Source organism: Mytilus trossulus, chromosome 10, assembly GCF_036588685.1.
Source record: "Mytilus trossulus isolate FHL-02 chromosome 10, PNRI_Mtr1.1.1.hap1, whole genome shotgun sequence".
NCBI classification, from domain to species: domain Eukaryota; kingdom Metazoa; phylum Mollusca; class Bivalvia; order Mytilida; family Mytilidae; genus Mytilus; species Mytilus trossulus.
The window spans coordinates 46597548-46658521 of NC_086382.1; the positions used below are offsets into that span (position 1 = coordinate 46597548).

The window sequence follows — 60974 nt, forward strand, 5'->3', positions numbered from 1 at the left end:
CCCAAACATAGGTTGCCTTAGGTGTATTTAGGTTTTTAATTCTCTATAACTACTTATCTTTTTCTGCGGTTCAATTGTTTTGATTTGAATGTCAATTTAACAATGGAACATATTTTACTGCCTCAAAACAGCATCAACTAGTATGATTCTATGAACACTTCAGCAGCAATTTAAATCATCAATTATGTAGCTAGTATCTTTTTTATAAAGTTCTTCATTTTTCTATATATTTAATCAAGGAAATTAAGATTTAATTCTTTGGTGAGACATAGTATACATCCATCATAATTCCCATAGACGTTAGACATTTGACGAAATTATGTACACACAGTTGCATTCGTTATTTTTATTTTAATGTTTTTTTAAAAGGTTAAAGACAACTAGAAGGCCTAACTTGTTGACAATGCATTTGATTTGCAAGATATCTCCAACTTCCTTGCTCTTCAGTCTTTTAATTGATTTGAGCGCTACGTATTTTCCACTGTAGACGTTACACACGTTAAACGTACCTAATATTAAGCCTTATAATTTTAATGTATATTTTTTCTCATAAAATCAAACGACCGTTTAGTAAAACCTTACTTGTCATCTCCATAAGTAAAATAAACAGTACAACATCATTTCGGTCAAAAGAAATTTAGGGTAATATATATGAGCTTCTAATATTTCGTTTCCTTGAAGTAGAAGTTATGATACGACCAAAAATTATGAAAAGAGTGTTTATTACATGTAATAAGTAAAAATTAAGATTTATTTTCAAAATATTGGTAAAAGAAAAAAAACGTTATGTTTAGTTAAAAATGTCAAAGGACAAGTACACCCCCATCCCAACACAAACATCAAATAGATTGATAATGCAAACATAAGTTAAAATTAACAAAATAATTGTTCAAATCAATGACAGGTTTAGACGGAAAGAGTGTTTGGCGTACCAAAGTATGACCCTGGTATCAACGATGAGGGCTTTTTGTATTGGACCCTTTCATTTTGGCTATAATCAATATTTCTGTCTGAACAGTGAGAACATAATACACTATAAGTTTGTTTCCTCCTAAAACTCAGGGAAAGCGGTTTTACCAGTAGCCAGTACTCCGGTACTGGCATGAAAATACGGATTTTTTCAGTTATTAAAATTTGCTGTTACATAATGTTAAAAATGATTATAAATTAAAGAATATATCTCCCTCATGCAAAGCTCTGATTCCTTTTACGGATTTGGCTATACTTTTTGGATTATAGCTCTTCATCTTTTATATAAGCTTTGGATTTCAAATATTTTGGCCACGAGCATCATTGAAGAGACATGTATTGTCGAAATGCGCATCTGGTGCAGGAAAATTGGTACCGTTGAATGTTATTACTAACGGGTGTTTTATTTAAAGCAACGGATACAATTGAGACTTGTTTTGAAATGAGAAGACATTTGACAATTTAAAGATTTGAATATTTTTAATAAACTTGATTACCTTACAATGTGAATTTCACGCTAAACTGTCATAATCAGTATCTAAATAAAAGGCATCAGTGGTTTACCGATTATCAAATGTCAGAAATCCATCAATACAATAAGAAATTAAGTTGAAACAACAAGAAATGAGCTCCTAAATTAAAAAAACAACCCGTTTTCTTCTGTTTTTACGGCACGTTCATAATTAATTGACCTGCACCATTCTGTGCCTATTTTCTAATCTGTCAAAGACCATAACTACTACTGGACGGCAAACGTGGTGATCATCAAATTGAAATTGACCTCAATATTGTCACCAGTAACAACATACTTATCTGTTTTTATCTGTATATCAAGGACTATAAAATCCTGAACGATAATAGTGAAAATTGTCAATATTGTTGATAGAGTGTTGCTGCTCACAAGGTAGCTATCAAACCAAGAGTTCCAAAATGGTGAAGTTGAAATCATCCCTTCGTAAATTTTACGGACGCCATCACGAGTTGGTTGACCGTTATGGAATAACCGTTTCACAGATGATATCAGATATGTTTCTAACGTCGTAAGTTAAATTCCCTTCCCTTTTCATGAATGTGACCAACCGAATTAAGACTATTTACCGGGTTTCGGAGCACCTGAGATCACCCCAAGTTTTTGGCTGGGTTCGTGTTGCCCATTCTTGAGTTTTCTATGTTGTTTCTTGTGTACTATTATTTGTCTGTCTTTTTCATTTTAAGCCATGGGTCTTAGGAGTTTGATTATTCCTCTGATATCTTTTGACCCTCTTTGATCTTGAACGTCATTTTGTAAGCAATAAATTCATAATGAAATTTGAAAAGCTTCGATTAAACAGATTATATGTCGTCAATGTGTTTGTATTGGCTTTCATTTTTTTGTGGTTTGCTTTGTATATGCGACTTTTTGTATTTCTTTTGTTCTTATTACGTGACTCTGTAATTTAAAAGATACCGTCAGTATTATATTGGTCTATTATGTGTCATTATGATATATTTCTATTATGAATTACTATATACGTTGATCCACAAACGCCAAAATCATTCAATCGCGTACTGGTATTTACTATTTTTGGATTCTCATAAATTCTACCTATAACTTTTGGATTAGGTTGAATATCGGTCTATTTCTGTAATTTATTCTTACATACTTTTGACTTTTTAACCCTGTATGCTTACATTACCTATGTAAATTTCAAAACTGTTTGTATGCACATTGAACGACAAATTTATGTGACGTATAAAATTTTCTGACGTCAGACACTCAAATCAATTAATGTGTTCGTAGGTAGAAGATGTTTTTGAGTTCGGTTAAGTTAAATTGTCCCCTTTTAAAATTGTTATACGATGATGACTGATGAACCATATTTTGACTATTTTATTAACTGTGACTGTTTATTTAACGCATCATGTAAATATAACGGAATTTGATGAGACTGTTATTAAAGTGAGAGGGTTAGCGCTATAGAACCAGGTTTAATCCACCATTTTCTACATTTGAAAATGCCTGTACCATGTCAGGAATATGACAGTTCTTGTCCATTCGTTTTTGATGCGTTTTGTTATTTGATTTTGCCATGTATAATGGACTTTCCTAATTGATATTCCTCTGAGTTCAGTATTTTTGTGATTTTACTTTTTACTGCCTAGAAACGACGTAAAGGGCAACTTTCATTATGATACGGCGTAAATTACCTATCAATATTCATGTTCATTCGTGTTGAAGACTGTACTTCGACATATGATGATTTACTTTTACAAATTGTGACTTGGATGAGAAAGATGTGTCATTGGCACTCATACCACATCTTCTTATATCTATTTATTAAAGCTAAGTGGCACAGAAAAGTCAGAAGCTTGAAATCAAAACAAAATCTGCTACATTTCATAATACTTTTTATTCAATGGTCATAGATGTTTAAATACATATTTCTATAAAACATAATCATTCTTTATTTGTTACACGTCCATATACAAGTTCAATATTGTAATGCTGATAATTCACGGTATAAGTACTTAATAATTGTATTTTAAATGTTATTTATAAAATGACATAGTTAATTTTTCCAATATTGAATTTTTAAGACTTATTAACTTTATCTTTCAATTTATGGAAATACATAGCAATTTTTCAAAACTCCTTTTTGAAATACATTTGTGATAGCTTTACAAATGATGCATTATGGGTAAATATACTGTTGTGTTTGTTCCTTCCTCTACGGTCCACTTAAGAATGAAACTATTTCATTCCAGTAAAACATTCAGTACTTTCATTTTCCGCTCTGCAATTCATTTATTCACCTCTACAGTTTTCCTGTAAAATTAAACTGCATGATCTACATGACGGCAAAAAAAATCGTCAGTTAAATGAAAACAAATAACCAATAGTATTACTTATAATATAAGGCAACACAGATAGACGAAAGGAAGATCTGTTATAAGCGTCACTGATTGGGTCTTATGTAGACGAAACGCGCGTCTGGCGTATTAAACCATAAGCCTAGTAAACACAATTAACACAATTTAACACTTAAATAACAAAATCTTGGAAGAACCAAGGTGAGCTCTGAAGTTCTGGAAGTGTAAAAAGTTCCTACTTTACTCTAGCATGTCTAGTAACAACCGCCATGATCTTCGTGACATCTGGTTTATACTCAAATATTCGTAATAAATGATATAAAAGTTAAATTGACCCTACAATATATGAAATGCATTTGTCGTCATTCAATACACATACATTCCGAAATGAACAATTTAATGAAGATACTGCGTCTCAAATTTTTTAATGAGTTGACATAACTTTATATTATAGACCGCCGTGTCGATTATAAAAAATGGAATACAGCATTAAACTAATTCGGCATGCGTTGATAATAAGTTGAAATCAATATGAGTTGATTTCTAGATATTGTAAGAAATGTTTTAAACATTTGCTTGCTATAAGGAGTTTAATGCAATTGGGGTAAATTTTACCACTTTAAATACAAGACGTATACGTGCATAACACAATTCATTTTGTTTTATCAAAGCAACTTAGTTGTATATTGAACGCCTTCAATGAGATCGAACTCAAAATAACTGACAAGTCTGCACGTCATGACACAATTTTCGGTATAGCAAAACGCTCACCAAAAACATACAATTAAAAAAAAGGTATAACTTCACAGTGTAGATACTATTCTGTACGCTATCCGGAAGTCGCGAATTTCGAAGCGATGATTTTCAACTGGCTATAACAGGACGGTTTTGCCTACGGTGACTTTTCTCATCATTTGTTTACTCCTATATCTATAAAGTGCTTTGAACATCTTCAAGGTATGTATGTATAGCATCATAAATATGAGTAAAAAAAAACATGCATTAGAATATAAAATATACGTGTGCATCACACCAACTTGATAGAAAAAAAGTGAAATCGAGGGATAATTTTGCTCTCGTAGTACAAAGCAAATAATCTTTCATTTCAAATATTTGCATCAGTTTACAGTTAAATATATACTGTTTCAATATTCTTTTCGTTTTTAAGTAAAATACTCGTATTTCCCATAAAAAAATATGTTTTCCTTGAGGATCCAAAAATAAATTACTGTACGATTTGTCTAGAACTGACTGTATTCTAGAAGCGATTTCAGATTTTTTGACTGTATGACCAGTCGCGATTTTGGGAAGAAGAAAAAACCCGGCAATTTGAAGGTATATACGTCTCTATGTGATATTATGAACTGTCCAGGGAACAAAAACGTCTTATTTCTTTCATCAGACAATACAAATATATTTCTGATGATTTTTGTAGACGGCAAAATAATTGTTTTTTTTTGTTCCGTCAGTCTTATTTAAAATCAATTGCCTGAAAAACAATACCTGATTCGCGTGTGGACTTTGTAATAGTGTATCGTTGCAGTTATCTGTTTAGCTATTACATTTTAAAGACTATTTACACCGTCCGCCGTTGACCAATTGATGATAACATAAATTAAGCTTGTGTCTTTTAAAATTACAAAAAATGGATAAAAAAAGCTTTGCGTAGGCGGATAATTCATGTGATATAATTTGGGTAAGTTTACAGAAATCATTACCTATATCAATAACGAATGAATTTAAAATGAAAAGGATTTTATCAGTTTACTTAAAGCGATTTCTGGGTTAATCCATATATGACATTGTACTGATTGCATTTGTTAATTGCGTGGCAGCTTGTGAAAATGATAATAATTTGGTTATGTACTTTCACCCTTTTTTACAGGATTTTCCACAGAAAAATCGATTGGTAGGTTGAAGGTTGGTGCGTCCATTAAAACGTTTAAACCCGCTGCACTAAAATTTTAAGATAAATTGGGACTTGAATTGAGAGTTGTCTCATGGGCACTCATACCACATCTTCTTATTTATATTATTTTGGTGATGTTAGAATGCTGCCAAACATTGTCCATGTCCTTTACTCATGAACCGTTCAATTAAAGTTTTTTAAATTTTAATTTGTCGTTACTGATGCCAAAATTCAAGGTCAAGTTTGATATTGACGAATTTTACTGTTTCTGATCATGAGGTACATGTATGCTTCTTGAAAAATAGGGATTGCTGTCTTCTGAAAGGCTCTTGTTTTGATTTTCCTTGGGAGTCGGCTATGTTTTTTATCTTCATTTTTTATTTACATCTGCCCCATTATAGAAACATTCGGGCTAAAAGTTGGTATTAGTCGACCCTGAGGAAAACTTTGGGATGGGGTGAAAGGGAGGCACATCATTAATATCTAGTACACTTACTTTGTTATTTGAAAATTGTTTATAAAATGTACATGTTAAATTCAAATCAATATAAACGCTGTAATGCATTCAAGTAAACGAAAGATATATTTCTTTTTCAGGATAATCCAATGACAGAGTTTTGCTGTTTTTATTGCACAAATGTACGGTCAAAGGATTTTGCAGAAGTTGTAGATCATTGCATAATTCGTCATGATTCGGAAGAATTACAGTTGAAAGTTGCAACACGTGTTTCTCCATCTATTACAAATGTCCGAACAAAAAACTTCAAACTGATACCTGCTGAAATTAAGAAGGACAATAAAATCATAATTCCACAATGTGAATCATGCACACTTAATGTAAATAGTAAAAAGGGTAATAGTTATATCAGTGATGGATCAAAAAAAGGGGATCCGGCGGTTTGAAACTCTTTTTTAACTATCAATGCATTTGTATGGGAACATATATTTGGAATGCCTTTTCTCTTGGATTGGACCCCTCTCCATTTAAAAATGGTTTGAACCCCCAATGTATATTAAGTGGTTTATGAGGAGATGCGCTTACAAAACCGGCGAAACATATTGTAAACGAACGAACGGAAAGACAGACTTCATTATCACTATAAACCCCCGCTTTATAAAGTGGTGCACAATTGAGTGTCAAAGAGACAGCTTTACATCCAAAACAAAATGAAGGAACTTTGATCAATTATAGGCTACAGTACGGCCTCGCATGTGTGTAAATACATCCGTGTGTTTGTACAATTTAAAGTATAACGGAGGACATTTCTGAAACTTATATATACAACAAACCTTCCTCTTATTTTAGCAACATTTAAACATCCTTATACTTAATGTAGTAAGTCCAGTACACACTATCAAGCTAAAACATGTTTCATAAGTTTTCAGGATGTGAATTTATTGAAATATATTTGTGTTATTTAGAAAAAATGCCACCTTCTAATGTATCGTAAATAACTTTGAAATCAACACTAGAATACAGTGAAACAAAGACTGATCATACAGTTTCAAAATATACAAGCGCGACTGATCTTACAGAGAGAAATTCAAACAAGTGTAATTTTCTTATTTCTGGCTTCAAAGATCTTGTTGAAACTTTTACCATCACTTGAAATATACTTTATTTAGTTAATTAATTAAGTCTGGTTTTTACGTTAATTTGTACACTAAGAGGGTAAAAAGATTGTTTTTAGGTTCACCGACTGATTTTCCTTAGTGATGCACTTGAAAATCTCTTGATTAAGGCAAAAATATGAATTATAAATGTGCTGAATTTAATTCTAAACCATTAGAGAATATCGATTTCAGCTGAATTAATCATTAAGCAATGTACAGATGATCAACTTACCGTTAAATTCAGTATATCCATCAAATTTAAAATGTGATCTAAAAAGTTCTCGCAACGAAAATCGCGACTTCCGGATAGCGTACAGAATAGTATCTACACTGTGAACTTATCATATCGACTTTGGTCTTCAAGCTGTTTTAATTCGAGCACCACAGATAAGCCTTACATATATGTAGACCAAACACGCGTCTGGTGGGAAAAAATGACTGGTATATAAAATGTGTTAAACAATTGATTTGAATACACTGAGAATACCATTAAAATGCATCGTCTACTACACTGTATATGTATTGAGCAAACAATAGATAAAAGTGTCTCTGTAGTTCATCAATGTTTTTCGTTTTCTCCATTTTAAAGATCAGGTTACATTTTTTTTGTGCTAAAAAAAAGTTGACAATGACGCTAAATACTCCATTAGTCGGATGATTTGAGTTCTTCGTATCAGAAGTAAACAAATTGTATCCTGAGGTTAGAATACAAAGTGCATGTTTTATTTCAAACATAAAACAAATGGAACACATTGTTTTTTACTCAGTAATTTGGCGTTAACAGTGACTTTTCGTGCAAAAAATTCTAGACATTACTGTCTTTTAACCTCTAGTTTTGTTGTTGTTGTTTTTGTGTTCATATGTTACTCATCATTACATTTTATTCATGGTGTAAACAAATTACTCAAATAACCAAGTAATACAAGTAGAAATATAAAACTGTAAGGCTTTCCAAACAATAAGTTGATAGCTTTGATAAAAAAAAGTGTCTTATGTCCAATATACTGACAATTTAATAAACAAAATCTTTAATTGATTTTACCTGTTCACATAGTTACTTCCCATTCGTAATATACTAATTTTTTCTGTACCCGGGGAACAAACTGTCATGTCTATTCCTTTCTCTGCAACTTTTCTAAAAAAAAAAAAAATATATATATAATCAAGATCTAGACGAAGAGATATGATAATTCATTTGAATAACCTTTCAGCCGATTTAACATCAAAACATTGAAAAATTTAGTACCCAGTATAACTACAAGCACAGAGATATTTTGTGTACATATTTCCAAGATATATATTGCTTACAAATTCTGGATAGTGCTCATCAAATTGCTTAAACATTTACTTGTTTTTTTAACTGAAGGACACCCAGAAAACAACAGGCTGCTTATTTAAAAACTAAAACTTGTAGCTGAATCGATAAGATTCAAAGAAGGTATAGATGATATATATGGAAATGAGTTGGCATTCTGATCAACGACACAAAAGCACCAAAAAACGTAGAACGTGATCAATGTAGATACAATATTGAACATATTAACTAAAATCCTTACCCTACAATGTAATTATATGTCACACAGAGCTAGAAAGTTGTGGTGTATAGATATAGAAAGATGTGGTATGAGTGCCAATGAGACAACTCTCCATCCAAATAACAATTTATAAAAGTAAATCATTATAGGTCAAGGTACGGCCTTCAACACGAGTGTATTCATTTTGTTTTTGTTATCGGTTTTGAAAGGCGACTGACTTATATGGTAACCGCGCCTCAAATTCATATAACATAGATATTATGTATGTTCACTCATTCTTTAATATATTTTGAGCTTAACCTTCCCCGTAATAATCGTTTCAAAAACACGTATCGCAATAAGACAGATCCTCATAATGTTTATAAAAAAAGTACAAATCAAAGACATTTGAATGATTAATCATTATGAATAAAAATTCTTAATGAACTACATGTAATTTTGCACACTTGCAATGTTACCAGGTTATATTGTGAGAACGGGTTGAAAATTGATTCGTCATACATTTTCAGTCATTTACAGCACCAATATTATAAATGATATATACTACCTCTTTTCAGGATCTGTTACATCTTCCATTGTCTGAGGTAGGGGCTTCCCTGAAGTTTCTGGCAACAATAAGGCTAAAGCACCAGAGAATATAGCTTATCCATCAAAGAGAATTAAAGGTAGTGGTCCCCAAAATCTGTTAAGTTCTAGTATTTGTGGTGCTAACATTCCACCTATCCTGGCACACATGGAAGACACTCCCATACCAATGTTTCTAAATTTGCAATAATAAATTACAGTGTTTAAATGTTATGAAAGGTATATGTTTAAGATAATAAGATTTCATACATATGATATGTGTCTTTGTTGTGCTTATGTCTTTATGGGTATGGATATCTGAATCGTTTGTAACAGTTGTTTATTGGTGTTTGGTTTTGTATTTCGTCTCTTTTTTTAAACTACTTGTGGTTGGTGCGGTAAATTGTTACTGCCCTATATTTTTGGTTATTCATCATCATTCATGTAATCCATTTTACACATTATTCAATCATATGTTAACAGACATCTATAATTGTCTGAGCCTCTTATGATTCAGCGGTTTAAGGCAAGGGCATTTAACCAAATTTTTTTTCATTTGAAACAATGGATGTTTAACCCCTGATTATTTGATTACTATTTGTGTAACATTCAATGAATAAATATTGTATGCATAGGACTTTTTTCACAAAAAACTTATGTCTATAATTGATATACATTATCGTGGTCTATTTGTATTTATTTTATAGGTTACTAGTTGTTTTCCTACAGAAAACCGTCTCAGCTATCTTAACAATTTGATAAAGAAGACTATTGGTCTGACCATAAACAAGGTTTTATTGAAACCAATGATTTTCTTCGTTTCCTCAACCTTTTGTCAGACAGTACAGGTTTCCCTAATACTTTTTTTAAATGACGTGAACAAAAAACCAACACTTTATAAAGAGAGCGCATGAATCAGGACCCATAAATGTTTAAGAAAGCTATACGTTCAAAAGGAACCTGCAATTAATAGCTCAATCAATTTAAGGTAAATCGGTATGGTGAAGTTCAAACCTTAGTTTTGTAAAAATGTATAGAAATGTTTAATATAAATTACGTCAGTTCCTGTATATAAAATTTCGGCTTGTCAACATGTACAACAGTTTGCATCAACATTCAGCAAAGTCAAGTGGTGAGTTAATTGGGTGATACTGAATAAAAAAAATTACCACAAGAAAAGGGTGTGATGAATTTAAAAAAAATCTTAAAAAATACAATCAGCATTACACCGGACGATAACCAGGTTGTAATTAACGTCATGTCTATGCCTAGTGACAGTCTTTCAGCAACAAAATTGATAATAATTTCTGTGGGAGTGTATTTGTCTGCGTTATGACGTCAACGCTTACAACAGAGATCAGCAATTTGTCAATCATAATATAAATATTATAACAAGATTAAGTAGGTTTATTAAATAGTCCGTTTCTATGTATGTTGCCGTAAGTTTTTCTAGCAGTTCAGTATTTCTGTTGTTCCCAGGTTTCCCTCAGGCTCTCAAAGTTGATGTGTTTCCCGATCGGCTTTGATTTGTGGCCCGGATTGTTTCAGTTAACTCGAATTATGACTATTTAACAGCTGTATATTGCTGATGACTTTATTTATTTAAAAACATATGGTCGGGAAATTTTCACTGACTATGATTAAGTTTGTATGTCGTGTAGGGTCATAAAAAGTAAAATCACAAAAATACTGAACTCCGAGGAAAATTCAAAAAGGAAAGTCCCCAATCAAATGGCAAAATCAAAAGTTCAAACACATCAAACGAATGGATAACAACTGTCATATTCCTGACTTGGTACAGGCATTTTCGTATGTAGAAAATGGTGGATTGAACCTGGTTTTATAGCTAGCGAAACCTCTCACTTGTATGAAAGTTGCATTAAATTCCATTATATTGTCAAAGGTGCGTGAACAAAACAAACAGACACAATAGGTAAAAATGTCAAAAATAGGGGTACAGCAGTCAACATTGTGTTATCATCTTATTCACTATAAAAACAACAAATGTAACGAAGAAGCACAAACAGGCATACAACAACTTTAACATCCTCATTTTGCTTATATTATAAGATTTTATTTATCTATGTAAAATCCACCCACAAAGGACGGAAGGTTTTAAGTACTGGTGTGAAATTGCGCGTTTGAAATTCGCACAGGTAAACATAAAATAATTTTGTCGTTCAAAGTATGACGGGATACATAAATACAGAGTCACATAAAATAGATACAACAAAAAACAGACTTAACAGTAAAAGTAATAATTATAAATAAAATAATTGTGTGGTTCAAAGTATGACGGGATACATAAGTACAGAGTCACGTCAAATGTATATCACAAAAAACAGACTTAACAGTAAAAGTAATATTAATAAATAAAATAATTTTGTCATTCAAAGTATGACAAGATACATAAGTACAGAGTCACGTCAAATATATATCACAAAAAACAGACTTAACAGTAAAAGTAATAATAATAAATAAAATAATTGTGTGGTTCAAAGTATGACGGGATACATAAGTACAGAGTCACATCAAATGTATATCACAAAAAACAGACTTAACAGTAAAAGTAATAATAATAAATAAAATAATTGTGTGGTTCAAAGTATGACGGGATACATAAGTACAGAGTCACGTCAAATGTATATCACAAAAAAACAGACTTAACAGTAAAAGTAATATTAATAAATAAAATAATTTTGTCGTTCAAAGTATGATGGGATACATAAGCACCTATGATGACTGTAGGCAATCAATCAAAAGTCTCTCCTGTATAGCTGTGCTATGTGGTATGCACTCTTATCGGCTAATACAAAAAGGAGCTCACCAACTTTTATCATTATCACTCATAGTTCCAATACAGTTAAAAAAAATGTGCTTCAAGTTTTAACAAATAGATGAGTTGGATTAATTGTCCCTTTCAAAATTGTTATGCGATGATGACTGATGTACCCATATTTTGACTATTTTATAAATTGTGACTGTTTATTCAACGCATCATGTAAATATAACGGAATTTGATGAAACTGTTATTAAAGGGAGAGGGTTAGCGCTATAGAACCAGGTTTAATCCACCATTTGCTGCATTTGAAAATGCCTGTACCAAGTCAGGAATATGACAGTTCTTGTCTATTCGTTTTTGATGCGTTTTGTTATTTGATTTTGCCATGTGATTATGGACTTTCCGTATTGATTTTCCTCTGAGTTCAGTATTTTTGTGATTTTACTTTTTTATACAGGATTATTTACCTGACAACTGTTGGAAATACTTCAGCTGCCATCAGATATATTATAGCATATGATGCTGTTATACAAAACTTTCCTACCATAGCTAGGGTTATTTTCAGTTGAATCATTTCTGAAGATAAAAGCATTGACAAGTGTTCAAGCATTTGCCAACTTATACGGTGTATTTTGCCAGTGTGCGAGTATTGACAATTTAAACAAGGAGGAGCAACCACTATTAAATTCATTGTTTATACGATATGTACACGGATAAAATTGTCTATGATGAATCAAGATATGTGTGAGAAGGTTGTAAGAGATTTATTCAATAATAAAATAAAATTAGGCTGTCTAGGTTTTCATTCAGTATAAATATATTCTTCCGATACATGATTTCCGATCCGCCAATCAATCATATGTAGATGATGTAAGCCTATCAATACTTTAATGATGGTTTATAAATCGATCCATTCATTAGACGAATTTGTATATTATATAGTTGTCATATGTTTATCCAATTGATTTACATTACTAATTTGTGTTTTAACTATATAGCCCTCGCACGGTAGGTCTGCCGTGTCTTTGATACGGTGTCCAGTTACACCAAAAAATTATACCAATTAAGTGATTTACTAGTAATACTGATCTAATATTTAACATGCTAACATACACGCACAAACACATAGATAGCATTACAACGGTCGAACGTAAACAGTAAAATGTAAAAAAGAAAAAAAAAGAAAAGGTGAAGTCAGGCAATTGATACTATTGGGTAGCAATGCAATCTTTAATATATCGAGTACACATTTTAATGAAGCAAGACAACACTATGATAGTTCAATCACATCGAAATACTTAAAAGTTGTGATTGTTCCTTATATTTAGCAAGCTTTCTGTATATATTCTTGGTCTTATGTCTTTATTAAGTTATGTTAAGTGAACATATTTGACTGCATTTTTTTCTCTCGAGTTATATTTTATTCTTTTTTTCGCAAATTTTGTATTCACATGTTGTGTTTATCATATGGCATTGGGTGGTTAGCGGTTGAATATGAAGTCCATACCGTATAACAGCCCATCTTAATTTACTTTTTTTTTTATAAATTATAATTAATCATCCATTGTCAGTCCCACTCTGCATGTATTCACAATCCCAGGTAAAATTTTGCGATAAAGACTACAAATGCAACTTTTTTTTTATCAAACTTAGCATCCAGTGCACATACATGACATATCTGATTTTGGACCTTAAATTCATGCTGGTGGACAAAAAACGATCCGATGAACTTTTGAATAATTATAATACATCAGATAAATAAAATGATTGTTCAGATGCTTTTAATACTTAATATATAATATACAAGAGCATTTAAAAAGCAATTTTTTGCAAAATGTCTAATTTTTAGGCCAAAAACTTGACAGTTTTTTTAATATTTAATTTATATGTCAAAAATAAACATCCAAATGTCAATACTAAAATGACCCTAGTTTCTCTAGCATATGCCATATGGCCATGACACTTGGCAAACTAGCATTTTTAATTGTAGAACATGGTGGATTGAACCTGGTTTTATAGAGCTTAACCTCTCACTTGTATGAGAGTTGCATAAAATTTCGTTATTTTTACAACGATGCGTGAACAAAACAGACATAATCGGAAAAATAGTTACAATATGGTTACAGCAGTCATCACTGTGTTACAATCTCAAAACAAACAAACATTTACAAAAAATTAAGTGATGGAATTTGTATATGCATCCATACATTTTTATTTGATATTAGGTGTATGGCTAGAGGTATAGGTTGATATCTCATAAACATGTTTAACCCCGCCTGTCCAAAGTCATGAGCCTCTGGTCTTTGTTAGTCTTGTATTATTTTAATTTTAGTTTTTAGTTTCTTGTGTATAATTTGGAAATTAGTATGGCGTTCATTATCACTTAACTAGTATATATTTGTTTAGGGGACGCCTCCAGGTGCGGGAATTTCTCGTTACATTGCAGACCTGTTGGTGACCTTCTGTTGTTGTTTTTCCTATGGTCGGGTTGTTGTCTCTTTGATACATTCCCCATTTCCATTCTCTAATTTATTATGACAACAAATTATTAGCTCGTCCCATTATGACTTAATCGTAGAAAATAGGGCTAGGAATTTTCTATAATAAAAATGGCTAGGAATTTTCATCACCTATGTCTTGAATCCTGAGTTTGACTGTTATAATACAGTCGCATTCCAATATTGATAAACATGTAAAATAATCCCAGATTTGTGTTCGAGTAATACTATGTTTACCAGGACATCCATGTTCGGTATATCATTGTTCGACAGATTCGTTAAAAGAAAGGATTAACGTACAGACGAACATACGGACCAACGTCGCATACATTGAAACTATGGCTTTGAGTGCCCTTCTTCTGTTGTCCAGTTTTGATTTTGTTCTTTTGGCTGTTAACTATTTTCAAACATTTAAACACAACTTTTATGTTTTTCTCTTAAACAGAAATCAATGCGTCAGCTTGACTAGATCTATGAGTTTGACTGTCTCTCTTGTATTTTTCGCCCCTCTTTTGAGGTTAATCGGAAACATTTATGAAATATAAATACATAGTTCAACCACATTTGTATGTGATAAGACAAATAAGATGGGGATGATGCCAGTTTCCTTTCAGCTAATGTGTTTGAAAGTACCATTAGTGTTTAACCGCTCCACATTATTTAAGTGTCTGCCCTAAGTCAAGAGCCTGTAAATATTGGTTGCCATTTATTGTTATATTAACTCATTAGATCTCTGATGGAGAGTTTTCACATTGGAAATCCTGCATATCTTCCTATTTTTATCTATACACCTTCCCGAAAACAATCTTCAAATGAACTCATTGATAGTGCAAACTAAAGTTAATAAATACACAGACAATTATAACATAGACAGATTTGAACCTCTTTGGCATTGTATTAGATTGTTCTGTTTTCAATATATACTTTTACTATGTATTTTCATATTTCATTCTGTATTTCAATTGTTTTATAAGAGCGCGTCGCTGGTGAGATTTTGTAGAAGAGACGTAGTTTCAAGTTCATCGGAATATACGGGATTGAGGCACTTGCTTAAACATTGATGGTTGAATGACAGGCCATCACCGTTATAGCTGTAAGTCTAAATAAAGAACTGTTCAAAGTTCCGTTTTCATTCTTTATTTATAAAACTTATGTCTGATTTTGCTTTATAAGAAAACTCAAACATGTCGGTCAGTATGGGAACAAATTGAGATCATTGGAATACCAATTGTCTGTTGAAATAAAAAAACTCAATTTGTCGATTAAAAAGTCTAACATATGTATTATATCATTTATTACCTATTGGTTGAAGAAATCAACAAATTATTTATCACCTTTAACATGGAATTTTGAATCTACGCCGATTTCCGTAGAAAGACTCTTAATGAAATCTAACAAATGATATTCAAACGATTTGAAAGGACAGCAAAATAGTAATAATCTGAATGGCAGAGTATATACCCTTATTGATAGGATGTTTACAATTATGATAGACGTAAATGCTCAAATCAATATACAAGTTAATCAAAGCTCCGTGGCAGAGTGAGGTCAGGAGCTTGAACTGAAAAAATAAGCTACAATATCATAATATATTTTTTATTCAATCGTCATAGCTGACTGAATATAAATTTTCATAATACATTAGGTCATGTACATATACAAGCTTAAAAGTGTAATACTGATAATTTAAAGATTAAGTACGTTTGAATTTGAAAATGAAATGTCAATTATAACATAACATAGTTTGTTCGTCCGATATTCATTTTGATTTTTTAAATATTTTTATCTTGTATTTCATTATATCATAAGAGGTAAAACATTCATGATAGCTTTAGTAATGATTTACTACACATCTTAATTTCTCTTGTTGTATTGGTTCTTTTCTCTTTAGTCCATTTCTAAAAAAATCCTCTTCCTGTCAGTAAAACATGCTTGCATTGAAGTCTTTCTTATTCCACTCTGCAGATAATTTATGCACTTTTAAGTTATCCTGTAAAATAGTCAAATGCACGATCTATATGAAGGTGGCACAAATATGAAATCGTAAGTTATAAAACGAAACACCAGACACAACTATGGTCAAAGGTGAAAAGGAAAGGAAGAATTATTTTGAAAAATTACTTCAAATAAATTCAAACATCAACATCAAAATTCAGCAAAAATAGGGGTGATCTCAAATGTTCTAGAACAGAAAGCAATTGCTGTGATACTTTAATTGCAATCGCCATATTATTCATGACACTCCGAATAACATTCACAATTTGTGTAATAAATGTGAAAATGATTCTATTATAAATGAAATTCAATTGTCGTCATTTGATACACATTTCAATTTCAAAATGATCAACGAAATGAAGATATGGCGTACTTAAACATTTTGAGAAGATGAAATAACTTAAACATACATAAGTACCCAGTTTTGATTTTAAAATATTTTTTTTAATTTGTAAATGCTAGGTGTAAGTTCAAATCAATATACGTTGGTTTAAAGGTGGGAATAACATCAGCATATTTTAAGCAAAGAGTTCTTACAAGGAGAACTTGGTGATGTGTTCACCATGAGCAGTGATGAGTGATGAGTGCAACTGCTTGAGTTTATGTTTCAAATAATCCTCAGTTGAAGATTGGACGCTTTCATTGAGATAGCAATAAAAATAACAGAGTTGAATGAATGTCATAGGTCCAACATTAGTGACGAAATAATAAATAATTATGTTGTTATAGATTGATTTTACCTATTTACATAGTTACTTCCCATTCTTTTCACTATCTGGAGAACACACTGTCATGTCTATCCCTTTTTCTGTAGCTTTTCTACAAAATAAATCAGAGAATGTTATGATATGTCTTAGCGTATAATGAAGATATATATGAGTCTAGTCAATAGAGATGTATATGAAGATACGATGGTGAACATTCATATATGTTAAAAAGAAAAAAAGAAAAAAAAAGTGAACATCATATCGAAAGCTAAAACAGAGGTTTAATTTTTCAAATACAGCTGTTCATATTATTAAGTACCTATTACCAAGTTATCTGCAAATTGGTCTTGTAACTATTTAGCTGCAAGCCAAAATATGAAGCTTTTTTCTTGAGAGCACAGTGAACTAATTAAAAAGGATTCATTTGTGTCAAGGTGATACAATACAATACAAAGATGAAAAATATCTGATAATCGATTTATTGGATTGTTATTGTACATTTTGCATGACAAAAACAAGTGTTTTCCTTTTTTCCCCCCAGAAAACCTCAGTCCAAAAAAATGAAAATATATTTTGGTAGCATCTACTCTGTTTATCCGTTTGTTCAAAAGTGGACAAATTACCAATGAGGTCGCTCAACTTAACATTATATTATGTTTGCTCCCTTCTAACATTGAATAACAAAGTAATGCAAGAATATTTTAACTGAATTCTACTTTTTACACTATAAAAAAAATTGCCTTGAAATATTAAAAGTCAATAATCATACATAATACTTTTGACCCTTTCTTATTAGCATTTATAAAGGCTAAAACACATTATCTATACTTACGTAATAAAGTAATACTCGTTTCAGCACACTACCATAATAAAACAACACCCTCCCTAAGTTTGAAAACAGTTGGAAATCAATGACATTTGAATGATTCATCATTACAAATAAAAATTCTACATAAATTACATGTAATTTTGCACACTTGCAATATTGAAGAGTTATAATGTGAGAACGGATAGAAAATCGATTCGTCATACATTTTCACTAGTTCACAGCACCAAAATAAAAACAATATATATTACCTCTTTTCGGGATCTGTTACATCTTCCATTGTCTGGGGTAGAGGCTTCCCTGAAGTTTCTGGCAGCAACAAGGCCAAAGCACCAGAGAATATAGCTAGTCCACCAAATAGAATTAAAGGTAGTGGTCCCCAAAATCTGTTAAGTTCTAGAATTTGTGGAGCTAACATTCCACCTATTCTGGCACACATGGAAGATACTCCCATACCAATGTTTCTGAATTTGCAATAGTAAATTATACTTATTAAATGTGATGAAAGGTATAATATGGTAATGACCAAACTTTTTTCCAATGTTTGATATGTGTCTTTGTTGTGTTTAGGTCTATATCATTATTGTTATATGAATCGTATGTAACTGTTGTTTGCTGATGTATTGTTTTGTGTGGAATATTGGGGTGTAGCGTTCTATTGTAACTGCGCTAAATCTATTTTTTTATTCATGTTATCTATTTTATGCAATCATGTGAAAACAGACCCAGTAGTCATAGCCTTGTAGGAATCTGAGGTTTAAGGCAAGTTTATCATTAGAAACATTAGATGTTTAACCACTTGCAGTCGTGTTTAAAATATTAATTATTGAGTACTATTTGTGTAACGTTTGAAAAAAAACACCATATTGTATGCAACTACACACTTACTTTTTCTAGAGAAAATAGTCTCAGCTTTCTTAACTACTAAGTACTTGATAAAAAAAAATATTGCTCTAAACGTGAACAAGGTTTAATTGAAACCAATGATTTCCCTTTTTTATTCAACCTTTTGTCAGACAATACATGAATCCTTTAATGCTCTATTCAGATAACGTTAAAACAAACAAACAAAAATAAAAATGAACGAATCTGGAGCAATGAATGTATTAGAGCTGCAATATTTGAAAAACCATACGTAAAATTTTGGATCGTCAACATGTTAAACAGTTAGAAGTTATCACTCTGCAAATTCAAATGGTGATGTAATTGTTTGATACTGAATAAGTATTTTTATACCAAAAGAAAAAGGTAAGATTATTATTTTTTTATCTCAAAAATACAGTAAGCAGTACAATATGCAATATCTAGGTTGTAATTAACGTCATGTTTATGCCCAGTAACAGTCTTTCAACTTTGTTTTGATTAGAGCGTCACTGATGAGTCTTTTGTAGACGAAACGCGCCTCTGGCGTTTATACAATATTTAGTCCTGGTATCTTTGATGAGTTTATTCAGCAACAAAATTGATAGAAATGGGGGAGTGTATTTGCCTGCTTTATGACGTCAATACTTACAACAGATATCAGCAATTGATCCAATCTTATATAAGTATGATAAAAATATTAAGAAGGTTTATCAAATAGACCATTTCTATATATGTTGGCGTTAGCTTTTGTAGCAGTTCAGTGCTTCTGCTGTTCCAATGTTTCCTCATGCTCTCATAATTGATTTGTTTCTCTATGTTTTGGTTTGTTACTCTGGTATATTTCAGTTAAATCGACTTACGACAATTGAACAGCTTTATACTAATGATGCCTTTATTTATTCAAACACATATGGTCGGGAAATCACTGAGTTTGATACAATTGTAGCTTTATGCATGATGAATACAAAATATACGAGTATTTTTGTGATTTTACTTTTTACTACAACCAAGTCGATGTCAAGTTTCTTCCTAGAAGAAACTTTACTGCTGGTGGATTATTCCCCGAGGGCATCATTAACTTGGTAGCTTTATGCATGATGAATACAAAATATACGAGTATTTTTGTGATTTTACTTTTTACTACAACCAAGTCGATGTCAAGTTTCTTCCTAGAAGAAACTTTACTGCTGGTGGATTATTCCCCGAGGGCATCATTAACTTGGTAGCTTTATGCATGATGAATACAAAATATACGAGTATTTTTGTGATTTTACTTTTTTTTTGGATGTCGGATGTTTGGTTCCATAAGAACACGATGACTCTAGCATTCTCCTGTATATAGCTGAGCAGTGTTGTATGCGCTCTAAACAGCTAATACACCAAGTTCCACCAACGATTATCATGTCCGCTAATAGTTCCAATACAGTTTGAAAATGAACTTCTAGTTTTAACAAATAATTTAGTAGGCATATTTATATGTGATTATTTACCTGACTACTGTTGGAAATACTTCAGCTGCCATCAGATATATTATGGCATATGATGCTGTTATACAAAACTTTCCTATCATAGCTAGGGTTATTTTCAATGGAATCATTTCTGAAGATAAAAAGCATTGACAACTGTTCAAGCATTTGCCAAGTTCAAGGCCGTAGCGTAATGGAGGCAAATGAGGCAAATGACTCACCTTTGAAACGACGACCAAACTTTTAAAGTTTAATATTTTTTTAATTATATATTTTACATTATCAATATGCGAGTTTCGCGTTTCAAATTATGTACCAGCACACTACTACATACAATATGTCCAATCTGAAGCAGCGATTGCAGCTTTTACCAAAGCGATGAGGGTAAAAAAAATAAGTGTTCCGAATACAAATCAAAATAAAAAAATTGAAACAAATCTTAATGTCGTTACAAAACTGGTTGAAGATGGGTTCTTTAAGGAGAACAAACTTTGAAAAAGGTAACTCATGAGTATAAACACCCCCTATAAGTATGCTGGCTTATAACTTTCCTTGGTTTATTGTTAAATCGGATAACGCTATAGTGATTAATCTTTACACTAAATAATTCATTGGCCAAAAATATAATAATATGCATAATTAATTTAAACAAAATCATGAAGCCCCTTTTCTATGGAAGTCTTTAATGTATAATTAGTTATCAAAAGTACCAGGATTATAATTTTATACGCCAGACGCGCGTTTCGTCTACATAAGACTCATCAGTGACGCTCAGATCAAAATAGTTAAAAAGCCAAATAAATACAAAGTTGAAGAGCATTGAGGATCCAAAATTCCAAAAAGTTGTGCCAAATACGGCTAAGGTAATCTACTCCTGGGGTAAGAAAATCCTTAGTTTTTCGAAAAATTCAAAGTTTTGTAAACAGAAAATTTATAAAAATTACCATATAATTGATATTCATGTCAACACCGAAGTGCTGACTACTGGGCTGGTGATACCCTCGGGGACGAAACGTCCACCAGCAGTGGCATCGACCCAGTGGTGTAAATAGTTATCAAAAGTACCAGGATTATAATTTTATACGCCAGACGCGCGTTTCGTATATATATAAGGCATTTCTTGATTTTTATTTATCTTTAATTAAAGTATGACATATATTTTTGGTATTGTTTGAAAATAATATTTTTCGTGTTTCTTTTTCTGTTAATGATCAGCATTGTCTGGTTGTATGCAAGCGTGTTCCATTGATTCTAGTGCGGTAGGTCGTCCGGTTCGAACCCAGGTAGGTCAAACCAATGACTTAAAAATTGATAGAACAATGTGTCCAGGTATACAAGGTTTAGGTCTTCCAGCAGAATAATGTGTCTAGGTAGGTCTTCCAGCGGAATGTTTACAGATAAATTGTGATCACTTGTGACATTAGAACGTAAAAAATCCGGTTAAGTAACAATGTTGGTCTATTTTTCTCTGTACCTATTCTTATGGTTAATGATTATGTAAATATATTCTTATACGGTGTATGTTCCCAGTGTGCGATTATTGACAATTTGATCAGTCAAAGAGGAGCAATCACTATTAAATGCATTGTTAAAACGATATGTACATGGAAAAAAATGTCTAATGATTTGTGTATGATGAATCAATATATATTGCATTGGGTGGTTAGCGGTTGAATATGAAGTCCATACCGTATGTCAAAAATAAACATCCAAATGTCAATACTAAAATGACCCTAGTTTCTCTAGCATATGCCATATGGCCATGCCACTTGGCAAACTATCTCATAATTGTTTGGCTCGAATTTCAAAACTACACTTCATTTACTAACGTTTTATCAACTAACCTATGAAGCCCGATGCTATGCATGCACCACCTCCTACGACCATGGTGGCAAATAATGGTCTCCTCCTTCCTAAAGGATTTAACATTAATATACACATAATATAGGCAGGTATCTCTACAGCACCAGCTATACAAAAGTTAATGTAAGGATCACCTCCTAAGTTATCTGTCCCTAGTGACAATCCATAGTACAACATGGCATTTACAAGCCTGAAATCAAATACAAGACTCTCTTTATAATGCATATGTTATATTTGTTTTGTTTTCTATGATTAAGATTATAACACAATGTTGACTGATGTACCCCTATTTATTTTTACATTTTTACCTATTATGTCTGTTTTTTTTGGTTAACATATCATTGTCAATACAATGGAATTTGATACGACTGTCATATAAATGAGAGGTTAAGTTAGTTATAAAACCAGGTTTAATCCACCATTTTCTACATAGCAAAATGCATGAACCAAGTGAGAAATCTGAAAGTTGTTATCCATTCGTTTGATGTGTGTGCGCTTTTGATTTTGCCATTTTGATTAGGGACTTTCCGTTTCGAACTGTCCTCGGAGTTCAGTATCTTTGTGATTTTACCTTTTAGTATCTGTTCCATACACCTAACAACATATCATCATTATATTTCGACACAAAATAGAAAAATGGATGACGATTCTATAAATGAACGATAAACGTTCAAATCTTTCAGAATGAAACCTGTACATACTGTTTTTATTTCCTGGCGTACATATGTTTTACCCGGGTATCTATGATGAGTTTATTTTATAAACAAAAATTGTCTTAACAATTCGTTATTTGTTAAAATATTTTGTGTATGCTACTAAATAGTATTGTCTGATTGGGGGATAATATCAGACACACACAATTGACTGTTGTATAATATAATGGTCACCTACGTTACTTCTGCAAAACTAATGCTTCATATCAGATTTGCAGGATGTATTATATACAGATACATCAGTTTACAATGGAAAAATATTTCCTAGAACACACCGTAAGCTGTTGAAAGCGCAATGCCTGTTACACAATGAAAAACCAAATCAACTTCTCTATGAAAGGTCCGTATGTGGCCTGTTGTAATCAAACGTGCCCGTTCTTTCTAGTTTCAGTCTAATATGTCATCCGGGGATACCCACTTTGTAGTACCTGCTTATTAGATTTATTTTTTATATTTTTGTTAATTATTGTCCTGATGGAATATATTTTATGATTTATGGTAAAACATTATGCTACACATGCTGCATAGCTACTCACCAATTAAACCAAACATTTAGAGATAAAAATATCATCCCAGGTCGACACAAGTCAATAAGTGTATATCTTCGACCTGTAGTTTCTGTTTCAGATTTGTCATCTGTCTTTGTTAAGTCTTCAAGCATTTCCTCATTGATATCAACCTTGTTAGTGTCGGCTACTTTTCTGACTATATTTTTTACTTCCTCCTCTTTGTGTTTTGATAACAACCACCTTACCGACTCTGGTAACAACCTAAAATAAATATCGTTATAAGACATGGAAATATTTGTGTATTATCAAAAATTTTACAGCTAAGAACTACTAGTATCTTGTTATGCATGAAAAATATACATATTAATTTGCGTTTTTTTATTGAGTTAAGCCTGTTACAGCTGTTATCAACACGCTACCAGAAATCTCATAATTGAGCCACCCACAAGAATCCCAACGTAAACCGTGTTCGGACATTAGACAGTGCACATGTGATATAAACAACGACAAGTAAAAATCTGCGAATAAGTGAGTTGTGACTTTTATTTCAAAACAATAATCCTTAATACTTGTATTAAAAAACATATAGGCAATTTATCCAAACGATTGTCATACTTAAAGCAAAATGTTCTGATTCTACTTTATACGCATATTTACCAAATATAAGGGACAAATAACACAACCGGAAGTGTTATGGCCAGTTCAATGTATCTCCAGTCTCTGATTCCATATGCAAGGACGGACAAGGTCATATAACCAATACTGTAAAAGGACTGGACTAAGAACCCAGCAACTAGACGGTAGGATGGACCAACCAGCTCAGTACCTTTAAAAACATATCCGATAATAAAAAGTTTATCAATAAAGTACCGTAGCGTCATTTAAAGTCATAAATCAATTACTTCAACAGATTTAACCCCCTCCCCCCCCCAAAAAAAATAAAAAAAGGAAAAAATGTAGAATGACCCATGAATTTATTTTATCATTCAGTAAAAAAAAACGAAAAACGATATAACTGGTATTGCAAACATGTAATGCTCCCATGATAATCATTATACAAAAAAATACTATTATGCCTCATTGAGTTACTCGGCTAAAATGACAAGTTTGGTTCATGACTACATTTGTTTACTATTTTATTTTACAAAGTAGGGCATTTATATATCATAATCAAAATTTTATTAATTTTCTATGCGTTTTTTTCTACCTCAATCATAGGTTTATAGATAATTGTATTTACCTTAATTTTTTTTTTGTTAACCCTTTCCTTCTCTGAACGCCATTGATCTATTAGCATTACTCAGTAATTCTATTGAGCTTCTATTTATGTAGCGAATGCGCAACGATGAATTAGCAACACACATTTTTCAAGAATAGTTATAAAGTTAACAAAAAAAATTGCCTCGACTTACCTAGTGTGAACGTCACTAGAAACAATCCAGTTTGTGCGGCACCTTGTAAAATGTAGAACGGGATGAAGACGTAGAAATTGGGCGCTGCTGAGGCTATACTACCAACTATTAATAACATCAACAGGCAAGTAAATAAGGTAGGTTTCCTTCCTAATCTGAAACATTTTAATAAAAGACAAGATTATTAATACGAACATATTTTACAAATGAGAATAATTTATCTGTTTGTGTTAGAAACGAATTTGCAGTTTTTCTGTCAATCTAGTTTTTGAAATATTCCACAAAATTATACTATACACTGTTGAAAAGATTGAATTTCAATTAGTATATAAAAAACGAAAAAGAACTCTATGAAGAAGAAAAAGTATACTTAACAACAAAAATATTTTCAAATACCTGTGTATAATATGACGCAGGTTTTTTCAAAAGTTATGATTACTAAAAATGTCGAACATTTTACCGTGGTATCATACTATAATTTTTTTTAACCCTGTTTATTTTCTTTTGACCTGAATTATTTATCCCTTTTAATTTTTATTAACTATGTATTTGCATTCAGGTATCACAGATCATATTTATTCGTTCATTGTGTGTTAATTTGAGTTAAGCCTTCCAATTGATATTTCAAAGTGTGTCTTAATTTCTATGTTGTAATATGTTGTACTATTGTTTCAGAAAAAGGAGAAGGTTTGGTATCATTAAAACGTTAAATCCTGTTGAAATTGGTTGCACCTGTCCTAAGTCAAGAATCTGATGTACAGTGGTTGTCGTCTGTTTATGTAGTTCATACGTGTTTCTCGTTTCTCGTTTTTAAATAGATTATAGACCGTTGGTTTTCCCGTTTGAATGGTTTTACATTAGTAATTTTTAGGGCCCTTTATAGCTTGCTGTTCGGTGTGAGCCATAGCTCGGTTTTGAAGTTGAAGGCCGTACCTTGACCTATAATGGTTTACTTTTATAAATTGTTACTTGGATGGAGAATTGTTTCATTGGCACTCATACCGCATCTCCCTATATTTATCTATATATGTAACGCTTTGATAGAAATATTCATCTCTAGTTAATTTCGTCATTGGATTGTTGTCTGAATGTTTGCGTGTGTGTGTTGATGGCTCTGTATAATAATATCAAACTTCATAATTAAAGCACAGAGCAGACCTTCACAATCTCCCATGCAGAGTTATCGGTCATTGCTCTCTCTGTATGGGAGATTGCAGACGTTCAAACGACAAAAATGTATCCTTACATGTCTGACAACTGCCCAAAAACTACAGCTCCAACCAAACGGCCAAAGAAGTACAAAGTTTTAGATGTACTACGCAACCAGTCTTTGTCACACACCAAGTCAAACTGAAAATATAAATCTAGCATATTTAAATGTTTTATACCAAGTATCTGCCAGGCGCAACTGACGCGAGCATGTCCGGATAATACCTGTTTACGGTACCATACGGAATTTGAATATATACCTAAAGACTTGAGAACTTTATACACGGTGGGTATGGTTGTCCTGCGAGAGAACGTACTGTGCTGGTGATTCGGTCCTGACGGGTGCTGGTGATCAATGAAAAAATGTAAACAAAGACGAAAATGATGATTTTTGACGTTTTCACTCATAAAAAATGGAAGAAAACAGTTGAGATTTTTCAATTTCGTTTCTTATGGGTTCATATATAAACCATTAAAAAATTGACCCTCTAAACTGTTTCAGTAAGCGTAACACAAAAAATGCTCATTTTCAGAAAATCTCGAACTGAAAAAATAAAACAAAAATGCTCATTGAGTCCGCTTTCTATACCGCAATCCACACGACAAAACAATTTTGTGAAAAAACATTGCAATTTATTAAAATTTTGCATTTTCTCAATTTATTTATGTCCTGATACTGTGCTGGTGGGTCCTGATACGGTGCTGGTGATTTTGGATAAGAAGTTGGTCATATTTGAAACAAATGTTACAAAATCAATAAAGTTAGCCAGATAATTGTTGCCAACAGGATCTATAACTCCTATTTTAGGTCTTGTGCATCCATTTGGCTGTTTAATATGTGTTTTCAAATGATCTGAACTTGTATTACATAATCACATAAAAGGGCGACATTTTTCGTCCAATATCAGATAACAATATATAGTATCTAAAATAAGTTAAAAATTCCACAATACTATATAATTCATTTTATGTGTCGATTTGTTCGAAAAAAGTCGAAAAGAAGAGACTTTTTTAATGTCATGATTATCTGTCGCTTTCTAGATCTATGCTTAGCATTTATTTCAGATGACATGGACTCCTCACCCTGATGACCCTTCTGCCTTTCATACATTTATCCGTATACATATAATAATAGATAAACAAATGGCTGCAACACGTATTTTTGTATTCAAAATGATTCGTTGTAACGAGAATATTTGTGGTGAATGGAAACTGTGAGGGTCACAATCTTAAATTGCTTATAAATGTTGCTGGACCCAGTTTCGTTATCTGATCTGAATTTTCTAAAATGTGCAAGGTAGATAGACATTTTGATTTTTTTACTCGGTAATGAACCATTGTGTTGATCCCATGCTAAACATGACAAAAATCTCTGTACAAAGGTATGTGAATTCTTTACAAAAAATAGTGATTTTATTTTCACTAAATTCTCTTTTTCTACTAAATACAATAATGAACCATAAATAATAATGCTTTGCAAGAAGTTTCCCCTCGATATATGTACAAAATTATATCTCTATTATTCATTGTCTGTGCTGTTTTGATACTGTTGCTGTTTGCACATTTCGGAATTGACAGGCCACAGGAGGGGTCATAAACCGTACACGAAAAGATAAAATATTGATATAAGTACTTAATTTGCATCTTTGAACCCCCACCCCGGCTTGTTTTTTTAGGAGCCTGTGGTGTCTAAAAATGGTCGATTACAGCCGAGTACGCATTTTCAAGGCGTGTTATTGTTGATTGTTAAAGTCCTGAAAACGGGTATATATATAGATGGAAACAAAAATGTTTGATATATCTGGCTTTAGATTCAGTTTTTTTTAAATATAAATTAAGGCTACATTATAATATAATAATTCTATGAATTCACAATATGAAAAAATGCAGAAAAATAAATGAACGAAGTGAAATATCTTAGTAAGGAGTCATTACTACAGAGATGGTGTGTTTGACACACAAAACTTAAAAGCTTAGTGATATTTTCAATATTAAAATAAAAGTGTATTTTAGTTGGGTATTTTTTCCATTTACTCATTTTCAATTATAATCAAGGCACATTTTATTTTTATTCATGAAAAATATTTAAATATAGAAAAGAAGGACACATTGTTCACTTCCTCCCCCGTAATTCTTTATCAAAAATATTTATTTTGAAATGAAAAAGCTAAGAAATCTTGATTTTGTAGTTTATCTCGTCTTCATTCTCTGACATATTCTAGCCTGCCCTTTCATAAAATAGTGATTTTTTTTAGTGTTCTATCGAACTTTCGAAAAAAAACCAACCTGATAACCGTTTAGACAAAAAAAAATATGTTGGAAAAATCTAACATTAAGTGATTCTTAACAGCTATAAGATACATTTTTCTTTTACAATACAACTTTTAAATCTTACGGGAAACTATTACAAGCTTTCACTGTAACCTCGCTCTAACTTATCCCCATCCCTCCCCACCCCCACCCCACCCCCCCCAAAAAAAAACCAAACAAACAAACCCGCAATACTATTGTCATTCTTATAGTCAGCACTCAATTGTTCACAAACAAATGTGTTTTAAGCTGCTAAAGACATCATTCAAACGCTCAGAAAGTCCTTTGTACTATATTTTTGCTCTCCATTTTTATGCAAAACCTTTTTATTTTTATTTTATGAGTTATTGTTGAAGGTCGTACGATGACGTATGGTTGTTAACACATACTTCCTTTGATTTCTTATGGAAATTTGTCCATTGACAACAAACATACCACATCATCTACTTAAATAAGTATTGTATAAACTACAACGTATTTTGGTGATCTTGCAAAATGATCGTAATCCCGAAAATCGTAAACATATTTTCTTATCTTAAAAGGGGACAAGAAGGGTTCCATTAACAGGCCAATAACTAAGATTACAGTTAATTTAAAAAAAAAAATTAAAAAAAAATAGGGGTATTTTTTCTCTCATAATAACAGTAAACAGATTCACAACAATGTCAATTTCAAGAAAGCAGACAACAGCTAATTAGTCAATAACAGTACAGCATCAATGATCTTGAATAAATGCCACTTTTATCTAAAATATAAAAGCACAGAACCAGGACATAGGAGCACAGAACCAGGACCGTTTTTCTTATCATCAGCACAGCGTCAGGACAATTATGTTTAACGAACTTGCACGACTTTTGAAATATAATATTGTTGTAATATACTTTGCATGGCACTTATGACACATAAGAGAAAAAATTAAGCAACAAAACAGTCGTTTTATTGCCGTTTTGATACAATGTAAACAAACCCGTCAGCACAGAATCAGGACCCACCAGCACCCGTCAGGACCAAATCACCAGCACAGTACGTTCTCTCGCAGGACAACCATACCCACCGTGTTATAGTTCAGTTTAAAAACCATAAGCAATAGTAATTTATAACAAAGAATAGAAAAGATTCACCGGTTCTGCAATGCAACTATCTTTGAATGTCAAGTAAAGTTACGTATTGTTAATTTCTTGAATATTAAAACTGGAGGTTCTCGCCTGTATCTATTGTGGTGTTCGAAATCATGTTTGGTTTCATTTGGTCTAGTTGTTAAATTAAAAGCGGAAGATTTTTGAAAAAAGATAACAAAGATTACCAGAATATTGCAGAAAATTAATATGTAGGGTAATTACTCCTTAAAACTATCAATTCAGGGCAGCAACCCAACAAGGGGTTGTATTTTGTCTAAATATTTAATGGGCAGATAGATCTAAGCCTAACTAACATATTCCTCAAAATCACATTTGCACTTACGGCTTTATTTTCAGAGATACATGTATAAGCCAAATAACTACATATTTTATCCCTTTTCAATACCCATGGCGGCCATGTTGTTTAATAAGCGGCAGTCATCGGACACATTTTTTTTTAGAATAGCTGATTGTGGCCAAGTATGGTAAAATTTGAGTAGTTTCAGAGGAGAAGATATTTGTAAGAATACAAAAATTTACGAAAAATTGCTAAAAATTTAATTCAAAGGGCAAAAACTCCGTAAGGGATCAAATACGATTTTGGTCATGTTTGACTTATTTGTAGATCTTACTTTGCTGAACATTATTGCTGTTTACAGTTTTATCTATCTATAATAACATGAATAAAATAAAAACAAAAACTGCAAAATTTTCTTAAAATTACCAATCGGGGCAGCAACCCATGCAACAAAGGGTTGACTGATTTATATGAAAATTTCAGTGCAGATCGATCTAAATCTGATAAACATTTTTAACCGATATCAGATTTGCTTTGAAATGCATGTAAGCCATAATGATTGCCGATTAGCAGGGTCATCGGCCAAGTTAGGTAAAATGTGTGTCAGTTGTTTCAGAGAATATTTTTGTAAAAGTTAACGACGAACAATGGTACAATTGAAATGGATATTGAACGCAAATCTTAACTGAGATATCGTCTTTTATTTGATAACATATGTTACCTATAGATAAAATCTTCTAACAGTCAATTCAATACATAAATTTTATTAGATATCTGCCATATATAGAAATACTTGTGTCATATCTATATTATGATTTAATTTCAGGTCTTTTTTTGGTTCAATCTCATTTATCCAACTTTTTAAAATTTTAGGTTGTAAAGGTAAAAAAAAAAGTTGGATAGATGAGATCAAGGGTAATCAAGAACAAAGAGTTTTTCAATTAGAGTTTGGGTTGAATGACAGGTGAAAAAAAGACTGAAAATTATACCCGGATTAAATTTTCTGTAGTATTATTTAGCATAGCATGTTAAAATGTGCAACTGACATTAAATTAATGTAATTTTACTCAAAGTATTTTTAAGTTTTTTAACCGTGAATTAAAATGTGAACTGGATAGAAAAATATCAGTTGCAATTTATTCATGAAGAGATTTGTCAATGAGATGGAGCTTTTTTTGTGTAACATATTTTCTTCATTCGTTTTTTTTTTCGGTTCTTCTTACCAAATGATCCAAATGGGACAAAATATAAGTTGAATACATTTTACTACACAAAGACTGAACAGAACAAAATTCAAACAATATATATCTACACTATTAAACGTTTTATAGGTACCACGTAGTCGCATTAACATCCTCTCCTATGATTAAAACGTTTGTGTTATTTTGGGAGAAAACGAAAATAAAGGCGTCCGGATATAAAATTACAAGTTTAATAGTAAATTACAAACAGTTCCATACTATTTCGCTAGCTTCCCTTAGCCAGAGGTCATTAAAATTTCTGCAGAAGTACCTAAAGTGTTGTTGTTATAATACTCTCTACATTATAAGTTTATTTCTAGTAATGGTCCTGTCCCATTAGTACCTATAACTTTTGATACCTTTTCTGAAATTCCGTCACTAAGTATATTAAATAGAGAGGATCTATATAATATATCAATATAAAAAAGAAGATGTTGTATGATTGCCAATGAGACAACTACCCACTATCCACAATAGACCAAAATGACACAAACATTAACAATTATAGGTCACCGTACGGCCTTCAACAATGAGCAAAGACCATACCGCATATAGTCACCTATAAAAGGCCCCGATAAGACAATGTAAAACAATTCAAAGGAGAAAACTAACGGCCTTATTTATTTTTAAAAATGAACGAAAAACAAATATGTAACACATACAAACGACAACCACCCAATTACAGGCTCCTGACTTGGGACAGGGAATGACCGCCGTGGATTGATTAGTGAATTAAGAAGTGATAGTGAAAAGCAAATACACTTTATTTTCGCAGATTTAAACGATTTCGCGGCTGTGTTCTAATATAAATATGTAAATATGTGAAAAAAATAAAAAGCAATTCAACAGTGTTCTAGCACATTGGTTATAAAATACTGGCACAGAAGTATCAATAGCACACCGTGAATGTTCAGTAGATTCATTTTTTTTATATGAAATGTTTATATAAAAATATTAATGATTTGTGGGTTTCTTCTGTAAGATGTGAATATATAATAATATCAAAATTATAATGAAACATTTATTTATTATTTAATAATACTAAATTTTATTCAAAAATAAGATGTAACTAATTTACTATCGCCCATTTTTATATAATATTTTTTAGATAATATAAAAACATACAGGAACAAATTTACTGTCAAATTTTAGAAAGACACCTTATTATTACTAAACAAACAACCCAATAATTAACAAAAATAAAAAGTTGGCTAAATGAGAATGCCTTATTTTAAAAAGTTGGATAAATGAGAAGACACCCTTTTTTTTTTACTTCATGACACTAAACAGGTGAAAAAACGTCATAAAACGATTTACAAGCAACAAGGCTTTTTTATTATGTTTATACTTAATCATATGAAAGGTATAAAGAAAAAAAACGGGTAGCGAAAATGAACAACGGAAGGGTTATAACCATACGGAGTATTGACAAAATTTTTAGTAAGATGTAAGATGTGAATATATAATAATATCAACTGATCAAAAATGCTATAATCTTCACTGCTGTTAAAGACAATTTTGAGGAGTAAAAATTACAAATTTTACACGATTTTGGAAAATCTTATATCGGCAATGAGTTATATATGATCGATAAAAACATATATAAATGCAAGTAAGTGCATGATAGATGTCTTTGTACTCAACATAAAACACATTTATATACATGTATTAATGTACGAACCTGTGTAACAATGGTCGGTCCGTAAACCTCTCTTGAATAATCCCATTCTGTACATTTACTCTTTGGTACTGTGCCATTATTTACTTTGATCCCATCTAACGTATAATTTCCAGATAATATGAGTTTTGACGTCTCTCTCGCGTCATATATTTCACATTTTCCCGCGCTCTGTAGAAAGTCTTGGAAGTCCTTTTCTGTTGTATTGCCAAAAATCGGATCGGAAACGTTCACACTTGGAACATGACACTTGTAGTCTGGTTTGGCGCCAACAAATACCATGTTCATAGCATGGAAGGCACATACTATAGCTACTAGACATATCAAAAACAGACGAATCTGTTGGTATCGTCCAAATTCTCCAAGGATTTTAAGTAAATCGTCAAAATGCATGATTCTATGAGACCTTTCGTATTTGTTCCGTTTACTGTAATCATATCAAAATCAATATTTACACAAATAAATCAAAGTTTATCAGAAGTCTTTTGAAATTAATCTGAAATGAGATAAAGTTTTAAACCATTTCCTGTCAAAAGTGTATTACTATCACCCTATACGTATGTGTGTCAAATGTGACCGTATTGCATAGAAGTATATATATGATGAAATCTAAAAAGTAATAAGTAAAAAAATGTTGTTATAATACCTACTATAGGTACATTTGATATCAATACTTATAAAATTCGAACGTGTATTCATCAAAGATTCAACATTAATCATGCATGCATATCACATCCCAAGGGTAGAGAAGTTACTCTGTAAACTAATAAAAGTACCTTCTTAACCGTATATATAATACACATCATGTCTAAGCATATTGGAAAATCATATTGTGGTTACAAATTAGTTATATTGCCGATAATACATATGCATGGTGTATCATTTGAAATAGGATATATCAAACCTTCCATCAGTATACGTATCAATTTGACTTGGGCACTTATGACGTCATCTTTATATATAATGACGTAATGCGCGTTGTAATGACAAAATTGATGCACGTAGCCCGTGACGTAGCCATAAAATTATTTGCATACCGGCTATCTTAGATAGTCTAAAACGATGTCAAGAGAGTTTGCCCAAAGTCCAAAACAAAGTCAAGAGAGTTTGCCCATGCGTGTTAAAATGATCATAAATAGGCAAATTGATTTGCAGTGTGTGAAGTTAACTTTTATGAACGAACATAACGAATATGGTTTCATTTTACATAAACAAAATTGGTGATGACCAGGCACTGAATACACCCAAGTTTGCTGAAATTGTATTCTTTGTGCATCTATCCTATGGCACTTGATATTATAACACAGTACCATCTAAGGGAGCTACCATGTGATTTTTAGTGGGAAGGGGGGGCTAGGATGAAAAATTGAAAAAATTTGTCCTGCATTTTTTTAGCTGTAATCTCGGTCCTGCCTCTTTATTTTTCACTCTGTTCGGTCCTGCTTTTTTTTTTTTTAGTTTATCCTGACTTTTTTTTACCTAAATTGTCGTCCTGATTTTATTTTTGCAAGAGTCTCATCCTGCCCTTTTTTTTACTCAAAACTCCTGTCCTGCCTATTTTTTTCAAATTTCATCCTAGCCCCCCCCCCCCTAAAAATCAAATGGTAGCTCCCTAAATGCTTCATTTCTTGTATTTATTTGGATTTAAATAATGAGGTTCAGTTCAAGTAGTTGATATCTTAACCTTATGACAAAGAGATGCTTTTATTTTTTCTCGTTGCGATACGCTACTAGAAGATGCCCGCCAAATCGTGGTACAATTTCGGCAAGTGTTGAAACAAAAGAGTGTTTTAAATTTCGTGAGCCATGATGCAGTACAACAACTGACCATGCGCGATTATAGCGTATATGACACGGATCGATAACGGTCTCCAAATTAAGATATTTTCTTGGCGTCTTCTGTGGAAAAAGAATGTTCGACTTAAACGACAAATTTAGGAAGTACAAATCATATTTATACGTCATATCACAAATATGTTCGAGCGTGTATGCTTTTAGAGGAGTTGCGGCTCAATGAAATCGGTCTCTTCCTTCAGTAGTATAGATTCCAAAGCGTGTACATCTTATCATGATTTCCTTAAAAAATCATTTTCGGTTTTTAAATGACGGGTCGAAATTATTTCTCTGAAGTTTTTACGAACGCATTTATAATTTTGTTTATTTTGTTGTGGAATAAATATTTGCATGACGTTGACACTGTTTTTTTTCAACTTGTCATAGCCACAGTTCCGTCCAATCTAAGTATTATACTTTAATTGACAATGTTGATATCAATCACGGCGGTTAGTGAATCATCAGTTCCTTTGGGGGCACCGGAGTTCGACCAGTATGTGTTCCCCAGTGTCTATCTATGTGTTGTTAGTGAAATATTGTTAGTTTTGTCATTGTTTTTCATTTTAATTACAGCTGGTTTTAATATTTTGCTTTTCTAGAGAACGTATACTTTTACCTTGTCATTTCAATAGGTATGTTTATTATTTTTAAACGCAATTATCTTTAATCACGTGAAAATTACAAGATAGGTGTCAGGAGAAAACTGCAGTGCCCACAGAAAATCTCCGAGAGTCATTATAGTGTGGCTTGGTATTATGACATGTATTCCTGCTGACTGTTACCTTGTGAACTGGTTTGATAAAAGTCACATAAAGAGGTTCGGTCTGTACGAAGCCGGGTTCACACAAAGTGAACTCACAGTAAAATCAAGGAACATATCCCTTCCTGATAAGCATGTAATACTTGCCACTTGACATTGAACACAAATCCATCATAATTATTATAACCTTTATTTTTTACCGTCTATGTGCATGATGTTTGTATATTACACAAAATGATTAATAATAAAACGTGATTTTCTACAAGAACAATTAAATTCAAAATATCAATAAGTTTTATATATATAATTTAATCATAAGTGTGCATAAATCATTTTCTTTCCACTGTTTCATTAAAGTTATTCAAAAGCATTAAATTTTATGTGATGAACCTATTATTTCTTTTATTTACATGTTGACTACCTGACAAATGTGTTCAAAGATATTTAATTTATTTTTAAGGTTTTCACATAATTTCATTTTACAACAGCCAAAACATAACTTTACAAAAGAGATACACGTGTACAGAAATGACAAATTAGATTTGCCATAAAATTGACAGTATCATTAATTTGGTACACATGCAGCTGCTCTAATATGCGTCTTATGTTCTAAATTGACATTAATCGTACAGTCAGTGGCAGGCGTCTTTTTAAGATGAAAATAGTTATTTGAAATTGATAAGACTTATACATTCCGATATAGTGGCTTTTTTCTCCTCTTTTGTCGGGTTGTTGTCTGTCTCTTTGACAAATTCCCCTGATTCTCAATGTTCTTCAACATCATCAATATATGTGAGTTTTCTTAATTACTTATACATTTAAGTACGACGAAAATAGACTTGTGTGTACTATGTATAGATAGATAAATAAATCAAAAAATAGCTGAGGAAATACACATGGTTTCACATTCATATCCGGACACATTTAGCATGTTTAGTATAAAATACATTAAGATGTCATTAAATGTATCTGGATATCCTGTATTTATCAAGTTTTTGCATAACATAAAATAAAATTGCTGTAAGACTAGATCTCACCTTAATCATCAACATACAGGACATATATCCTTATAAAGTTACATCAACCTTATTTAAGACTAAATATGATCTAATATATTGGTATAAATATGAGACCCAGCATATCTCGTGTTGTATCCAATGAGATCCAATGCAGAAATGAATGGTGGGCCTCTAGAGTAATGCAGTTTAAAAGCTTCTGTTTATAAACTCGTAAACTGCATGGTCAGGTGAATCTGAACTTTCGAATTTCGAATTCGCAAATAAAGATAAAGCATGATACGATACACAACATGCACAATATGCTATCACGCTGGAACATGTGCTTTTCTAAATATAAATCTGTCAGACGGACGTAAGATTTCCCCGTTGAAATAGCGTTCAATGGTTTGAAAGGATGCAAAACAAAGTATATAGTCTATAATATGTTAACAATACTTACATAGAAGTGCAAATAGATCAAACAGTAGTGTTAGTGTACTACACAATAGAACGCATGTGCAGAAGAGAGATTGATTATAAATGTATTTACATGGCAACCGAATCATGCGATTAAAACTGTGCGAGTCAACCAGGCGCGATCGATCTGAACAATATGATAATTTTATGAGACAAGATATGTGCAATTAAATTCAACTTTCAATAAAGAATTTTAGATTTACTGAGAAAAATTGTTTTAATTGAATGGTTTTATCAGTATCAAAAATATAGTAGTACCGTGGCTCACTCAGAATTAAATGCAGAATAAAATAAGCTCGAGAAAATAAGGTCCTGGTTAAGATTATGTTATATCGGGTTTATTTCTATTGTGACTGCATACACCTCTGGCATGCATTTTGTTGGAGTTATTTGATGCGTAATGAAATAACTGACTTCTTTTTCTTAGTAAAGTATGATACTATCATGGAGCCGAAGATGGAAATACAAAAGGTGCTGTTATTAGTATTTTTTAATAGAAAGCTATATTTATTATATAGCAAGTATACATTTATTTTCTGTTACAAAAGTTGAATCGTGATAGATCATGTATAAACCTTAAACCCTGTTTATACATATTTGGTATTACAATGCACCTTTAAAATGCTTTTATTCTAAAGTATTCTGAATATAAATCCTTTTGATAAATACATTAATTTTTATGTATACGAATTTAAGATCCAGAAAGAAATGAACATATAATATCTTCTTTTTGATATAACCACATTATTCATGTATGTGCCTGTCCCAAATCAGGAGCCTGTAATTCAGTGGTTGTCGTTTGTTTATGTGTTACATATTTGTTTTTCGTTCAATTTTTTTTTTACATAAATGAGGCCGTTAGTTTTCTCGTTTGAATTGTTTTACATTGTCTTATCGGGGCCTTTTAAAGCTGACTATGCGGTATGAGCTTAATTTGCTCATTGTTGAAGGCGGTACGATGACCTTTAGTTGTCATAATGTTTGTATCATTTTGGTCTTTTGTGGATAGTTGTCTCATTGGCAATAATACCACATCTTTTTTATATAATGATTTTTAACGTTTGACACAAACTTTTAATTACAAAAATACGTAAATTTATTCAAACGTAAATTTTGTGCATAGTTGTTACATTAATTTTAGATATTTTTTTCTAGGACGTAATGGATTGTTTTCAAGTAGAGTCCACGTTTGATCGAAAACGTGACCAATATTACTTTTCATTAAAATGTATTACACTATGCCCGATATATAGGGTAAATATACAATACATACCTGCGCTCATTGTCCGAACTGTAACATATTTTATTGACGCAAAAATTGATGTCAACAAAAATATATCTAGCTTGAAATAGGTACAAATGAATTGTATGTTTTCCAATAAGGTAAAAGAAATTGTAAACACTTTAATCACAAAATAATTGTCACATACTTGATTTACGGCTGTCATTTGTATATAGAGAAAAAGTATCGTGAAAGAATACCTAACGGTGGCCATAAATTGTGATTGGATCGGAATTGTAATTAAGTGTATTCTACTTTAAAATCTGTAAAATCAGCAGTGAACAAATCCGGAAAAAGCTGTCTGTCAAAAAAATATGTTCGTTTCTATCTCACTGTACTTGCAGTTCAACGCGTTGTGTATTTGTTAAAAGAAATGTTTAAAATCCCTGAGAGTGAATTTTAATACCCTTACTATTAAATCATTAGAATGTATTTCATGATGATTATATAATTGAAAATGGAATGAAAACGGCGAATGGGTCAAAGAGACAACTTGCCACCCGACCAGAGAGTTGAAAATAGCCGAAGGCCACGAAAAGGTCTTCAACACTGCAAGAAAATCCTGCACCGGAGGCGCGCTTCAGTTGCCCCCACCACCCCAACCCACCCCCCAAAAAAAGTATACAAGTTCAGCGAAAATGAACGTCACACTTAACTCCGACACATATAAATGAACCAAAATAAAAAAAATCATATAAGACTTGCAGAGTTCAGATGTTGCAGACTTTGGACACGCGCAGAAATGTTACCCCCCCCCCCCCAACCCCCATCCCCATATACATCTACCCAATGTGGGATACGCACAATAAAACTCCGTTTAAAAGAAGTTCGAGTCCGATGTTAGATAAGGTCACAGAAGACAGTAACGAAAATAACAGTGGACTTGTTTTGATGAACATAACTAAACAAAGGACTTCTAGGAGTAACTGACATGCCACATCTCAATTAAACTGATATTAAGCAAAAATTAGAAAAAGGGGCGATATGATATGGTACTAGTAACTTTTTAACAATAACAAAGTTCATAGAAATATCTATCAGTCTAAATTTTTGGGGTAAAGTAAGATATTCTTAGGAACCTAACATCAAATGACACATATGACAAAAGAATTCAGATTTATAAAAATCTATATACAAATATTATAAGAGACAGCAAATATGGCAATTTAATGTACCATCGGTTTGTCCCTAAATGAACACTGAACTTCGACATTTGAATTAACAGCACGTGATATCCATGTCGTTTTGCTTTCTGTGAATATGAACAACTGTAAAATAAGTCTTTCGATTTTAAAAATATTCATTAGTTTCAAGGTTCAAATATTCTTTAAAATATAAATTAATGTGTTACAAGAAGAAAGTGGGTAATAATAGTGACATTTTAGTAAATGTATACCTACCGGTCTATAAAGATGGCATTGCATACACATGATCGCCATGTACCGATGTCACACTTATAGTTTTTATGTACATGTATGTTTTATAAATGTATATAAAGTTTACTTGTCTTTATAAGTTATTCTGATTTGAGAGTATTCCTATTACATAAGCATTAGACTGTGTGTGAATCATATTAGGTTACAAGGACAAATAATATCTATCTTTTAACATTAAAAGTTATATAAAATAAATGCGATGTGATATGATTACATAAGACATATACCTTTCCGTAAAAAGAGGAAATTCGAGTATTGAATGTCCCCTTTGTATCTTCCGCCTCCGTTTGTCATCATAATATATCTGAGGAGCATACAAGTAGATCATTTCCATTTGGAGAGTATACACCACTTTTCATGTTAATTTACATAAAACATTTTGGAAGCAATTGAGACTAACAGTTTTATCACATGCCTTTTTCAAATGATTTGATATGTAGACATAACGTTCACTTGACGTTTAAACTATGATAAGGGTTAAACCATAAGCTCGATGCTGCATCTGGTGGATTTTAGTAGCAGTAACCCTGTATTAAGAACTTCATCAAATACCACTGATATGCGGGTATCTACTAATATACTGTTTATAAATGTTGAACTTTTAAAAAAGACTTAATTTCCTACCACAGAAATATGTGCCATTAGCAAGAATTGTTTTAACTTTTTAGGAATTGTTGGTTCTCATGTTCTTCAATGACGTATTTGATTCTTCCAAAACCTGTTTCTTTGATTCAAACACCATCGGTTAATATTGTGTAGATGTACTCAATTATAGCTTGGTATCTTTAATAAGGTTTTAACTGTCCCAAGCATTACATGGGTACCATTTTACACTGATTCTCTCCAAAAAGTTTCATTATACCTGATTCAAATAGCGAAGTTATTAAAGATTACAAAGTCAATGTGGATGGACAAAGTGCAATATACATACACTTTTCTTCTTTTAGTTAGATGGATTTATTTGTCTCATAATGATTGCACGATGAAACTTTCTTTACTAACTCAAACTTTCAAACAGGAAAACGGACGTCTACACTGTCAATAAATAATATTAACGACACTCTCATTGGTTGGTAGATGAGTTGAATGTGAAGTGTCTCCTATTGAAGAGTTGGGCACGCACATGGTGGGGTTAAACATGTTACCGGAATCCTAAAACTCTTCCTAACAGGGAACAGTGCAACATAAAAACGCATTTTAAAAATCAGTTTAAAAAGGCCTAACTCATCGATGGATACAAATAGAAATACACCTAAAAAAAACACAGAGTGGACATGGCCGGATACTTGTACATCACAGCAACAAAATGACACTTAATACAGATCTGAGAGTACTAGCAGTAACTGACAACTAGTTCAAAGCCACATTTAATTCAACATTTAATTTAAAGTGATGTGAGAGTTTTTCATTCGGAAAATATGGCATTTGGGACTTATAAAACATTTATTCGAATGAACAATACATAATGAGGTTCACAGTTTGATCACTTTATAATAAAGCTATAGCTTTTATATATAAGTTATTGCAGGACGAACATGCATGTTATATGTTATTTTTCTAAAAATTTACCTACCTGTTCATGGTGAACTTGATGCATATTTTCGTCCTTCACCTTTAGACTTGTACATGTATGTATGTCTTATAAAATCTTATGTATTATAATAAGTGTTTATATCATATATGTGTTTATGTGATACTGAATTCAGTTCACAATTGAAACAAGTTATTACGTTTAAGTTTAAACCAGGCGAGGGGGGAATGGAAAAGGTAGAAATAGAAGTTCAATTGATATCTGAATTCGTTCAATATGTAAATAATATACAAATGAGCATGTAACCATAAAAAGAAGAAATTGAAAACGCAACAAAAAGTTTTAAAAGAAAGGAAGCTGCAGGCATCTATGGAATATATTGTGTAAGGAACATGGATGTCAGAGTTTAAATGATCAAGAACTAATACATTTATCTCTCAAGTTTACTGCATTGTTTAAGATTTACCTCAATTATAGGAGTTCATGGAAATTTTTTTAAATAGAGATATAATAGACAAAATATTGAAACTCAAAACCCCAGCTACAAAGTGGATTTACAGAAGACACCATAATGTAAGGACTTTTTATGTAATGATATTAGACAGAATAATTAATAAAGACATACCACGACCAACATGTAATGCAATAATGGGTGGGAAGTCTTCGATTTATGTTGTGGTCTTGAAAAAAAACTTGTGTAAAAGTCTATTCCAAATCTGGATTGCAGATAAATAACCACTTATGATACTAAATCTGAATTTTTATTCTGAAATAAAAAAAAATAGCACGTGAACATAATTGCAAATTTTATACATTTTCTGCATAGTATAATATAAATAAAAAAAGGCAGAATATATGCCAAATATTAATTAGACGCAGTTGAAACAGTTGGACACATTGCAGAATATGATTGGAAGACAAAGGCTGCCACCATTATCTACATTTTAAAATGCCTCTACAAAGCCAGGAATATGACATTTGTTGTCCATTCGTTTGATGTGTTTTATCAAATGACTTTGCCATTTGATTAGAAACTTTCCGTTTTGAATTTTTCTCAGAGTTCAGTATTTTTGTGATTTTACTTTTTGGATAGAGAGTGCAATTATATTCTTTATAAATACAACATATGTTGTCTGTCGTTTATCGTTGTTGTAATGACAATAGAAATGTCCATGGGTTCCAGCAGTTATCTGTTCAATCGAGTCTCTTTTAGTTTTTGTTGACTATAAACTTATCATAGATACTTCGATTCAATTTTGTATTTACGCCAGACACGCGTTTTTGTCTACAATAGACTCATCAGTGACGATCGAATGCAAAAAAATAAAAAGGTACTCAGTTGAAGAGCATCGAGGACCAAAATTCCTAGAGGTATACATTTTCTTTTAATAAGTATGATGTTTTAGTGCTATCATATTTGTTTTTTCCAATGATAACTTGTTTCTATAAATATAGAACTTAGTTATTACATTTTTTATGTTATTTAGAATACAAAATAAAACCAAATGTATATTTAAAGTAAGTTCTTAGTAGACTATTTCTTATTCTGATATCCTGGAGTAAAGGCTTAACCATAGTTTTGATATATACCCTATATGTATGCCCTATTTTTTCGACCCCTCCACATCAAACGTCTATTAATGTCTAAAATTCCATGTATTATTTTGTATTGAAACCATTGAACTTTTGAATTTTTTGTAATAATTGTTATATAAAAGGCAATGTATGGATATTTCTCAAATTGTACTTTTAATTGAAAATTAATGACCATATTCACATTTCTGTTGACCTTTTACCTTTTAAAATATTATACAAATATTTTGTAATTTACGGGGAGATGAATTGGGTTACTTTTATAACTGAGGCCACATTTGGACCGTTTCCTTTCGCAATATCATTGGGATATATCTTTGATCTTTTTAATACATTTGTATTGCAGAAATAAAGCGTTGATATGTAAGGAAATTAGTTTTGTGATTGTTTACATTTTTAAAGCTATCAAAAGTCATGAAATTTCCACATTCATCTAACAAGTAATTAGTGAGCCAAACCTTTTCAGTCAAATATTCATATACAAATTTTTATCAGAATGCTGCAACATATATCAAGTGGAATTTGATAATGACAGGTGGTTCTACACTGCTTGCATACTCTCTTTTAGTGTCCAGCGTTAATATTAAAAATCTTTTCATAACTCTTTTTCTTGACTCTTCAAAACATTAATTTTAACATGTTAAAACCGATCAAGAAGTACGTCAGTGTGGAATGATGAGCGCTGAAGAATATTACATTTATATAAACCCTATATATTTCTTCTCAGTGAGTAGAAACATTTTTTTTTACTTGTATTTAATGGATTTTAAATACTATATACATCGGATAGTTTTAAAATGTAAAATTTGTGAACACTCCAACCCCCATGTACAAGAACAAGTGCCACCCAATAATACATTGTATATATACAACACTATCGTACAAAAGTACCAGTTGGGGTTTGTGGAGGTCTGCTTCATCAATAAGTAGGTAGACGGCACAGAGGGCTGTTCTTTGATACAGTGATTGGAATTTTTTTTAGGCAGTTTATGTGGAACTCTCTTTATGACTTTTTGTGTTGACTGCTGTGCCCCTATTTTCGACCGGTTTTTGACTGTTGTGTCTGTTTGTTTTGTTCACACATTATTGCCATTATAATGGAATTTGATGCGATTGTCATACAAGTGAGAGGTTTAGCTACCTATACAATCAAACTCAGTCCTCCAATTTCTACATAGGAAAAATGCCGGTTCAAAGATGGTAATGTGAGAGTTGTTGTCAATTCGTTTGATGTGTTTGAGCTTTTGATTTTGCCATTTGAGTAGAGACTTTCTATTTTGATTTTTTTTCGGAATTCTGTATTTTTGTGATTTACTTTTTTGTTAGTTCATTCAATACAATGTTAATATAAACTTGATAAAGGTGAGTTGATAGGACCTTGTCAAACTCCTTGTTGTATTGGAAATTTATCACTTGTTTCACCTTTCCATTTTATTTTTTTTGAAGACATGTCTGTGTATAGATCTTTGACTATGGACCAAAGTTTTGAATCAGTGAGCATAGACATGCTGTAAAAATCAAATTAGATGTCTGCCTGAATAAAGTTTTTGTAAGGCGAGGTAATAAGACATTCAAACAATTTAGTGATCGTTGGTGTCTCTGTTGTACCTTTCTACCAATTTAGATCTTTCAACTTTTTTAAAACTGGGTTGGTAATTCCAGTTTAAAAAAGGATTTGTTTTGTAGCTATAGTTTTATTGAAGATGGAGGCGACAATTGGTTAAAGAATATTTCTAGCAGTTTTGAGATGTTCTGGTGAGTTGAAAATTCATCCATAATTTTGCCTGTGTTTAGTTTGCTATTGCTTCAAAAACTTCAATTTCTGAAAGTTTGTCTAATTCAGTGTTCATGTTTAATAAGACCAACGGCGTAAGTTCTGACAGTACCTAATTCTAGAAATATATTCTCGTAACTGATATCTTATCATTTGAATTTATTTGGAAATTATTATTAGATTAAAAGAAATAAATTAGCAGAAACACAGCTTATCCTAAAATCATTCAATAGTTACTTTTGTTTCGTTTATATTTAAAAGCCTCACACACGAAATAGGCCACACAACATAGAAAATTATTTGTACAATTCATTAACGAACATTAAATGTAAAACTTTTGTCAAATAAAAAACATATTTTTTAGACAAACAAGATTATGAAGAATGCAAACATACATGTCAGTAAACCCTCTAATTTCACTGTCAATTTACTATATGAAATATATATTTCAGTTTCTAAAATGACAGACAACAACCGATATTTTGTTATGTTTCCAACAATTTACAAAAGATACATTATTTAAAAGTTTCAATGCATGGCACTTTGTTGAGTAAATTTGTATAAACTGAATAACTGGTTTTGGATCGTCCGCAGAATTAATTTGATTATAACTTCTCAGTAGCATCTGTGATTGCAGTAAATGTTCTTATATGTGTTGTGTTGGATGATACATTACATGTATATTAATCAACTCCATTGACAAAATTCATGCAGATACATATAAACATCTACAATGATTTTATCTTTATTTAAAAATTTATGATGAAGAAACAACCGTTTAACCCTCATCTATAACCAAAGGACGTTCAGGAGTGAAATATGTTCTCATATGTGTTATTAACAAAGCCAGCATAATAAAGTATCACTAACATGTAGATATCTAAAATAAGAATCATATAATAAATGAAACGGTATCATCAAGTTAAATAATATCATTTGAAATAAAATCAAATATTCAAATCTTCGGATTGCCGTTAGAGACATTTTTGCAAATTTAATTGTGCATGTTTTAAATCTCTTTTTTTTAGCATCGAAAGACATCAATGAAAATGAATTAATTTTTACTACATACATGTACCATCAAGATCTGAAAGTTCAATAAAAACTTTGCTATTTATTGCAAAAATGCACTATTTTACTATAATGGGGTTTATGGCTTACATGAAAACAAAAGAATACAAAATAGAAAAAAAATAATAAGAAGAAGAAATACATCAATTTAAGTATAGACATTTCATGCATTATGTTTAATCCACACTCTACTCAGTTTCAAGTGTTTCTAAATCCCGGCGAGGAAGAAATAAACATTTGCGAAAGCAAATTTATAGATGTAACATTGTTGGGTTGATGTTTAGACGATTTTATATACATTATGTACACATCCATGCATCAAAATCATTGCTGGTGATCCGATGGATAAATCTATTGTAGAGTTGTCACTGACTCAGACGTACTTATAAATATAATTATTTTCTGTGACTGTATCTTACATTAATTTGTAGGATCCTTTACTATAGATAATTGAGCTGATCTGTAACAAAAACATCTCCATGCCATATATAATATCATATACTGTAGTACGTAGCTAGATTAAAACTGACGAGGAAAGGTAACACACGTCATCTTAGATCACTGATTTTAATATTTATTTACACTAGGGTCAACACATAGGTATACAAGAGTTTAGAATATCCAGTGTATATAAAATGAGCAGAAGACCATAGGCAACATGATGGCAAGGAAAATTTCTTCAAAAGACTCACCATTCGATTTTTAGGGGGATGGGGACTAGGATGGAATTGGGTGGAAAAAGGACAGGACACGTCTTTTGAGCCCACAAAAGGAAGGATGACAATTTATGTAAAAAAAACTGAATAAAAGAAGGCAGTAGCGAATAGAAAGAAAAACGAAAAAGCAGGACAAATATAACAACTTAAAAATGTAGAACATGCATAGACTAAAACAAATGCAGAACATATTTTTTTTATCCAAGCCCCCCCATCCCCCACCACCAAATCGCCATCCCCCATAAAATTATATCTTAACTCCATTAGGATACTAACAGAGTAATTGTAACTGCAATGGCTTATCACAAGTTGACCGTGCAAGATTGCTTTTTTGAAAGCTTACAATTTCCGAAAATCAAAAAAATTTATACCACTTTCAGAAATCATGTGTACTACGGGACTTTCCATAATATATTTTTAAAAACCAATCATAATATCGCATTACTTGACCTAGTATACGCCATTTTAGAAGGTAAACTTGTCAATAGATATATTGTCCGGTTTTTATAATAACAAACATTTAAATTAGAGATGTTTAGGGTTAACGAATTACTGAAAGATAGTTCCATCTTGATTATCACATTTAAAATAGATTCTGTCAAACGGAAAGTAACCTAAAAATCTCGTTCACAACCGGAAGCTATTTACAACTCGTCTTTATAAATAAATATATTTATATGTAAAAAAAATGGTACAAGGAAAATTGCTTCCGTTAAACGGTGAATTAGAATTACTTTTTTTTTTAATAATTTTTCCATTATTTTTTGGTAGTCTTTATCAGGTGAAAACCAGAATAGATGAAATCCAATGTTATCTGAACGTACACTTTTTTTAACATGTTTAAATATGGAACGACGAATTAATTAATGTAAACATTGTGATAAATATTAAAAATAGTTCAAGAATATTAGAACAAATCGATTTAAATCTAAACATCTTAGGGACGACATCAAAAGATCGATGTAGGATAAAAAAAAAACCTTAAATCAAATAGTTTGGGGGTGGGGGGTCAACATTGCTGCAAGTTTTGTTAATCTAAAATCGATTTTACATATATCCCTATTGGTAAATCAATTTTTCCCAAATTAAGTTAAGAGGGGGGTGTGGGGGTCAGTGAAAAAACTATGTGAATTAAGTTTTTTTATCCTTCATTGAACTTTTGATGTCGTCCCTTATGTAGTACAGCATAAAGACAGAATGTGAAACATAAATTTTGGAATCTAGCCGGCTTCCTTCTCTGCATAAAAAGTAAAATGACCCTCCCCCCAAAAATATACTGAACTCCTAGGATAAATCAAAACGGAAATATCCTAATGAAATGATACAACACATCAAACGAATGGACAACAACTAACATATTCCTGACTTGGTACAGGCATGTTCAAATGTAGAAAATGGGAGATTGACATGGTTTTACAGCGCTAAACCTCTCACTTGTATGACTGTCGCATCAAATTCCATTATATTTACAATGACGCGTGAACAAAACTGAATTGTAAAATTGTAAACATGGGTGTACAGCAGTCATCACTGTGTCAAAATCTTTATTAGAACAAAAACAATCAAAAACTTGTCGTTGGCATGACACGGGATATGTTCTTCTCATATATGTTATGATGGTATGACACTAAACCCCTAACGGGAAGGATTGTGCCTGATGTTCATATGATGAAATCATAATCTTTTAGTCAGTTTAAATGAAGTCTGGAGCTGGCATGTCAGTTAACTGCTAGTAGTCTGTTGTTATTTATGTATTATTGTCATTTTGTTTATTTTCTTTGGTTACATCTTCTGATATCAGACTCGGACTTCTCTTGAACTGAATTTTAATGTGCGTATTTTTATGCGTTTACTTTTCGACATTGGCTAGAGGTATAGGGGGAGGATTGAGATCTCACAAACATGTTTAACCCCGCCGCATTTTTGCGCCTGTCCAAAGTCAGGAGCCTCTGGCCTTTGTTAGTCTTGTATTATTTTAATTTTAGTTTCTTGTGTACAATTTAGAGATTAGTATGGCGTTCATTATCACTGAACTAGTATATACTTGTTTAGGGGCCAGCTGAAGGACGCCTCCGGGTGCGGGAATTTCTCGCTACATTTAAGACCTGTTGGTGACCTTCTGCTGTTGGTTTTTTTTCTATGGTTGGGTTTTTGTCTCTTTGACACATTCCCTATTTCCATTCTCAATTTTAAATATGTAACAAAGAAGCATGATACCGAATTTTATTTGATTAAATATTTTGATGAAACTATATTTGTTGGTTAGCAAAGATGAAGTCGTAAGAAAGTATGATAACATTAAACAATAAGATTGACATGGTTAAACAACAATGGATGAAAAATAGAATACATTCATATTGAACATATGTATGCCTATACATCGAGATAGTGATAAACTCATAATTTAAGAAATTTCAAATCCTGTTTTGTCAGCTGGAATTTGCCCACTTCAAAATCAAAGAACCTTTATATGAGTAAATTTAAAGCACAAGATTTTTCTAGATCATTTCAAGGTCATTTGTTTTAATATAAATAAAATAATTATAGAATACAACCAGAACTGCTTACACTTAAACTCAAATTTCATAAATATGTCTTCGAAAGTAGTTCAGTTATACAAACATTGGACAAATGTAAAAAAGAAAAACAAATCTCAAAAGTATTATCATAAGCTTTTTTACATTTTATGCGGTAGAACGCTATATACATTGTAATGCCCATGTTCGAGGGAGATATGAAGACTTGTTCACCCAAGAAAAATCATATTTCAAGAGGGCACTGCCCAAGGGAAATATACCTTTTCGAGGGTGAATTAAACTTCATATTTCCCTTAGCTAAGGATTAGAATGTTTTAATCCACTGCCGGTAAATTGTTTTGCTTGATAACATAAGATATTAGTTAATATATTTATTTTATTATCCGTTTGTTTTGTTGTTATTATACATAGCATACCCAATGACTTATCAAAGTTACAAGGCTTATAATTTGATACGCCAGACGTGCTTTTCGTCTACATAAGACTCATCACTGGCGCTCAGATCAAAATTAGTTATAAAGCCGAACAAGTATAAAGTTGAAGAGTATGAGGACCAAAAATTCCCAAAAAATGTGCCAAATACGACTACGGTAATCTATGCCTTGGATATGAAAATACTAAGTCTGTCGAATAATTTATACTTTTGTAAACAGTTAATTTATGAAAAATGGGACCATATAATTGATATTCACGCATGTCAACTCCGAAGTACTGACTACTTGGCTGGTCATACCCTAGGGGACGAAACGTCCACCAGCAGTGGCATCGACCCAGTAATGTATATAGTACCAGGCTTTTAACAAAATGTTTTAAAACATTAAACGCTGGTAACGTTGCAGACATGATACTCAGAAGGGAATATGTAGGATAATTGTTTGACGTCACGTGGGATTCACAAATAATGGTATAATTTAAGAAACTATCGAAAAGATATGAAAAATCTATAACTTAGTTTGGAATAAAAATTTCCAAGAAATATTGATTTAATATTTTAATACAAAGTAAATAACTTATCATGTTTAATACTTTAGAACTGATGTTCAGATCTCATAAACCAACTTAGATGACACAATTCAAGGTCAAACTAAAAATGATTATCATATTAACTCGGAAAATTAAAGGGGTCGGGAACGTCGATATGGTTAGTCGTTTTTTTTTTTATATATATATACATAATTAAATATTCATTTAAAATATTGACTTGTTACAATTTCATTCAGGAGTCTAAGCTCTTCCTGATGTTCCCTGTTACAATCCACTAATCACAAAATACATATTACATTTGTACATCAAATATATATTAAATATTATCACTTAGTATGACTATTCATATGTTTTCTAATAGTTGCTAAAAAAAAATATTTTTAATTTTCAAACATACTCTTCTTTTGAAATCAATGAGAAAAATTGAGAAAACATTGACATTTTTTGTCTTTGATCAGATATGTAATAGCTTTGTAAATTGAAAACCTAACAATCACTAAAAAATAGATAAAGACCAAATATTATTCGTCAGAAGATTTATATCCGAATTCCAAGAGACTCAGTTTTATCTTAAAAGTTGTTTTACTGTTCTTTAAAATTTATTCCAAAAAAGTTATTAATACGGACACAGTATTTAGAGAAGTGATCATAATCATCTTCTTGTGTACATAAAGTACAAGAACTATTGTCTACAATTTTCCACCTGCATAAAAGTTTCTCTGTAGGTAGAATATGTTGCTGTAATTTCCATCTAGAAAATTTAAGTTTTTTTTCTTTTAAATATCTATATAAAAAATATTTAAATTGTTTTGATATAACACATCATCTATATCAAATATACGCAGCCATTTTTGGGGTCCAAAAGCTGGTCCATTTTTTTTTAATTATCAGAGACTTATATAAAAGTTTATTTGATAGTGATTTTAATTGTATAGGTCAACCTAACAAATTAAATTGGTTTCTTTTTATATTAACAATACTTTTTACAGTATTTTAAAATAGCTGTCCAATCCTTTGATATTGATTTCTTTACTAATTTAATTTCAGTTATCCAGTTTGATTTATTTAGCCTTGAGAAATTCAGACTTTTTATCTATGATATCATTTGCATAAAAAAAAGATCGCTTTTAATCCATTTTTTTTAAATGTAGCTTTATTTTCAAATTTCATAAATTTATCGTTCCATAATATTTGTTTTCTTATATCTGTAAATGGTTTTTTTTGTAAGACCTCCACCAGTTAATTTCTAACATTTAATGATGTGTTCAATGCTTTCGTCTGGTTTATTCCCTCTGTTTGTTTGAAACACTAAATAGTTTGACCCAAAATTATAAAAATAGTGCTTAGGTACACTTTTTCAACCTCCGTCACAATCATTTACTAATCTATTTCCACATAGCTTAATCACCATGCGGGTAACCTGGAGAAAAAGATCAGACTTAAAGCATCAATTCATTCATTCGAGTTATGAAAGATGTTACTCAGAAGTATATCATCTCTTTCTATATAAACAAAAGTCTGGTTAGAGAGCTTTTCGTGTTGTCATGGTCTTTGTAATTACAAAAGTCTTTGTTGAAAAATGTTCATGGATAAACAAAAGTTCATTGTACCCAAATTGCACCGAATACCCAGAATTTATTATATTTGTAAAGAAAGTACTTGATTTTATTACAATATGTTCAAAAGTACTACATTCTACAAAAAAGTTTAAATATTTTATAGGTCAAAAAGCAATGTCTTCACCACTTCAAAGATTCTGTAATGTGTGGATGTTAGTGTTTGTAAATTTAAAATTATATCTCAAAAGAGTTTTTAACTTTCGGAAGACATCAAAATCAAACAATCAACAAATCAGACCGGGAGATGTTGCATCAACTAACAGCTTGCTACGGCCAGACGAATTCGTAGGTAGACTTAAGCTATCTTCTTTCGTGTTCGTACCAAAGTGTAAAATTGAAGTACACTGTAATAAAGGCTCAACCATGTGCATTTCCAGGCTAATATCTGTAGTGTTTAATCCTACATGTATACGAAAACAAAACAAAAATAATGTTCATTTATTAGGAACTAAATCAAACAAAACACGGTATTCCACGCAAGTTATGCAAAGAGACTTTCCGTTGCTATGTCAAAGGGAGTACATGACTGAGAGACATTCTGGGAATATGACTACCGAAAAATCCCATGTTGGTGCCTCTTCTTTTACAAGAACTTTACATGGGCATACGTTTAGGCTACAAAGGCAACAATTTTGTCCAAGATCGCATAGACCTGTTCAATCAATTCCAGACGAGTTCTTCCATGGGGAAAGTAGTATTTTTCGAACGTTCCAAACCGATAATAATGGGCAATTCCATTTTAATCATGATCAAATAGTTGATATACTAAAGGAAAGACGATTTGAACACCCTGAAATGAAATATACGTATTGCCGTAGGAACACATTTATTAGTTGCATTGCTTGGTATTATCTACAATTCAACACATATTGGTCTGTAGATGCATTTATTGACGCTGGATTCTATTTGAAAGGTAAGATGTAAAATGTTTATGTTCGCATAAAATCAGATATACATCTGTTATCTTCTTGTATGCTATGATTGATAATGTTTATACAAACTTTATCAACAAAATAAATATACAACCTCATGAAATGAGGGTCCAAAACATAGAGACACCGGTCCATTGATAGTGATATCATGCATGCCGTTTGCATACCAGTATAATATAAAGGCTTTTGAATTTTTTCATCAACTTAAACTAACAGTTGATAATTGCTGATGAACATATGCATGAGTTACCAGCATTTACTGTCTAGCTGTTATATGTGTACATCAAGGAATGACTATAATATGTAAAATGCCTGTACCAAGTCACCATAGTTCTTTTAGCTACCAGAACTTTGAAAATTCGTCTATTTTTATATTTTATTGAGTGTGTGTCTTTTTCTCAGTGTTGACATTTCACTAAGTGTTTATTTCCTTTGCGACGGATGCATCAATACAAGGAGACTTTTACCCTGTGAACTCACCCTGTCCTGCTCCTATTTGAGTCCATACGATTTCTTCAGTTATTGTGTGTTTCCTCGGAGTCTACTCGTAAGATTTATAAGATTTAAAAATCGGTCAACTACTGTTGCATTATTTGTTAAAATTGTCGTTCGTTGAATTCGACTACGTAATCGTTTTTATCATAGACTTTTATTTTATAATCAGGAAATGTTTATTTGTTGTCGATCAGGACCTTACGTTAATAGAATTATATTTTTCAATGTTTTTATATATGTCCAGCGACTGAATTATTTAAACTGCAATTTTTTGCCACAGAACGTCAACAGTCAAAAACCTTCTTAATGGTTATCATAGTATATGTTTTGTTTTTTTTATTTTGTGATGTTAGGTGAACTCTATATTTATATACATTTATATAAATATTGTAGATAACTATGGAAATCTGGAATGTTTTAGTTGTGGACTGCAGATTAGACATGAAATTGACGATGATCCGTACAGATTTCACCAAAACTATTCTCCACATTGTTTAGCGCTAAGGTATTAACATCTTAAAACGTACCACCGAATGAATTATAATTTTCTCAAAACTGTGTCAACCGAGACGAGTTATAGAATTAATATATAGTAGTAGATACTTTGCCCCACACCAATGCATTTATAAACCCCTCAGAGTGCTTTCGGCCTGTATAGAAAGGTCTATAATACAGTTTACTGAATGCAAATTCCAAATTCCTTCTGTTGGTAGCTTCCTATTTAAAACCCAACACAGCATACATTGAAAAAGTTTCCAGAATTTACCATTACTATATCCTAGAATAACTAAGATGTGACCTGGAAACAGATAACATCAATTAAAATGAGTATAAAAAAGAAGATAGGTCTAACTGCCAATAAGACAACTTTTTACAAAAAATAAAATGACACAGAAATAAACAACTATAAGTGACCATAATAATATGGTCTTCAACAAGGAGCAAAGCCGATACCATATAGTCGCATACTGCATAATGACAAACGCATAACCATTCGAACGAGAAAAACTAACGGTCAAATAATGTACAAAAAATGTTTAATGAACAAAAAAACAAATATGTAACACAGTATCAATTGTCAACCACTGAATGACAGGATCCTGGCTTGGGACAGACACATACATACAGAATTTGGCGGGTTTTAACATATAAGGGGGCCCAAACCCTCCAATAATCTATGACAGTGATGTTACAGTACAACATGAGAAAGAACTATAAAAATCAGTTGAAAAGGACTCATCAGATGGATACAAATAGAAAAACATCTTACAAAAATACGGAGTGGACATGGCCGGGTACTTCTACTTCCAAACTACAAAAACACTTAGTATAATTCTGAGAGGACTGGTAGTTGCTGCCAGCTAGTTCGAAAAGCCACTTACCACCAAAAACAATCATCTATTTAAATGTGTATAAGTTTACAATGATGCTCATACTTATCTTTTTGTATATGTTAACTAAGATCATGTATTTTTTTTATTACAGATAATGATACGCCTGTGTGGAAAGATTTGTGGATGTACATATGTATATAAAACAATATCTTATTATAATATTTATGAGATGTTAAACGAAAAATATTTATTTCATCTTTTTTAATTGTACATAAGCATAAAACGAAAGTTTAGTAATCGTTTACTTTGACTGGATGTTACATATCTATTTCTGGTCGTTATTTCTGTTTTAATAGTTATTGTTTTGATCAACATGAAATCAAGGGGGAGAAAGGTCTCATCATGACATTTGGGTGCAAACGTACAGCTGGGATTTCAAATACACCCCCATTGATATAAAAAGTCTTGTGAATATCACGATCCATTGCTGTATTTCATCGCAAAATAATAATCCATTCATATATTACTTGGGTTTCAAGTATTCATCTTTTACACATATTTGGTTTAAAACGAAAATAAAGAATAAATTTACAAAAATCTAATCAAAAGATGGAAAATTCTAACCAAATACAGTCATTCATTATTAACTTTAAATGTCAGTCGTTTGAATATTAATTCATATTACAAAGAAACATTATAGTATGAAATATTTTGAACCCACTACCATAATTTTTTTTTTTATAGAGTATGATATTGATTTTGGAGCAAATTTAATGAATTGATTTTTGTTCAACTTTGTTACATATACTATAGGATAATTGTATATGTTCATTAGAAGATAATGTACGTACGTGAGTATGTAAGTAAGAATTATATAACTGTACGTGAGAACGATAGAACGCGGAAGTTGATGTAAGTGGTTATTGTTTTGTTTTTCCTATTGCTTTTTGTAGTGCCTGATATTCATGTTTTTCCCATATGTTTCCCTTTTCTTTTTCTTTTTATAAAGTTTTGATTAAAAAAATTGGGGTGTACTTAGCTGGCTAAAGTTTAAATATTTTTTCTATCAAAAGGAGAAATTCAGAAGAAAAAGAAGAAAAAAACTATCCCTTACTTAAAATTTCTGTTAGATTCCGTAAAGTCTGATGACGATTTCAAATATAAAACTTCATGCATTTTAATAAGAACAATATACAATGTGTGTACTAGTATTGGAACATCTGTATATTTGTTATATTAAACATCTATGTTGGTCTATCTTATCGACAAGCATCTAGTATTGTACACAATTCTTACATGTTGCTGTATATTATTAATGTATATTACCAACAACCACAACCTCCTGTATATATAAATGTTATTACTTATGTAAACAAAGCCAGGGCAATGTATCGGTATTCGTTGTTTTAGACTACAAGTTGTAAAGATTTCAATAAAACATAAAAACAAAATAATAAGAAAGAAAAAAACAAAAACAAACATCAAACAACAACATTTCAAATGTTTTAATAAGATCTAGAAAGTTACAAAAAAGTTACACGATACATAGTTGACCGAGTTAAAGCAGAATATAATAAATCATTAATTATTATTTGCAAAGATTATGTGCACAAAGACGCTTATTATATTTGATTGTTTTTGGTGATTAAGATTATAACACAATGTTGACTACTGTACCCCTATTTTTGTCATTTTTACCTAATTATGTGTGGTTTTTATATATTGGTGTCAGTATAATAGAATTTTAGCTACTGTTATACAAGTGAGAGGATTAGCGAGCTATAAAAATAGGTTTATCCCTACATGTTCTTCATGAAATAACCGGTACCAAGTCAGGAATATGTAAGCTGTTTGCCATTCGTTTGAAGTGTTTGAGACTTTGATTTCGCCATTTGTTATCATGTGAATTTTCAATTTGAATTTTCATTTGAGTTAGGTATTTTTCTTATTTTACTTATTTCCATGTGTTCGTGGATGCACAACAAGTGTCTATCAACAAGTTTTTTCTTACTAATAAGGTATTGCACTTTTTTCATCTTAACACAGACACAACACATTTTGTTCAAACAGAAATTGTTTATCAGAAGGTAATGCACGTACCGTACGTGTGTATGTGAGTAAGATTAAAAATTTAATTATGACACAGTCCTTTAGATCATTGCTTACAAATACGAAGTGCGGTGTTAGGTATCTATTAAGAAGTATTTTGTCACGTTATTTATAAGTTTAAACTTTTGATTTGGAAATTTAGCAGTGTTGCATTTGTAGTTATTTCCGCTGGAGATATATAACTGATACCTAACACATATATGAGATTTGCGACTTAGAAGAAAACAGTTTACTATCAATAAAATTTGGGATATTCTTTAGGTATTGGGTTCATATATAGTCTTATCACATTACCATTAAGACACAACTAAATACAAAACTACATGCACGAAAACGTCATTCAAATCACAAATATATATAGTCTTGCATATTAAAAATTATAATCCTGGTACCTTTGATAACTATTGATACCGTAACATTCTTTAATTCACCCACACAACTTTTGTATTTTATTGCAAGAAAACTTAAACTCCATACCATGACTTAATCACATTTTAAATATACATTATAAACAAGTTCGTATATATTATTGATAAGTTTGTTTTTAAAACTCCGATGATTTATATAAGATATCACAAAATATCATGACCTCAATGCGGTTATGAGTTGGTTCCAGAAAACTTCATTTCCGTACTCATCGTTTGGATATTCTATATAAGACTGGGATTGAACTAGTTCAAGGATCTGTAAAGGCAAGTCACGTGAACGCATTTGTTCGTAAAACACAAGATAAAGTATATTCTCATATCTTCGCTCGTATATGCTTTCCATTTTTGCCATATTAAATTTGTACATACCCCAATGAGAGTTTAGAAAGTTATGAGACATAATGATTACCGTTTTACGACTGTTGTGAATTGCCGATATTATGTTTGTTGCAATGTCACTTCCAGGCAAAAAATTGCGACAATGTAGGCACAGTTGAATTCCAGCTTCTTTCTCAAGTTTTTGTAACAGTTTAGTATGGACGAAAATTCTGTCATCATCTGCATATGCTACAAATACGTCATACATGTAATCTTCACGATCGTTGTCCCACATGTTTGGTCTTCGTTCGTTATGCCTGATTTTCACCATGTGATAGAAATATCTAATCCTCCACCTGTATCTATAAACCAATCCACCACATAAAATACTGATGAATATCAATATAGCCCCAGATATACCAACTGCCAATAGATCATAAGAGTAGCAAGCTTTTTTAAGGCCCAAGTACATGTCAATCACACTGACTAAAATATGTTTCTTTCCTCTAGATGTTGCACATGCGTAGAGATGTACGTTTTCTAGATGACTCTCTGTGGAAACTATCCATTTCACAAATTTTATATAATCACACGTGCACTGTAGTGGATTATTTTCGAGATTAATTAAGAAATCAGAGTGACTTTTCAGATAATTTAATTGTTGTCTAGCATATGAATCGATATGCAACAGTTTGTTATTACTTACGTCCAACAGTTTCAAATTTGTCATGTGACTAATACGAAATGAAATCGTCTCCAATAAATTGTTTTTTAAATTCAAATATTTCATTTTGGACTGTGCCTTGAAAAAATTCAATGGTAAGGTCGGAATTCTATTTTGAGATAAGTTTATTTCTTCAAGGTTACGCAACGTACCAAGAATTTGTCCGTCATTATCTTCTGATAAAACTGCGCCCAACATTTTGTTTTGCACATGAAGTGTCCTTAAGTTTGCCGAGTCGACACTAAAGAAATGTGGTGACACAAAAGAACAGAGGTTATGTGAAAGATTTAAATGTTTCAAATGATGTAAATTACTTATAGGTCCTATCCATGAAAAAAATGCATTTTTACTAACGTCTAAATATTCAATTATATTTTTTGTAACATTTAAATGTATTATTGCATACCTCATTCCACATTCTTTATAAACAATTGTTGTCACATTTTCAGGAACCGGGATGACCCATGTATATTTGATTTTTAATGGAACAGGAATAAACCATGTTGGTTGAAATGATAAATGATTATATCGTGCCAGATTTGATGATGTTAAATGATAGTTTCTATCATCCGTATAGCTACTTCTTTCCTGTGTCGCTTGTTGTGAAGGACAATGAAACAAATATTCCCCAGGATTATGAAACGAGTACATCAATGACAAATCAGCAGATTTTATCGAAAGATTAAAAACGTCTCTTATGAATGATCCAAACGAGAGCTCATTCTTTTTCAAAGAAATATGCTGTAAGGTATTCGGTAAATACGATAAAGCACCTGTTTCTATTATTTGTATTCGGTTAGCATCGACGTAAATTTCTTTTAATGTTGTGTTTATCAACGGCTTAAAAACATCAGTTGGTAAAATTGTGTTAAGATGATATGCAAGATGAATCTTGTTTAACTTTAAAACTTTTATAGTAGAGAACTGAAGATCATGTGTAACATTACCAAAACCCTTAAACTGCAGGCAGAAGTTATCTGATATGTCTAGATAAGTGATATTTTTCATTTTGCTAAGTGTTCCCCTCTCAATTGTTTCAATGTTGCAGCTACTCAAATCAAGTTCTTTTATTTGAATAAGAGATTCGAATGATTCTTTTATCAAGTTGTGGATACTGCATTTTCCTGTTGATCCGGATACGTCTAGTATAGTTAGTTGTTTCAAAGCAGAATACTCTTTCCGAAAAACAAAAACATCATCTTTATCTGCAATAATATCTATTCGAAGAGATTTTAATGACACAAGAGACGAAAGGTCAATCTGATCTTCAGTGGGTTTGTTTTGCTTCAAATGAAGATGTTCTAATTTTTTCAGAGGAGAAAAACATCCATCTTGGTAAGATGTGTTACCACTGGACAAATTGTTGTTGGAAAGATCCAATAAGTGCAGTTCGTTTAAACCCTCAAATGACCGTGTCCTTAATACACAAATCTTATTTTTAGATATATCCAAATATCTCAAAAAACTATTGTTTTTAAATATGCCATTTTCTATTTCGGAAATTAGATTCCCCTGAAGAGTTAGACTCTGAATTACATTTGGGAAACGTGGTATCTTCATAATGCCTGCCGAGAGGCACTTGACGTTGAATAAATGTGTTATATTATCTTTTTGACATTTGCATGATGGAAAAAAGTCGCATTTTTCATCACTCCCTTGGCAAAACATTGTGCAATATCCAACAAAAATTACGAGTCTTCTCAATAACTTAATCGCCATTTCAATATACACGTATTAAATACCTACAATATACATAAGACGAACATGATAAAACGTCTCATTTGATAATAGTGCTATGTTCACCATTAAGTTTCAAGTTCAAATATGGAGGTTATGGTTGTGAGATTTCCAAGACCTGTAATCCTATCTGGACATATCCTTCTGACTTAAAGTTCTTAATCCTAAATACTGCGTGCTTAGACAATGCCTATACCAAGTCAGGAATATGATAGTTGTTGTCCATCCGTTTGCTGTGTTCGAGCTTTTGATTTTGCCATTTGATTAAAGATTTTCCGTTTTGAATTTTCCTCGGAGCTCTGTATTTTATGATTTACCTTTTAGCCGAGAAGCAACGAATACCAATTCTGAAATCTGTGTGTTAAACGGTATTGGTTTAAATACAGTATCTTATAGTTTTTAAAGGATTTTAATAATCTCCATTCCACTCATTCATATTCAGTTAATGTACATATGAATGAGGAAGAAACCGTTTCGTGTTGGCTATAAAATCTGGGAACAAAAGGTACATAACCATGATAACACGAGTATAAAACGCCACAATGCATTAGTGTTATCTTTATTAAATCTATTGTTACTTAATACCTGATTTATATTATTCTCATTGTTCAGACATTAGAAAAAAAACAACTAAAGGTATAAAGACCCTGGTATTTTGAAAACCTAATGTTTATTTTGATTTAAATCTTTTTAATATTTTTAATGAATTATTTTCAATATAAAAAAAATATGGTATATTTATATTTTTTACTACTTGAATAATAGGCAAAATTAGTGGAATAATGAGTTATTTGAGGACTTGCATTTCTATCAGATTTTACTATGTCGCTAACGAGAAAGCTTTTTAAACAAAAGTTGGAAGTTATGAATATGCAATCATTCCTTTGAAAATGGTTGACAGTTATGGAATATCTGTTTCACAGATGACAATGGATATGTTCCAATTTTGGTGATTACAGTCCCATCCGCTTTTCTCCGAATGTAACCTAATACATTAGACTTATCACCAAGAGCATACTTAGCCTTACAACACTACAGTTACATTTGAAGCATAATCTGCTAGTCATTGCGGAACACCTGAGAACACCCCTGTTTTTGTTGTGTTCTTGTTGCACAGTATTTTTTATTTTCTGTTTTGTAAACTGCTGTTTGTCTTTTGGTCTTTTTCGTTTTTTTGCCATAGCGTTGCTAGTTATGTTTTTATCATGCCTTTTAATTGTTTGGATGTCTTTTAGGTTTCTTTTACCTCAATATTGTAAAATTTAGTTTGTGAGGTTTAATGGGTCTTGATTAAAAACTGTAGATGAAATTGTACCTTCTTTTATAATTTTTGACTATGTACAAACAATAAGAAAG

General features: G+C 31.6%; 3 protein-coding genes and 1 long non-coding RNA gene across 7 annotated transcripts; 1 reads left to right on the top strand and 3 right to left on the bottom strand.

The window, feature by feature from the left end:
* Positions 1-3340: 3340 nt before the first annotated feature.
* On the bottom strand, positions 3341-12820 carry LOC134687480 (uncharacterized). The gene is made up of 4 exons (XR_010101767.1): positions 12691-12820; positions 9425-9637; positions 8385-8477; positions 3341-3775 (listed from the first exon to the last, which is right to left on the bottom strand). It is a non-coding gene; the product is annotated as an uncharacterized LOC134687480 (long non-coding RNA).
* Positions 12821-16301: 3481 nt separating this feature from the next.
* On the bottom strand, positions 16302-41359 carry LOC134687477 (organic cation transporter protein-like). 4 transcript variants are annotated; one of them, XM_063547808.1, is made up of 12 exons: positions 41290-41351; positions 39944-40020; positions 32934-33357; positions 26323-26426; positions 25077-25231; positions 24322-24490; positions 23692-23925; positions 22424-22632; positions 20604-20712; positions 18501-18713; positions 17457-17535; positions 16302-16711 (listed from the first exon to the last, which is right to left on the bottom strand). In XM_063547808.1, the coding sequence occupies exons 1-11, from the start codon at positions 41311-41313 to the stop codon at positions 17469-17471; spliced, it is 1785 nt and encodes a 594-aa protein (XP_063403878.1). In that variant the 5' UTR covers positions 41314-41351; the 3' UTR covers positions 16302-16711; positions 17457-17468. The 4 variants fall into 4 exon arrangements, with proteins under 4 accessions (XP_063403878.1, XP_063403879.1, XP_063403881.1 ...); XM_063547809.1 differs by lacking the exon at positions 39944-40020 and having other exon boundaries at positions 41290-41359; XM_063547811.1 differs by lacking the exons at positions 39944-40020; positions 41290-41351 and adding an exon at positions 39681-39742.
* A 5498-nt stretch (positions 41360-46857) lies between these two features.
* Positions 46858-55579, top strand: LOC134687481 (uncharacterized). Its single transcript, XM_063547813.1, has 4 exons — positions 46858-46873; positions 51645-52454; positions 53362-53473; positions 54454-55579. The coding sequence occupies exons 2-4, from the start codon at positions 51656-51658 to the stop codon at positions 54455-54457; spliced, it is 915 nt and encodes a 304-aa protein (XP_063403883.1). The 5' UTR covers positions 46858-46873; positions 51645-51655; the 3' UTR covers positions 54458-55579.
* A 1414-nt stretch (positions 55580-56993) lies between these two features.
* Positions 56994-58889, bottom strand: LOC134687942 (toll-like receptor 4). Its single transcript, XM_063548404.1, has one exon. It carries the CDS (start codon positions 58887-58889, stop codon positions 56994-56996), a length of 1896 nt encoding a protein of 631 aa, XP_063404474.1.
* Between the last annotated feature and the right edge of the window lie 2085 nt (positions 58890-60974).

Excerpts from the sequence above, each read along its gene's own strand:
- LOC134687477 (XM_063547808.1), bottom strand. The coding sequence starts at position 41,313 with ATGCATCAAGTTCACCATGAACAG. Across the intron at positions 24,491-25,076 it reads TCTAGTGACGTTCACACTAG|GTACTGAGCTGGTTGGTCCA; the intron begins GTAAGTCGAGGC and ends ATGTTTTTAAAG. Across the intron at positions 20,713-22,423 it reads CATAGCATCGGGCTTCATAG|AAATGATTCCATTGAAAATA; the intron begins GTTAGTTGATAA and ends TTTTATCTTCAG.
- LOC134687481 (XM_063547813.1), top strand. The coding sequence starts at position 51,656 with ATGTCTTCACCACTTCAAAGATTCTGTAATGTGTGGATGTTAGTGTTT. Across the intron at positions 52,455-53,361 it reads CGCTGGATTCTATTTGAAAG|ATAACTATGGAAATCTGGAA; the intron begins GTAAGATGTAAA and ends TAAATATTGTAG.
- LOC134687942 (XM_063548404.1), bottom strand. The coding sequence starts at position 58,889 with ATGAAAAATATCACTTATCTAGACATATCAGATAACTTCTGCCTGCAG.